This window comes from Podarcis muralis, chromosome 5 (assembly GCF_964188315.1).
Source record: "Podarcis muralis chromosome 5, rPodMur119.hap1.1, whole genome shotgun sequence".
NCBI lineage: Eukaryota > Metazoa > Chordata > Lepidosauria > Squamata > Lacertidae > Podarcis > Podarcis muralis.
Genome location: NC_135659.1, coordinates 95,328,254 through 95,399,802, shown reverse-complemented (window position 1 = coordinate 95,399,802; position 71,549 = coordinate 95,328,254). Strand labels below are relative to the sequence as shown.

Here is a 71,549-nt window from a genome sequence, read left to right as displayed (position 1 = left end):
CTTAGTCATGCTGGCCACATAACCCAGAAGCTGTACGCCGGTTCCCTCGGCCAGTAAAGCGAGATGAGCGCCGCAACCCCAGAGTCGGCCACGACTGGACCAAATGGTCAGGGGTCCCTTTACCTTTCACTGCTGCTTAAAAGGACCTTCTAAAGCAGAGGTTGGATGTCCATTTGTCAGGGATTCTTTAGTTGTAATTCCTGCATTGCGGGGGTTGGACTAGATGACCCTCGGGTCCCTTCCAAACCTTACAATTCTATCATTCAACAACAACAGTAGTAGTAGTAGTAGTAGTACAGTGGTACCTCGGGATGCGAACGGGATCCGTTCCAGAGCCCCGTTCGCATCCAGAAGCAAACGTAACTAGCAATGGCACGTCTGCGCATGCACGCGTCGCTTTTCACCACTTCTGCGCATGACGTTATTTTGAGTGTCTGTGCATGCGCGAGCTGCAAAACCCAGAAGTAACGTGCTCTGTTTACTTCCGGGTTGCCGCAGAGCGCAACTCGTACGTGCTCAACATGAAGCATATTCAATCCGAGGTATCACTGTAATATATTTATACCCCGCCCATCTGGCTGGGTTTCCCCAGCCACTCTGGGCAGCTCCCAAAAGATTAAAAACAGAATAAAACTTCAAACATTAAAAACTTCCCCAGACAGGGCTGCCTTCAGATGTCTTCTAAAAGTCAGGTAGTGTTTCATTTCCTTGACATCTGATGGGAGGGCATTCCACAGGGCAGGCGCCACCACCGAGAAGGCCCTCTGCCTGGTTCTATGACTTCAAGTGTCAGCGTTGGAAAAGGGGCCTCTTGTGGTCGAGTGGCAGAGCACCTGCTTTGCATGCAGAAGGTCCCAGGTTCAATCCCCAGCATCTCCAGGTAGGGCTGGAAATGTCCCGTTTGAAACCCCAGACAGCAGCTGCCAGTCATTGTAGGCACTTCTGAGCTAGGTGGGTCAAAGCTGCCCTGCTTTAAAGAGAACAAGCCTCTGTGCAGCTCAGTTTTGGTTCAAGAAGGGAGAGCAGGAGAGCAAAAGATGTCATTTCAGATGGGCATCGTTTGCAGCAAAAATTAGCACAGCGCTACAATGATCAAAATGATTGCGTTTAGATGTGTGCTTGGGTGTGTTTACCTACACCAACGTTGTTTTACTTGTTTTCCTCTCCCCTCCTCCTCCCTGTTTCCTTTTGCACAGTGTATTTTTTATTGTAAGCCACAGGACCGTATAGAATGCAGGGCTTAATAAATTGTAGGCATAATAAATATTAATTTGCTGATTCATTCATTCTCTGTATGTAGGGAAAAACACTAGAAGCCGGCCGTCAGCGTTGAGTGAGGTCTCCAAGAACTGGTAGTCAATTTTCGTGCCTCTAGGTGGCGATTCATCCCTGAAGAGCAGAGAGCTCTAATCTCCTACCGGCTCCTTATTTCCTTTCCACGCCATGGAAGTGTTTTTTGCTGACCAAAGGACAAGGTGGTATAAATATAGAAAGATGTAGATTTGAGAGGGAAACCTTGCAGATGAGCCATGGGTTGCAGCTGAGGCATGCAAAGGCCATTTCATGGGAATGTTTATATCTGTCTCATTCCACTCGTTTAATCGCAGCTGAAGGTCTGTGTCGATAAAAGCAGGATGTCTTTTTGCAAATTTAGAAAGCGGGACAGGAAAAGACCCCCCAAAGGGTTCACCTTGGGAGGGGTGGGAGTGCCACGCATTGACCATCATGAGCTTACGCAGTTGTGCTGCTCCAGCAAAAGTTGTAGCTGTGCTTTTCCTTGTGAGATCTGGAAAGCAATAAAAAACAGTAGTTGATGTGGATAGGCAGGAAAATTCTACCCCAAAGGGATGATGGAAGAGAACTATGCTCACTTGGGTTGGTCTAGCCCAGGGGTTGTCAACGTGGTCCCTACCACCCACTAGTGGGCGCTTCAGGATTCTGGGTGGGCAGGAGGGGGTTTTATGGCACAAGCTGAATCCTCCTTCCATCGAGCACAGGTGGGCGGTGAGGAAATTTTACCATCAAGAATTAGTGCATTAGTGGGCGGTAGGTATAAAAAGGTTGACTAGAGACACCACCTTGCCAACAAAGGTCTGTATAGTTAAAGCTATGGTTTTCCCAGTAGTGATGTATGGAAATGAGAGCTGGACCATAAAGAAGGCTTATCACCAAAGAATTGATGCTTTTGAATTATGGTGCTGGAGGAGACTCTTGAAAGTCCCATGGACTGCAAGAAGATCAAACCTATCCATCCTGAAGGAAATCAACCCTCAGTGCACACTGGAAGGACAGGTCCTGAAGCGGAGACTCCAAGACTTTGGCCACCTCATGAGAAGAGAAGACTCCCTGGAAAAGACCCTGATGTTGGGAAAGATGGAGGGCACAAGGAGAAAGGGACGACAGAGGACGAGATGGTTGGACAGTGTTCTCGAAACTACCAGCATGAGTCTGACCAAACTGCGGGAGGCAGTGGAAGACAGGAGTGCCTGGCGTGCTCTGGTCCATGGAGTCACGAAGAATTGGACATGATTAAACGACTAAACAACAACAACAACAGGTATAAAAAGGTTGACTACCCCTGGTCTAGCCAATGACTTAGATCCCAAATACCTGAAAGACTGACTCCTTCCCTACAGACCTTTCTGGGGACCGTCTTGGTAGTGTTACCAAGTTCAGGTAGTGGTTGCCCCAGAGAGGATATTCTCTCTGGAAGCACCTAAGTTCTTAGAATCATAGAACTGTAGAGTTGAAAGGGACCACAAGGGTCATTTAGCCCAGCCCCCTGCAATGCAGGAATCTTTTGCCCAAGGTGGGGCTTGAACCCGTAGCCATGAGATTAAGAATCTCATGCTCTACTGCAGTGTTTCCCAACCGGTGTTCCGCGGCACACTAGTGTGCCGCGAGACGTTGCCTGGTGTGCCGCGAGATGTTGCCTGGAGGGAGGCGGGCGAGTCGGGCGGCGAGAGGCGGGGCGGCGAGGAGAGGCCGCCCAGCGCGGGGCTCTCGCCGTCTGCCTGCCTGGCTGCCTGCGTGGCGCTGACGTCACGGAGCTGTAACGTGCCCCACATAGGCACACGCGGGGCGGCGAGCGAGCTCCCTCCCACATCCCATCGCCGCTCGCTTCGGCCGGCCTACTGGGCTGTCGCAGGCGGAAGGCCTGCGCATGCGCGAGGTTTTCGCGCCTTCGGGATTCCCTTCACGCCTTCCTCCTCCCGGGTCCTTGAGAGCGCGGGAAGCGGCAGCGCGAGACCGGCGTTGAGCCTGGTAGGTATTGCGCTTGCCAAGGCAGTCATTTGGGAAATGAAAACTTGCAAAGCAAGCAACCAGTTCAATCTGAAGTACGTGTATGCTTAATATCCTGTATCTGAAACCTGTTCTGCCCCCTCCCCCACACTTGGTGCCATTTTCATCTACACATGCAGCAGAGTAAGTTGACCCAGAATAGTACCAATTCAGATGGCAGATGGGAGAATGACAGTGCTGAATGCTTTCCCATGTAGAACAGTCCCTGCAAATAAAAACCTAGCATATTTGGAAGAGGGATGCTAGCCTAACCATTACCTTCTATGCTGTTACTATTTTTTTATTTTTTTTTACATAAGTAAAAAGTGACCTTTCCCCATCTGACATGGTGGTGTGCCTCGATATTTTTTTCATGAAACAAGTGTGCCTTTGCCCAAAAAAGGTTGGGAAACACTGCTCTACTGGACTGAGCTCCAGAAACCTAGCTTTGTGGAACTTCCTCTCCACAGAAGAGCATCTGGCTTCATCGCGGTACAGTTTTCAGCAAATGCTGATGATGCACTTATTTTTTTGGCCTTTGGCCCCTGAAATGTGTATTTTCAGAGCCCACCCTATTCCTGTGACTGCCAACTGTTCTAATGGTTTTTAATTCTGGATTTTAAATTGTTGTAACCCTCCCTGGGGCCTGCTAGTGAAGGGCAGGGGATCAGTAAATCAGGTTACTTTCCAAGATGGTGAGAAAGAATGAAGGGAACTCAAGATCACACCATATTTAATAGCGAAAGCTCACTGTGTAGCCACTTTTCCTTATCACTCTACCATGCTGATGTTTTCTCATGGAGATGGTCAGCTTCTATGTTTCACTGTGTTGCAATACATTTGCTCTTTGCCAGACCCCTGAAAAGACAGTGCCTTGATGGCAGGCATGGAAGGTAAATGATTAGGTGACTGCTGAGAGACACTATGAGGCCGATGTTAAGGTCTGGGATGGGAATAGCAGACCACAGACTCTGGAGCTGCCACAGAGAACCATGGTGAATTCTTTGATTTAAAGAATTTATATACCACTTAATCATTAGCATTTCTAAGCAGTTTGCATAAAAATAAGCCTTACACAGAACACGGCAATAGAATTATATCATAATACTGAACATAAGGCAAAATTGTTGTTGTTGTTATTCTTAATATACTGCTTACTTTGGCAAATAAGCAGTACAGTGGTACCTCAGGTTACAGACGCTTCAGGTCACACACTCTGCTAACCTAGAAATAGTGCTTCAGGTTAAGAGCTTTGCTTCAGGATGAGAACAGAAATCTGGCTCCGGTAGCGCGGCAGCAGCAGGAGGCCCCATCAGCTAAAGTGGTGCTTCAGGTTAAGAACAGTTTCAGGTTAAGTACGGACCTCCAGAACGAATTAAGTACTTAACCCGAGGTACCACTGTACTGCTTATTTGCCAAAGTAAGCAGTATATTAAGAATAATTAATTAAGAAAATAAAAGCAGTTACCAGAAATGCATATAATTAAAATACCAAATAAAACCATTTAATCGAAATGTTAAAATGAATACCCACAATGTACAATAAAACAAGTCCATTAATGCAGCACAACAATTAAAACAGCAATTAAAACAGGAGATTCAAGGCCAGAGAACAGGGGAATGCTTGTCTAAATAGCCTTTTTGAGAGCCGGCCGAATGCCAATACTGATGGGGCCTCTCCTATTTCAGCAAGGAGATGACTTAGACAGCTCCAGAACACGAGTGAGTGTAAAAAGCAGACTGAATCATGCTCTATCCACTGAATGTCACAGATATCTGGCAGAGCCCTTTAAAAAAAACAGTAATCTGAGTCACAGAGAGGAATGTTGCAAACCACATGAAGATGGGACATTTGCCAGTCACTGGGAATGTGATGCATAAATTCAGATCCAAAGATATCTCTGCCCTACTTTAGTTTTTGTTAATTGCATATACATCCTGCATTTCCACCAAAGAGTTCAAAGCAGCACACCATGTTCTCCCTCCACCCCCAATTTTACCCTAGCACAACAACCCTGTGAGGTAGTTTGGACTAAGATAGGAGTAGTCCATATGGTGTTCTCCAGATGCTGCCAGACTACAACTCCCATCATCCCCAGCCAACATGGCCAATGCTGAGGGATGATGGGAGCTGGAGTCCAGTAACCTTGAGAGGGCACCATATCGGCTAAGACATAAAGACTGACCCAAAGCCACTATATCAGCTTTGTGGCTGAGTTGGGATTTTATGTTTCGGCCTCGCCTGTGATTTGCCAGACATTGCTAGACCACAACCCACACACCCCTCATGATTGCCTATGCTGGCTGGGGATGATGGGAGCTGGAGTCTGACTGCGCAGATCTATAATTGCGCAGATCTATAATTGCTGAGGCTGCTGCTGGATTCTGGTTCACTGGGGGTTTGGGGTGGTTTCCCAGGTTCTGGTTAAAGTGAACCAGTTTCGAGGGTCAGATCTTGAATCCAGCCATTTTGGTGGGGTCTGTTCCAGAAACTGAAGGCTGTTAATGATAGCTTCTCAGCTTATATGGTGTGAAAACCCATCAGTTCCATTCCATTTGACCCAAGTGTTGGAGGGTACGCAACAGGAAGTGGGGCAGGGGGAAGATATGATAGCCATCTTCAAATATCTGAAGGGCTGTCATATGGAAGAAGGAACAAGCTTGTTTTCTCCTGCTCTGGAGGGTAGGACTCAAACCAATGGCTTGGTTTACAAGAAAGGAGATTCCGAATAAACGTCAGGAAGAACTTTCTGACAGTAAGAGCTGTTCACCAGTGGAAAGGACTCCCATGTAAGGTGGTGGACTCTCCTTCCTTGGAGATTTTTGAGCGGAAGTTGGATGGCCATCTGCCATGGATGCTTTAGCTGAGATGCCTGCATCTTTACAGTTCTATGAATCTTTGTCTTCCATCAGGTCCTGGTGCAGCAGCATTTCAGAAGTCGTTTCCCCTTTCCTGGTGCATACCCTCGGATAATAATAATAATAATAATAATAATAATAATAATAATAATATATTATTTATACCCCGCCCATCTGGCTGGGTTTCCCCAGCCACTCTGGGCGGCTTCCAAAAATTTATTAAAGTACTGTAATACATCAAACATTAAAAGCTTCCCTAAACAGGGCTGCCTTCAGATGTCTTCTAAAAGTCTGGTCTTCTCTTTGACATCTGGTGGGAGGGCGTTCCACAGGGCGGGTGCCACTACCGAGAAGGCCCTCTGCCTGGTTTCCTGTAACTTGGCTCCTCGCAGTGAGGGAACCACCAGAAGGCCCTTGGCTCTGGACCTCAGTGTCCGGGCAGAACGATGGGGGTGGAGATGCTTCTTCAGGTATACTGGACCGAGGCCGTTTAGGGCTTTAAAGGTCAGCACCAACACTTTGAATAATAATACTAATTTTATTATTTGTATGCCGCCGATCTGGCTGGGTTGCCCATGCACCAGAAGCGGCTTAGCCATGTTGGTCACACGACCCAGAAAAGCTGTCTGCGGACAAACGCAGACACCCTCGGCCTGAAAGCACTGGATGCCAATGAAATTGTGATGTGCTTGTGCCACATAAACTCGCATTTATGCAAACCCGAGCGTTTTCAGGCCTCTGACTGCCCAAAGCGACTATCTCAGGCCCACCCAAACGAGCCGAAATAGCCGCAGGTCAAAAGGTCAGTGATTGTTTAGCCCAATGGGGCTGGCTACGTGAATGGCAGCCGAACCGGCCTCCGCCCTCGTCCAACGCGGCCTTCCGCCCCGAGAGAGAGGGAAAGCGGTCCAAGTTTCTCGGACAGTGAGCTCGGGGCGTGACATAAACACAGAGCCCCGTGTCTTAACAATTAGCTCAGCGGGCCGACCTCTTAACTTTCACTGGGGACTGAGCTCCGCTCCGCTTCGCTCCACTCCAGCCCCCACTGTCTAGACACACAAGCCGCGTTCGATCCTGTCCACACACACTGGGAGTCCGCTTTGGACAAAGGGAAGCCAGCGAACAAAGGCAGGCCTGACGGGCAGGTGGGCGAGAGCGAGGAAAGGCAGACGGGCGGCGAAATCTGGAGGCGGTGGAGGAGGACGGGACACAGGGAAGCGTTGGGGGCAGGGAAGAGGGACGGCTGCCTCCGACCTTCGAGCTTCTCACCCTTTGTATTTGCAGCGTTGCACAGAGGGAGGAAATGTTGGATATCCCTGGGCAGAGATAAGATCGCTGTAAAAGCCATCTGGGTGACCTCTCCCATCACCCTCCTCAGCAGAGCTGGCGTCTGGCAAGCTGGACGGCCGCCCAGGGGCCGGCTTGCTCTCCCCCTCTCAATCTGCATAATATACACAGGTTTTTTATTGGAGTCGGCGATCCCGCTTCGCCTTTCTTTCTCGCCCCCCCTCCAACAAACACTCCATGAGCGCACACCGCGTTTCTCTTTATAGACTCTTGTGTCTCCGAGAGCCAGGGCCACGCCTTGGCTAGAGGAAGTGTGGCTGCCCAGGAGGTAGACTCGACGGCTTAGTGCTCTTTGAAACACAAAATGCTTTATGGTGCGGTGTGCTCTCTCTCTCACACACAAAAAAACACACACACTTGCCCCCTTCTCCTCCATCTCTCCTGAGCTCCAGATTGTTTCTCAAGGCGGCTGAGTCAGGGCACGAGAAACGGCAAAATAATAATATCTAATAAATATTTTTTTTTTCAAATCCCAGTTAGTCATTCCGCTCAGTTGTGGCCACTTTGGATTAGAAAGAAGTTGGAAAGAGAAGCATAGTAGAACTGCCTGCAGTGAACTATATAGAATGGCCCTTTAAAAAAATAGAGAGTCTAAATAATATTAATTTTATTAATCACACTGATTAATAGATACAAGAAAAGAGATTCCGACTAAAACATACCGAAAAACTTTCTGACAGTAAGAACTGTTTGACAGTGGAACAGTCTCTATCGGGAGGTGATGGACTCTCCTTCCATGCAGAGGTTGGCTGGCCATCTGTCATGGATGCTTTAGCTGAGATTCCTGCATTGCAGGGGGTTGGACTAGATGACCCTCAGGGTCCCTTCAAACTCTACAATTTAGTGATTTTAAGATGTCTCACCTTTCTTGCAAAGAGCTCAAAGTGACATGCATAGTCCCCCTCCTCTCTGTTTTATCCATGCCCTATGAGATAGCCAGTGTGGTGTAGTGTTTAAGAGCAGTAGACTTGTAATCTGGTGAACTGGGTTCACTTCCCCACTCCTCCACTTGCAGCTGCTGGGTGACCTTGGGCCAGTCACACTTCTCTGAAGTCTCTCAGCCCCACTCACCTCACGGAGTGTTTGTTGTGGGGGAGGAAGGGAAAGGAGAATGTTAGCCGCTTTGAGACTCCTGAAGGGGAGTGATAAAGTGGGATATCAAATCCAAACTCTTCTTCTTCATGACCAAATGGGGGATTTGAACCCTGGTCTCCTAAGGTAGGGTTGCCATATTTCAAACAGTGGAAAACGGCAAAAATGGCATTGCCGACATGGGCTGCCATACACCTGGATTTCCCCGGACATTTCCCCGGATTTCTGCCCGGAAACTGCTTCCGACTGCAGTATTCCAGGTACGTCCAGGATAATCTGGACATTTGGCAACCCTACCAAAGGTGACAGCAGTCACAAAATTAAAAGATGCCTGCTCCTTGGGAGAAAGGCGATGGCAAACCTAGACAGCATCTTAAAAAGCAGAGACCTCACCTTACCAACAAAGGTCCGTATAGTTAAAGCCATGGTTTTCCCAGTAGTGATGTATGGAAGTGAGAGCTGGACCATCAAGAAGGCTGATCGCTGAAGAATTGATGCTTTTGAATTATGGTGCTGGAGGAGACTCTTGAGAATCCCATGGACTGCAAGAAGATCAAACGTATCCATTCTGAAGGAAATCAGCCCTGAGTGCTCACTGGAAGGACAGATCGTGAAGCTGAGGCTCCAATACTTTGGCCATCTCATGAGAAGATAAGACTCCCTGGAAAAGACCCTGATGCTGGGAAAGATGGAGGGCACAAGAAGAAGGGGACAACAGAGGACGAGATGGTTGGACAGTGTTGTCGAAGCTACAAACATGAGTCTGACCGGGCTGCGGGAGGCAGTGGAGGACAGGAGTGCCTGGCGTGGTCTGGTCCATGGGGTCACGAAGAGTTGGACACGACTAAACGACTAAACAACAACAACAACAACAACCAAAGGTCCTAGTCCGGCACTTTAACCACAACACCACACAGACTCTCTATGTGACTGATCCGGGCTCTAAGGCCTGAAGTAAGCCTGGGATGAGGAACGGCTTGCAGAGAAGTGTTGTGGAGGGGGATTTCTGGGTGAGTAAAGACATAAACGTATCCCTTCCTTCTCTCATCAACTGACCGACTGTCCCTGAAAATGCCCCAGACACCACATTCATGTTTGCATTTGCTGGGGTCGTGTGTTGTGCGGCCTTCTGTGTAGCTTATGAAAAGGGCGCACAAGCCATGGGCTGTGGCTCTCGGACAAAATGAAAGGAAGGAAAAGAAGCAAGCAAGCAAGGAAATAAAGAACAACACAGCCTCTGCCAGGCAGCCTTCGTCCCAGCCAGATGGCTGCTCTGGCCTCAAGGTTCAAGATATTTTAAGCACAAGGGCAACGGAGCCCCCAATAAGCAACTTTGCTTCCATTTTTTTTCTGGGTGGTTGTTTTATAAATGAGTTTCAAAAATAATGATTGCGAGCTATTTGAGGTCATGTTTTAGAGGAAAGCTTTATGTGTCGTTGAAAATAAAATGATAAATAGGACCAGATGGTTTCGTATGAAGGATTGCTTGTAGTTTAAGTGGGACTTTGTGGCATCCATGCATTTCCTTTGACAGCGCATGCTCAGGAGAACTTCTCACTGAGCTGAGCTTTGGGGTGTTCAAATGAGTTTATCAGAAAGTAAGCTCTATTTCCCAACTCCCCTCCAGTTGCACGGCAGGTTCAAGGAGCCCTGGGAAATACAATTTCCCCGGTGCTACCGACAAATGTCAGTAGAACTAGGAAGATTTCATTTCCTGGGTCTCCTTTGTACCTGGCATGCAGCTATTGCAGTGTCTCACATGGGAAGTGATTGGGAGATGGAGACAGAAAGTCTTTCATCCCTTTTTCAACAATCAGAACATAAACTAAGGGAAGATGGGACATGGGAAGAAGCTTGGAGGTACACAAGTGAAAGTTAGGGAGGGAGGAAACTGTTCAGGGGTTATTGATGATTATGATGGATATAGATCCTGTGAAATAAAGCGAAGAAAACGAACTGAAGTGGAAGGAAACAATACTGCATATGGCAGAATGGAAAACAATGCCATCTTGCATCCCAATTCCCAGACAACATGTTTCATGAGCGTTCATCCTGATCTGTCTGCAAAAAGTTTGTGGGGATATTAGACAGCACCGGTTCTCTATTGAATGCTCATCCTGATTTGTTCGTGGGAAGATTAGGTGACGTTGCATCAAGCAAATGTTATCTCACACTTTCTAGTGCCTTTCTCCATCACTTTCCTTACTGCAAAAATTCTGGGAGGGGCGGGAGTTGATTTGTTGCACAAGACCCCAAAATAAACTTTAGTTGCACATCCTGGATTTGCCAGTTTTGCAGCTGAATCCAACCGGCCAATAAAGCGAGATGAGTGCCACAACCCCAGAGTCGGCCATGACTAGACCTAATGGTCAGGGGTCCCTTTACCTTTACCAACTAAAAAATAGCGACAGTCTGGAAATGCCTGGCATCTCAAGCAAAGGCTAGGCTCAAGCCCTTCTTGAGAGCCAGTGTGGTGTAGTGGTTAAGAGCGATAGACTCGTAATCTGGGGAACCGGGTTCGCTTCCCCGCTCCTCCACATGTAGCTGCTGGGTAACCTTGGGCCAGTCATACTTCTTTGAAGTCTCTCAGCCCCACTCACCTCACAGAGTGTTTGTTGTGGGGGAGGAAGGGAAAAGGAGAATGTTAGCTGCTTTGAGACTCCTTCGGGTAGTGATAAAGCGGGATATCAAATCCAAACTCTTCTTCTCCCAAGCTAGCTTTCCATGTGAAGGGATCTTCTCGCATGGAGGACATGTTGACCATGTTGTTCCTCTCCCCCCCCCCCCCCCCCGCATCTGGGATGGTACAGTCCAGACACAGATTTACCACCTCTTTGAAAAATAGACCCAGGGTGTTTGGTGTGTGTATGTGTGTGTGGTTTGGACGGAGTCACTTCTACGTGACTGTGGGAGGTATTAGGCAGCCCTGGATGTGTGCATCGGCCTGCTTTTCAACCAGCCTGTTTCCTTGCTGTTTATTGCAAGGCTCGAGAGGATTTACGGCAGTGACAACACATCGTTTCCAGAGGAGAGTGTTACACTCCCAGCAACCATTTCCAGATGCCCAGAAGCATGTTTTCTTTTTTGGTTGTTGTTGTTGATTTCAGCATTAAGGAATTACCTCAACGCAATGCGGCCTGCGTGCCAAAGGCATGAACAGGACTCCTCAACCGGCCCTGCTGAGGAAAGCAGCTGGCTTCAGTACACAATTTATTGTCTTGATTATAGCTCGACGTTCAAGAGCATTTCCTTGCTAAGTGAATGTCTGCTGGAGCTCAGGAGGAGAGGGGAGGGTGGCTGGCTGGAAACACAGCAGAGAGGAGATGCCCATTTGCACCCCACCCCAAAACCTTTTATCCCTGGCTTATTTGCAGAAATAACTTCTCAAGCCACTGGATGCAGGGACTTCCCGGTAGCGGCACCCTAGATTAGGATGTTCTGTGCAGGGATGCCCCACTGCTGCTGACATGGTTATCCTTTCAGTGCCATATTTTAATTCCTTCTGGTTTCCAATGGATGCTTTCCTTACTTCTGCTGTTATGTACTGAGTTGAATAGGATCCAAAAAGCAGCAGTCTGATTGGTCCTAGAACAATAGGATTCAGAATGCAGCAGTCTGATTGGTCCTAGAACAATATGGTCCAGAATACAGCAGTCTGATTGGTCCTAGAACAATGCAGCAGTATGATTGGTCCACAGGAGCCACCCAATCCAGCTCCAGGTGGAAGTGAATCTGCAACCTGATTGGCCTACAGGAGAATCCCAGAATTAGCCAATCACGTGAGACCCTTTGTGTAAATAATGTATATAAAGCAGATATTTTGGGGGAACTTTCATTCCTCACTACTATGAGCTGAATAAAGAGCATGAAATCCACACTTGACTCCGAGTATATTTCATCTGCTAAAGGGCCAGATGAACTAGACCTCTTTGCCAGATGCAAAGCCTCTCTGTAGGCAATTTTTGGTGGCATCAGCGTAACCTTTGTCCTCCGCCGAGTCTGTCCCATGAAGCGCTCTGCTCCCTTCCTGGCAGCAGCAGCAGAGGGGTCTCTCACGGCCGGCATTGTCAGAGGGTCATTCAGGAAACGTACACAATGTCAGGACATTTTAACACTGACCTCACCGCTTTATGACTCTTCAAGCTTCCTCCAGCGGAAACCGAGTCCTTTGAGATGGAAACCTGAGGCAGAGATGTTGCCAGAGGGTCTGGGAGAGCTTCACCCTGCATGAATCGATCCACAAAGGCTCTGGCTGCTTCTGTGTGCTCAGAACGTGGGCAGCCCCCAATGTACCTCTTTGCATCCCTCGTTGAAAGCATGCAGGCAATCTTCAACTCCTTGTCCTTGGCCTTCTAGAATATTGGAAGGTTTATCAAAACCTGGCAAAGATCCACCAGTTCTTCCTTGAGAATAGGCGAGGAGGAGGAGACACGGCAGAAGGTTATAAAAGTGGGTAGAGCCCCTAGACGCAATCAAAAAACAATGGGAGGATTAACCCCACTCAATGGACCAAAATGTGGTCTAAACCCCTCTTTAAATCCATATCAATGAAAAGAATAGAACTCACTCTAAAACTCACCTACAGGTGGTACCTAACACCAAGAAAACTAGCGCTAGTACGCCCAGGAACCTCACCAAAATGCTGGAGAGGGTGCACCTCCACAGGCACATACCTCCACATGTGGTGGGAGTGCCCCAAAATTCAACTACTCTGGACAACAACCATACAAGATATAAGTAAAATAACTAAGCAAGTATTAGACATCACCCCAGAACTGGCCCTACTAAACATCTTCCAAGACAACAATGCCCACTTACACCACAAAGAACTCATAATCCACCTACTTTCAGCAGCCAGAAACATCATAACTAGACACTGGAGAGACCTGTCAGAAGTAAACACGGAGCAATGGTACCGAATAGTATGGGAAACAGCTCTACTAGAAAAAATAACCAATAAATTGAAACTGACACGGGGACAAACAGAAGAAGATGCCTTCACCCCGGTATGGCTCCCTTTTATCACGTACACAGCCCAATAAGACAACGACAAAAATCCACCAACAGCATACAAATCAATATGGCTAACCTGATAAGTAGAACTTATTGTTGTGATTCTCATGTACATTTTGCTCAAAATTTTAAGTTTTATTAGCAGGGATTTTTAAAAAAAGTTTTATTAATTGGAAATCTACTGCCATGTACAAAAAGTAAAGTTGATCTTATTAAAAAGATAGTAAAAGTTGAATATTAAGCAGTGTGTATCTGAACAATTTTAAAATTAATTAGGTCCCCCCCCAACTGCATTTGACTGGGGAACATTACATTTCATTTCATTTATTTTACATAAACTTTATTTAATACTTTCATATCAAAGGCATTCTAATCCTGGAATGCTTTGGAAGTTTTGAGAGCCAGTGTGGTGTAGTGGTTAAGAGCGGTAGACTCGTAATCTGGGGAACCGGGTTTGCGTCTCCGCTCCTCCACATGCAGCTGCTGGGTGACCTTGGGCCAGTCACACTTCTCTGAAGTCTCTCAGCCTCACTCACCTCACAGAGTGTTTGTTGTGGGGGAGGAAGGGAAAAGGAGAATGTTAGCCGCTTTGAGACTCCTTCAGGTAGTGATAAAGCGGGATATCAAATCAAATCAAAACTCTTCTTCTTCTTCTTGATCCAAAACACCCACCCACCCCACTCACACATGAAAACAAAGACCACCACAGCCAACCACAAATGAACAACCACACCCCAGGCCAACCCCAACCTCTCTCACCACCAAAGGAATACAAGCGAACAGCAGAGAACCTGCACAAGCAACGCTGACACAAAACCCCACATATATTGTGAAATAGAAACATTGCCACCCCACTCCCACCCCCACCCATCTTTCCCCCCTCCACCTCTTTCCCCCTTTTCTTCCTAATGTCTCAACAAATGAAACTGATTTGTAAAAATGTTACATGGGGGAAAAATACAAGAGAGAGACATTGCACACACTTTTGTAAACCAAGAAAATCTTTAATAAAAAAATAAAAATAAAATAAAAGTGGGTAGAGCAATGCTTTTCTCATTCTATCGTAGCAATAGAACTTGTGGACACTCATTCAGGGCATTGTTAAACTGTGGAACTCACTCCCACATGAGGCAGTCATGGCCAGCAACTTGGATGGCTTTCAAAGAGGATTGGACAAATTCTTGGAGGAAAAGGATCTAGGAGTCTTGGTTGACCACAAACTTGACATGAGCCAACAGTGTGACGCGGCAGCTAAAAAAGCCAATGCAATTCTGGGCTGCATCAATAGGAGTATAGCATCTAGATCAAGGGAAGTAATAGTGCCACTGTATTCTGCTCTGGTCAGACCTCACCTGGAGTACTGTGTCCAGTTCTGGGCACCACAGTTCAAGAAGGACACTGACAAACTGGAACGTGTCCAGAGGAGGGCAACCAAAATGGTCAAAGGCCTGGAAACGATGCCTTATGAGGAACGGCTAAGGGAGCTGGGCATGTTTAGCCTGGAGAAGAGGAGGTTAAGGGGTGATATGATAGCCATGTTCAAATATATAAAAGGATGTCATATAGAGGAGGGAGAAAGGTTGTTTTCTGCTGCTCCAGAGAAGCGGACACGGAGCAATGGATCCAAACTACAAGAAAGAAGATTCCACCTAAACATTAGGAAGAACTTCCTGACAGTAAGAGCTGTTCGACAGTGGAATTTGCTGCCAAGGAGTGTGGTGGAGTCTCCTTCTTTGGAGGTCTTTAAGCAGAGGCTTGACAACCATATGTCAGGAGTGCTCTGATGGTGTTTCCTGCTTGGCAGGGGGTTGGACTCGATGGCCCTTGTGGTCTATTCCAACTCTATGATTCTATGAAAAGGCCATAATGACTAGTAGCCATCGATAGCCATGCTTTGCCTCCATGGCTGGAGACAGTAATGCATCTGAAAACCATTTGCTGGAAACTGCAGAAATTCAAAATTGGGCAGCCCAAGTCAGGGCTATGGAGCGGCTAGCATAACAGTGGCACTTGATTCCATTCTGTTTATGAATCACTTCCCATAAAATATCTTGAAGCGATTCCGCTGTGAAAACATCAACAATAAAAGCAACTCCATGCACAAAAACAGTTGAAAGCAATTTTGCATGTAAAAAAGCAACTTCAAATCCAATACAGATGCAGAATGGGAGAAGGATTTCCACTGGAAAGCCTTGCCAAAAAAGCAAGTTCTGTGACAGGTACCAAAAAGACAGTAGAGATGCTACCAGTCTCCCGGGAAATGGGAGGAATTAAAAAAAACAAGGTGCACCCACCCTGAAGGCTCTATTCCCATGCCATGTGGAACAGGTTTCTTTTGAGGAGCACAGTGATCCACTGAGTATACAAGGGGTAAGATGATCTTTCAGGTATTCTGCTCCCAGGCTGAATCAGGGTTTTGTACCTTGATGCCAGCTCCTTGAACTTAGCTTGCAATTCTTTCAACAGTTGTAGCACGGTGGTTAGTCTGCTCCAGGAAGCAATCAAGCGGCTGCATTGTCATACCCATCAACTGCCCCAGAAAAACTGGCACATCTTGTTTTTCCACACAAGAATATGAGGGCAATTTTGGACACCTTGCTCTTGTGCAATTTCCTGCCGAGATCTCAGTCTGTGATCTTGCGCAGTGTCCCAAAATGTGTGTTTTTGGGGACCATGCCTTTCCCGGGTCCACAATCTCACGCGGGTCACGCAACTCAGGCAGGATTTCAGACCCAGAAGATGGAGTCTTGGATTTGGGCCATGTTGTGTTGGAAGGTATGCATTTTGTGCACAAAAGTGGTTTTTACTGCTGGTCAAAGCTGACGTAATGCACAGCTAGACACTGAGGTCACTGGGCCTTTAGTGACAGAGGTGGATTCAGGAGCACCCCTGGACTATATTGGTAGAAACGGGGTTCATTTTCACCATCTTATTAGGAATCTGGTCGCTTCCAGAAGATGGGCAGGATTCAAGGATTGAGTTCCATCAGTAGAAGTCCACACAAGAGTCTCCACCCCCATCGTAGTAGAAGCGTCTCCACCCCCATCGTTCTACCCGGACACTGAGGTCCAGCGCCGAGGGCCTTCTGGCGGTTCCCTCACTGCGAGAAGCCAAGTTACAGGGAACCAGGCAGAGGGCCTTCTCGGTGGTGGCACCTGCCCTGTGGAACGCCCTCCCAACAGATGTCAAAGAGAACAACAACTACCAGGCTTTTAGAAGACATCTGAAGGCAGCCCTGTTTCGGGAAGCTTTTAATGTTTGATGTATTTTAATATTCTTTTGGAAGCCGCCCAGAGTGGCTGGGGAAGCCCAGCCAGATGGGCGGGGAATAAATAATAAATTATTATTATTATTATTATTATTATTATTATTATTATTATTATTACAAGCACTTCTGCTTGTACAGCAGGGTCTGGAATGGCTTCAAATTGGATGTGGGACCACGCGTTGAGATTCCTGCATTGCATGGGGCTGGACTGGATGACCCTCAGGTGCCTTCCAACTCTAAAGGTTTGACGGTGAAGTCCAGTCAAAGGCAACTATGGGGTGCAGCACTCGTCTCGCTTTTCAGGCTGAGGGAGCCACCGTTTATCCACAGACAGCTTTCTGGGTCATGTGGCCAGCATGACTAAACCGTTTATGACACAACGGAACACCGTGATGAATGCCAGAGCACACGGAAACGCCATGGGACCTAGGACCTAGACCTAGGACCCTCGTACCTACAGGACCGCCTCTCCTGGTATGTCCCATGGAGGACCTTACGGTCTTCAAATAAAAACATCTTGGAGATCCCGGGCCACAGGGAGGTTAGGCTGGCCTCAGCCAGAGCCAGGGCTTTTTCAGCCATGGCCCCGATCTGGTGGAACGCTCTGTCACAAGAGACTAGGGCCCTACAGGATTTGACATCTTTCTGCAGGGCCTGCAAGACAGAGCTGTTCCACCAGGCCTTTGGCCAAGGCACAGTCTGACCCCCTCCTTCGGTAATCCTCACAGAACTCTAGCCCAATGGTTGCCATTAATTTGATTTTGAATTGATTTTAGAATGCATTTCATTTAATTGATTGTGATTTTATGTAAACTGTGTTACTGTTATTGTTGTTAGCCACTCTGAGCCCAGCTTCGGCTGGGGAGGGCGGGATATAAACAAATTATTATTATTATTATTATTATTATTATTATTATTATTATTATTTGCCTTCCTGCAGCAGCACCTATTTATCTACTTGCGCTGGTGTGATTTCAAACTGCAGAAGCTGAGACAATGCAACAGGAGCTCACCCCATCATGCAGATTCGAACTGCCAACCTTTCAATCGGCAAGCCCAAGAGGCTCAGTGGTTTAGACCGCAGCGCCACCCGCGTTCCTCTTTCAGCTCTACAGTTCTATGATTCTACTCCTGTAATCCTGCAACAGGGCTCCCCCACACCCTCTCTTCCCACCCCCGTTCTTTATCCTATTCTTATTGGTGGGACCAAGGGGCGTGGAAACAATTTGATTCGGTTCACATTGAAAGGTGAATCTACGCAAGCTGCACTTTCTGAAACAATCTGTGGTCTGAAACACAGCCTTCCTTTGACATTCACACTTCTCTGCAGTTTGCAGCACAGTTCTCCAGCCAAGGAATGTGTACAACGATGCTTAAATCGCATACAGTATAGGAATGCGTGTACCAGTGAAAATAATGTGCAAAATGTATTTTTTTGGCCACTGCTTCGAGGGCACACTCAGACCCTTGTGTACCGGAGCCCAGCAGAGGAGAGGGGCGAGAGTGGAGCTGTGGCTGGCTGGCAGCGTTGGTCTGTTGCATGAGTAAGCTGCCTCCACAGTTTCCTCAGGCGCCAGAGTTAGGCCCTGAAGGCGTGGCTTCCCTCCCCGTGGCTCCAACCTCAAAGAGGGAGTTTGTTGTTGGGGCGCCTGATTGAGCCCTCTCAAAAAAACCACAGCCCCCCACAATACGACACTGTTCCTGCCAACACCCTTTGTGTAAACCTTCATTTCATTTTGCTTTTAATTCACCTTTCTATCTTACTATGCACAAGGTCGCATACAAGTTGAAGAAACAACAAAATAGACAGCAAAGATCATACACGTAATAGCAATCTGATCCAATACAAGAAAGTCACAATAATTTTAAAGTAAATAACTCATATCACATAAAGCAATATTCAATAATCCATTACAATATAATAGTAGACAGTAAGAGTAAGGTAAAGGGACCCCCGATCATCAGGTCCAGTCACAGACGACTCTGGGGTTGCGGTGCTCATCTCGCTTTATTGGCCGAGGGAGCCGGCGTACAGCTTCCGGGTCATGTGGCCAGCATGACTAAGCCGCTTCTGGCGAACCAGAGCAGCGCACAGAAATGCCGTTTACCTTCCCACCGGAGTGGTACCTATTTATCTACTTGCACTTTGATGTGCTTTCAAACTGCTAGGTTGGCAGGAGCAGGGACCAAGCAACAGGAGCTCACCCCGTTGCAGGAATTGGAACCATCAACCTTCTGATTGGCAAGCCCTAGGCTCCGTGGTTTAACCCACAATGCCACCTGCGTCCCTAAACAGTAAGATTAAATATCAGCAAATAACAATTAAAAAGTTAACACATCAATTACAAAAAAAAATTAATAAACAATAATGAATAAAAATAACAGCAAGGCACAATGCATAAAATGCCACGAAGCATGCAAAACCATGTAAAAGCATCAAACTGAGAAACAAGGAGACACAACTTATAAAATATTTTTTTAAAAAATACCCCCGAACTCCTCCCTTCCCTGCTGCTTTTGCTGTTCTCAAAGTCATCATCACTCTTCCTGCAACCGCTCTTTGCAAAACCCACCAAGGTAGAAACCCTTCTAAATTTTGCTAAAAGCAAGCAAACCACTTGGTATGGAACAAAGAGTCACGCGTCTTGGATGAAATATGCAAAATGCATGCATGCATTTAAAAAAAGAAGAAGTGCCCATGTTTGCTTGGAAATACAACGGTCTGACCCAAAAAAATAATAATGCCAAAAGGGAGGTCATCATCCATCTGCCTGGAGCACTGTTTGAATGGAGCCAGGATTGCAGGGGGAAAGAATGGGAGAGCTCTCCCCTCTGTTCAGATGTGTGTGATCTAAATAATCTGGGATGCCTCCATCTGGGAAAGGTTTTCTGTTCCTCCCCAGTGCTTGAGGTCCTTGATGTGTTATAACTTATAACAGACCATTACCTCACTGGTTCACTGCAGATGGCTGCAGTCTGAAAACCTTTATTCTACGACGGCTGGCTCTTACATCCCTTTCATCAAACTCATTTTTTTGGGATGGAGGGGGCTTAATTCTTTAATTTTGCCTCCCCGCAACCCTGTCTTCTCCCAAGTTTTGTCTGACTCATAAGGATGTGATGAAACCAAGGATCTTTCTGACGTTTCGTATATCCGGATCGTATTGCAGAGTCATTAATTAGAAATATTAAGCTGGAAGGACGGGTTTATATTTTGTCAGTTTGTTCTTTCGATGTTCGCTTTAGGGAGGAAAATCCACTGAAATGCAAAAAACCTCCTTCATATGAGAGTGGGCTGGGGGAAATCTTCCCACCAAACAAAAAAGCACCATGTTCTGTAGGTTAAAGTTTAGTCAAACCCCTCTGCAGATGAATAATGCTCTCTGTAACGTCGAAGGGAGTTGATGCGCATGATAAAAAAATGCGCATGATCAGAGGTTATGGAATCATAGAACTGTAGAATCATAGAATCATAGAATAGAATCATAGAATCATAGAGTTGGAAGAGACCACAAGGGCCATCGAGTCCAACCCCCTGCCAAGCAGGAAACACCATCAGAGCACTCCTGACATATGGTTGTCAAGCCTCTGCTTAAAGACCTCCAAAGACGGAGACTCCACCACACTCCTTGGCAGCAAATTCCACTGTCGAACAGCTCTTACTGTCAGGAAGTTCTTCCTAATGTTTAGGTGGAATCTTCTTTCTTGTAGTTTGGATCCATTGCTCCGTCTCCGCTTCTCTGGAGCAGCAGAAAACAACCTTTCTCCCTCCTCTATATGACATCCTTTTATATATTTGAACATGGCTATCATATCACCCCTTAACCTCCTCTTCTCCAGGCTAAACATGCCCAGCTCCCTTAGCCGTTCCTCATAAGGCATCATTTCCAGGCCTTTGACCATTTTGGTTGCCCTCCTCTGGACACGGTCCAGTTTGTCAGTGTCCTGCTTGAACAGTGGTGCCCAGAACTGGACACAGTACTCCAGGTGAGGTCTGACCAGGGCAGAATATAGTGGCACTGTTACTTCCCTTGATCTAGATGCTATATTCCTATTGATGCAGCCCAGAATTGCATTGGCTTTTTTAGCTGCCGCGTCACACTGTTGGCTCATGTCAAGTTTGTGGTCAACCAAGACTCCTAGATCCTTTTCACATGTACTGCTCTCAAGCCAGGTGTCCCCCATCTTGTATTTGTGCCTCTCATTTTTTTTGCCCAAGTGCAATACTTTACATTTCTCCCTGTTAAAGTTCATCTTGTTTGTTTTGGCCCAGTTCTCTAATCTGTCAAGGTCGTTTTGAAACCTTTAGAGTTGGAAGGGAACCCAAAGGTCATCCAATCCAACCCACTGCAATGCAAGGGATTTGCCACAATGAGGGCTCTAATGAAAGGATATTTTATTCTGATACCCTTCAATCTATATCCCACCACCTGCAGGGATGCAGTGTTTCCATCGAAGGAAATCTGCCTCGCTGTAGTGAATCATCATCCACATTTTGTCATTGTGGTTTAGTCGTGTCCGACTCTTCGTGACCCCATGGACCAGAGCACGCCAGGCACTCCTGTCTTCCACCGCCTCCCGCAGTCTGCTATTATTTTATGATTACCCATTTTTTTGGATTGACAATTGCCTTGGAGGGATCCCATTCTGGGCCCAAAAGGTAAGGGATATTGGGAGGGGCGGGGCGAATACAACAGCAAACAAAATCAATCCAACAGGTCTTGCTCAGTGGAGCTGCAACCCCATAAAAACACAAGTTGCAATAAACATGGCAGTCTCCAAGGTGCATAAGCAACATAAAGACCTGAAACATGAAAACAGTACTGTATTGAACAAATATATATCACAAAATAATAAATGGTTGCAATTTATTTAGTTAAAATTAAGCAACAGGGTGTGATATATATCAGAAGATGGAGCCCCACTGGCTCCATTTTTCTGTCCTGACCGATTAATCCAGCATCCTTGGGAAGAGGGCTAACACCACACTCTTGATGTGTTATGCCAGTGTGGTGTAGTGGTTAAGAGCGGTAGTCTCGTAATCTGGGGAACCGGGTTCGCGTCTCCGCTCCTCCACCTGCAGCTGCTGGGTGACCTTGGGCCAGTCACACTTCTTTGAAGTCTCTCAGCCCCACTCACCTCACAGAGTGTTTGTTGTGGGGGAGGAAGGGAAAGGAGAATGTTAGCCGCTTTGAGACTCCTGAAGGGGAGTGAAAGGCGGGATATCAAATCCAAACTCCTCTTCTTCTTCTTCTTATCCAGCAGGCTCTTCTTATGAGGGCACCAGGTTGGGGAACGCTGTTGAGGAGTTTCTGGTCTGAGAATGTGGCTGGAAGATGGACAGAGCAACGGGGAGGCCATCACTCCAGGTCTGTCGCCTCTTTATAAATAACACTCGTCCAAGGGGCAGGATGTGTGTCAGGGCCATTTTGATAGAGTGTGTCTTTCCGGCTTAAAGAGAAACAAGGATTGCTTTGAAACCAAAGCCCTCTCTTTCCTTTTATTTCTGGACCTTGGCAGAAGCCTTCAGAGAAAGGTTCTTGCAGAGAAAACACTTTTCCTTTCCACAGGCGCTGTGGTCTGGGTGTGGGCGCTGGCACAGTGACACATACGCAGATGAGATAACGCAGGTCCCTTTTATTTTAAAAGCCCAGAATTCCCACAGGGCGTTCGCATGTTTGGGGACAGTTTGTACATGCACTCGGTTTGCTCAGGGCTTTAGGGCTTGTGCCCTAAATGTGGACAGAGTCGGCTGAAGGAAAGAATCGTGTTGGAGGCAAAGCAAAAGTTCTGTCTTTGGTGTTAGGTCTCTCCAGGGCCGTTCAGGCATGCAGGGCATCTCTTCACAAAGTTACAGGTGGGCATGTGTAAATGGGCTCACCCTCACAACTAATACCGTGTTAGTATGGAGAACGTAGCAAAATTTCCAAGTGCTGCCGTGAGGCTACATCATTAAAAGACCTGAGAGGTGCCTTTTAACGTTATTGTATCTGCATAGTTTTATCTTAAAGTATCTCCTTTTATGAACAAGTGCCAATTTTATGCTTTGACCCATGTATTTTTGTGCCAATAAAGGAGACTGATTGACTGACAATAGCTTGTATGTAATATGCTTGCAATCGCATGCATGTCACATTTTTCTTAAGGGCTCAAAACCCTTCTCACACTCCTTCTTTCAATAATTCAAAAACAGCCTTGTATGACAGGCCTTATGCCCATAATACAGACTGGAGTGAAATGAAGACTGAGGCTGAGAGAAACTGGGAGCCTGTGGACTTGCTGGCTGATGAGGATGGCAGAACATTAAAAAATGCAGGCCCAAGAAGTGTTCTCAATATCTCCCCCCACAAATGTCCTATTGCAGAGCTGGGGAATCTTTTCCAGCCTGAGGATTACATTCCTTTCTGGGCAACTTTTCAAGGGCCGCATTTAAGTAGTAGGCAGGGCCATATGCAAAATTCGGCTCCATGATGTTGGTGTGATGCTGCCTAGTCCACCACAAACAGCATGTATGCTATGCTCTTTGAGTGTTCTATTTATCTATCTATCTATCATCTATCTATATCTATCTATCATCTATCTATCTATCTAATCTATCATCTATCTGTCAATCAATCAATCAATCAATCAATCATCTATCTAGTATCTGTGTGTCTATCTATGGCTTTTATATCCCACAAAAGTGGGATATAACTTTGCAAAATCCCCAGGGCACAAAACAGATAAAAACAGAGCAATTAGAAAATAAAACCAACAGACAGTTTGAGACTGTTGCTACTTTCAGGTGCGATTCAATCACAGACTGGCAATTTCAGTTCATTGGGTGGTCTTGCTCAACAAAAGAACAGACTATTTACAATAAGGAAAGTGAGGGAGAAATGCCATGGAAAGTGTGGAATAAGACTTTGAGGCAATGTCATCTAACCTCCCTGCAAAACGAATCAGAGTGAACGCTCACTTAATAGCCTATGGCTTCTGGTCTCCGTGCAAACAAATTTAATTGATAATAATAAACAAATGAAGATGAATGCTCAGTAAACAAGTTATCTGGAAGCGCCAAATGATAAGTTAAATCAGAGGAACAATTAAAACAAACAAACAAACAAAGATGGTTGAAACAGTGAAACTCACAAAATTGTTGAATTAAAACCAGCTTTGGTTACACAATAGCTGTGTCATCCTGGGACATTTGCCTGGCACCAGAAAGATGCCAAGGTCAGCCCCCCAGGGCAGGAATACTAGGGTTGTGGGGCCACCACTGAGAAGGCCATTTTATTGGTCACCACTCACCTGACCTCAGGTGGCAGGAAGCATAGAGGAGACATTGCCCTTTGGGAACCCAGTCTCTAAAATCTTTTAAGTCTTTAAGGTACATTGTATTCTGCTTGGAAACAGACCAGCAGCCAGTGTGGTTCTTTGAGTCAAGTGTGGTTCTTTGGCAAGATATCCCTGTTATGTATTCAGTGGTCTGTGTTTGCCTGAGCTTAAGTCTGGACTAAGGATTCTCAGCTCCTGTGTTCTGATTCGATACATGATGTCCAATCACAGGACATTTCAGGATTTGGGCCTCTGCCACTGGCCCTTGAACTCTGAGCTGTGATTCGCAGCTTGGGAGTTTAGATAGCCAATCACGTTGGGAGTGGGAGTGGCCCAGGCTTTTCAGGAATGTATATAAGCAGTTGTTTTGCCCCTGTTTCCCAGTTATGTGGTTCAAGAAAGGTTCTTGCTGTTATCACTGTGTCTTGCCTCGTGGGAACCCACCTACACTTCACAGGTGATGAGGATGGGATGCTAGGCTAGGTATGCAGCCCTGGCAATCCCCCTATCTGTTAATCCCAGCTGGTCATCTTGCAGCTACATATGGGACAAGCAGACATTTATGAGCAGTCTGCAAAGGCAGCAGCAGCACAAACAATGTATTGCAGCTGCCTAATCTCAAAAGGACTAGAGCACTGATAACCTGGACCAGGTTATCTCCATTGAGGAAATACACCAACCCTAGCAGGTGAAAGATGCACAGGTAAACAGAAACAGAGCTGGATCAATGAGCTCTCCCCAGCTGCAAAATCAGAACCTTTTGGGGGGGGGGACGCAGATGATGGGAGCTGCATCTAGAGGGCACCAGGTTGGGGATCATAGAATCATAGTTGGAACTGACCCTAAGGTTCGTCTAGTCCAACCCCTTGCAATGCAGAAATATGCAGCCGTCCCATGTGGGACTCGAACATGCAACCTTGGCATTATCAGCACTGCACTCTAACCAACTGAGATGTTTGGTGTGGACAGTACTGCACTAGGTGGACTTGGGTGTGAGGCTGTGTTCCTGGATTTTCATGACCTGATGCAAAGTCTATGGGATTCACAATGAAAGTGGAGAAATGTGCCCATCATCTGTGGTTGAAGATCTTCAGTGCTGGTTTTTGTGTTTTGTTTTTTTTAAAGGAGAAAAATAAATAAATGTAAAGTCTGACTCCCTGCCCTCTGGACCTGGGATATGCTAGAGGTGAAGGAATAAAGTCCTGAGAGCTTATCTGATGGAGCGTGAGCCTTGCCAAAGCTTCTTGCTATCAGCTGGAGACACATGTGCAATTGGCAAGACTTCTGGGAAGGAACAATACAAACAGTCTTCATTGTGGAGTCAACAATGATGGGAGAAGGAGCCCGTGAGCTGTGGGCGGTCTGTGAGGCACACTGCAGGCGATTCCAAGCCAGGAAGATGCTGTCAAAATCAAAAACAGGGGATAGCAGATTTCTGGAGCGTGGCTTTTTTCCTCTTTTTTTGTTTTGTTCCCAAAGGAAAAAGTCGTACTTTGGGAATGGTTCAGAGCCAATAGTACAAAAGCATCAGGAGTATGTCTACATTAAAAAGAGTTTATAGTTGCTGTCATTTGTGCGCTAAAAATAAACCTCTGTTGCCAGCCAACTTTGGCAAGTAGCTGGACTTGCCAAGGTGCTAGTTCTCATTCAAATTGGCTTTGTGCATGTGGGTTTTAAAGAGGGGAAAGAAGGGTTTCTTGAAAGGGTAAATAATTTCAACTGAATTGGAATTCCTATGTTAGGAATCCATTCAATCTCCAAAATTTCTGGTACTTTGAAAATGTAATTTGATTCCAAACCAGCATTTGGGGACAGACGCTCAAGCTTTCCCAAACACACGCAGACTTCAAAGGATGAAATCTACCACAGACAATAAAAATCGACTCCAAACTCTAATAAATGTCAAGATGAACAAATATATAGATACATTCCCTACAGCAGAGAGGGGCTGATTCAGAATACAGTAATCATATTGTATGGCAGTGGTAGAACTGCATTTCAGAAAGTTGGGGGATTATACTGTTGGACAGGAGAGGTTTAACAGAGCCCAGAAGGGCTTCTTAAACTTAAAGTGGTTCAAGTTTGATGGCCAGGCCTGACTGCAGGCGAAATGGCTCATGGATGCTTTCTGAATGGCTAGGAAAAGAGAGAATTTGTCCTGATTTGTTTGCATGGTGTTTATACGCTTTCCCGTTGATCAATTCTTCGCTCCCACTGGAGGTAGTAATGACTGCCAACGTGGATGAAAAATAAGAGAGAATAATAATAATAATAATAATAATAATAATAATAATAATAATAGGTAAAGGTACCCCTGCCCGTACGGGCCAGTCTTGCCAGACTCTAGGGTTGTGCGCTCATCTCACTCTATAGGCCGGGAGCCAGCGCTGTCCGCAGACACTTCCGGGTCACGTGGCCAGCGTGACAAAGCTGCATCTGGTGAGCCAGAGCTACACACGGAAACGCCGTTTACCTTCCCGCTAGTAAGCGGTCCCTATTTATCTACTTGCACCCGGAGGTGCTTTCAAACTGCTAGGTTGGCAGGCGCTGGGACCGAGCAACGGGAGCGCACCCCGCTGCGGGGATTTGAACCGCCGACCATGCGATCGGCAAGTCCTAGGCACTGAGGTTTTACCCACAGCGCCACCCGCATCCCTATAATAATAATAATAATAATAATAATAATAATAATAATAATAATAATAATAATTTATTTTAGCCCGCCCTTCCTGGTTCAAAAACCGGGCTCAGGGCAGCTAACAACAAATTTAAAACACTTTAAAACACTTAATTAGAAAAGCAGTATAAAAACATGAATAACAATAAATTCAAAAATAAAAAATCAATTAGATAATCCCCAGGGCTAGCTGGCTGAATTGGTCCTACTTGAGCCAGCGAGGAGGCCAGGGGAGAATTAGCTTTGGGGTCTCAGAGCGAGTGATCTTCATAAAAGGGGAGGGGGAGGGAAGAGAAGGGAAATAAAAGATCAGGCTGAATTCAAATTAAAGGCCAGGCGGAATAGCTCTGTCTTACAGGCCTGACGGAAGGAGGTTAAATCCTGACGGGCCCTAGTCTCATGGGACAGAGCATTCCACCAGGTCGGAGCCATCACTGAAAAGGCCCTGACCCTGGTGGAGGATAGTCTAACTTCCTTTGGGCCTGGGACCTCTAAACTATGGTTATTCATGGACCTTAAGGTCTTCTGCGGTGCATACCATGAAAGGCGGTCCCGTAGATACGAGGGCCCTAAGCCACAAAGGGCTTTAAAGCTCAAGACCAGCAGCTTGAACCTGATCCTATACTCCACCAGGAGCCAGTGCAACTGGTAAAGCACTGGGTGAATATGCTCCCATGGCAGGGACCCTGTGAGGAGCCTCGCTGCAGCATTCTGCACCCGCTGGAGTTTGTGGGACAGCTTCAAGGGCAGCCCCGCGTAGAGTGAATTACAGTAGTCAAACCTGGAGGTGACCGTCGCATGTGGACAGATCGGGGCAGGAAAGGTAAGGGACCAACTGCTTAATGTGGCAGTTGGGTCATGAAGGTTGGGTCTATTAATGGCTAATAATCATGATGGCTATGTTCTGTTGCCTCCTGCCAACCTAGCAGTTTGAAAGCACGTCAAAGTACAAGTAGATAAATAGGTACCGCTCCAGCGGGAAGGTAAACGGCGTTTCTGTGTGCTTCTCTGGTTTGCCAGAAGTGGCTTAGTCATGCTGGCCACACGACCCAGAAGCTGTCTGCGGACAAACGTTGGCTCCCTCGGCCAATAAAGTGAGATGAGCGCCGCAACCCCAGAGTCGGTCACGACTGGACCTAATGGTCAGGGGTCCCTTTTTATGTTCTGTTGGAGGTGGTAGTGCTTCTGAGTTAGAGGAGTCGCAAGTTGGGAGAGCACAGTGGGTGTGGGCGAAATCACGCACCAGATCATATACTTATCAACTTCCCAGCTAGAATGCCAACAGTCGCTCTTCCCATCATTCTTACCAAACGCCCTCCCCGCCCGCCATCCCTCCAGACTCCCCGTTTTGCGGCTGCTGTGAGAAACCCCAAAGGCCTCCCTTGTTCAGGACCACGGCAGGCTTCCTTTGCCATTAGGTGGAAGGGAGTTTTCTTTTGCAATGGTGCCGGCAAGGCCAGCTGGCTGGCATGCTCCTCCCAAGGGAGATGTTAGCAGGAGGCTGTGCATTTCTGGGAATTGTGCGGGTCGGGGAAGGAGGCCGTCATTGTTCAAGCTACAAGCGTGCCTCAGGCTTCTTGAGACCCCTCCTTGGCTAGGAGCAGAGATGGAGATGTCTGGGCAGTCAGAGGGGAAACTTCTGACAGTTATAATAACAGTGGTCACAACTGGGTCTTCGATGCTGGTTCAGTTTCAGATTTTTTGCTTCTAATGTGTTAAACTTTTTAGACAGCATCTTAAAAAGCAGAGACATCACTTTGCCAACAAAGGTCCGTATAGTTAAAGCTATGGTTTTCCCAGTAGTGATGTATGGAAGTGAGAGCTGGACCATAAAGAAGGTTGATCGCCGAAGAATTGATGCTTTTGAATTATGGTGCTGGAGGAGACTCTTGAGAGTCCCGTGGACTGCAAGAAGATCAAACCTATCCATTCTTAAGGAAATCAGCCCTGAGTGCTCACTGGAAGGACAGAATCTGAAGCTGAGGCTCCAATACTTTGGCCACCTCAGGAGAAGAGAAGACTCCCTGGAAAAGACCCTGATGTTGGGAAAGATGGAGGGCACAAGGAGAAGGGGACGACAAAGGACGAGATGGTTGGACAGTGTTCTCAAAGCTACCAGCATGAGTTTGACCAAACTGTGGGAGGCAATGGAAGACAGAAGTGCCTGGCGTGCTCTGGTCCATGGGGTCACGAAGAGTCGGACACGACTAAACGACTAAACAACAACAACAATGTGTTAAACAGCATGTGTGAATGCTATCGTCCCCCTTGGGGTGAAAAAGGTTAGCCCCCCAGTGCTTAACTTGAACGGCCTCAGGGAGCAGAAGGGCTCTTCACTAGCCTAATTTTCCTCCCACTCATAGTCTCTCCCTCAGGTGTTCAGGTGCTCGGCCAATCCAATGTTTTGGCACCTGAGGCAGACCCCAAAATTGTGACCCCCTCCCCACCAGAGAAGATCTACATCAGGAACAAGGGGGGAAAGATAGGTCTACATTGGAATCTCTTGCTGTCTTAGCCAGTTGCCTCACCTTGCCTCGTGGGTGAGTCAGTCCTAAATAAAGGTCCACGTTGCAAATCTAACCAAGCCTACTCATTTATGACTTCATTGGGACCTGCTCCCAGGTAAACGACATTAGGATTACAGCCACTCTCACTAGCTTGATTTCACAATTTAGTATGAAATTGTCATCTTATCTCATTTCCCTCACTTGAGCACCAGAGAGGGCAATTTGTTGTTGTCTTTTAGCCGTTTAGTCGTGTCCGACTCTTCGTGACCCCCTGGACCAGAGCACGCCAGGCACTTCTGTCTTCCACTGCCTCCCACAGTTTGGTCAAACTCATGCTGGTAGCTCTGAGAACACTGTCCAACCATCTCGTCCTCTGTCGTCCCCTTCTCCTTGTGCCCTCCATCTTTCCCAACATCAGGGTCTTTTCCAGGAAGTCTTCTCTTCTCATGAGGTGGCCAAAGTATTGGAGCCTCAGCTTCACGATCAATTTAGGGCAATTTAGTTATGCCAATAAAGCTGGGGATTGGGGGAGGAGGAATTTAAAATTCAATGTTACCTGTAAAACACACATATGTAGAGAGGTCAAAATGGGCAGTCAGATCCAGGTGGTTCTTCCCACATTCACACAGAGGTTGGGACTTTAATGGAGGAGCACAGATAAAATCCATAGGTAACAAGAGAGATTATTTATTTCCATGTGAAAAGAACAATAAAGGTAAAGGTAAAGGTACCCCTGCCCATACGGGCCAGTCTTGACAGACTCTAGGGTTGTGCGCCCATCTCACTCTATAGGCCGGGGGCCAGCACTGTCCGCAGACACTTCTGGGTCACGTGGCCAGCGTGACAAGCTGCATCTGGCGAGCCAGCGCAGCACACGGAACGCCGTTTACCTTCCCACTAGTAAGCAGTCCCTATTTATCTACTTGCACCCGGGGGTGCTTTCGAACTGCTAGGTTGGCAGGCGCTGGGACCGAGCGACAGGAGCGCACCCCGCCGCGGGGATTCGAACCGCCGACCTTTCAATCAGCAAGCCCTAGGCGCTGAGGCTTTAACCCACAGTGCCACCCACGTCCCTCAAAAAGAACAATAATTATTAATTATTTCCTTTTTTATATATAATTCAGAATAGGAAGTAGATTAAGGCTGAAATTCTAAACCCATTTGTCTGTGAATAAGCTTCACTGAATTCAATGTGATTTACTTCTGAGTAGACAAAGCTGGGATTGCAGCTTTAGTGCATATATGCTTCCTCTGGCAACAAGCAGCACTTCAGAAATAAGAAAAGAAAAAGAGGCACCTGTTAGCCAAAAGCAAATACCTTATTTTTTAACTTCCCTGTGTGTTAGCTTTCATAGTATATGAAGCAGCTAATGGCCCATCAATTAGCCATTTCCCCAGAGGGTTCTAAACCTCTTTGCACTTCATGATAACAACATTAGGAAATGTCAAACAAAGGGATGCATCAAAAATATATATAATTAAATACATATATTTTGCAGACTTAGCACAACTTACTGTGAATGAATGCAGATTGCATTCACTTCAAGGAATTTCATTCCTAAACACAGAGGACACACACACAAAGGGAATTTCAGTATCTGCATCCACTTAGAGCTGAATTCTCCCACATCTAAAACCGTGGATTCTAGTGAAGGTTTCTTTCTGAGCTGATTTCTTTTTAGTCTAAGCGATGCTTTGTCAAAAAAATTCACATCAAACTCCTGTATGCCCATCACAACTTCCCTAACATGACTCTGACAATGGATTCTGGGAATTAAGTGTTCATGCAACTCATACCTATGGGCATCAAGAGGTTTAAAGTAGAAGTTCAGGAGCTTAGAGAGGAGTGGAATAGAGAATCAGAATGTGTTATACAACCTAAACAATGGAAAATCACTATAGAATCTATAAGGAACATTTTCTTAGACTTAAAATTTAGATTGATCAAGAAAAAAAAAGGTTTCAAGTATATTAAACTCCAAAATGCCTTTATGGAAAGTCACTGCCCAACATTGATAAGTGCAAGGGGTGTAATCATAGAAGCAGAGAATTGAAGAGCTGGAAGGGAACCACAAGGGTCCTCTAGTCCAGCCCCCTGCAATTTAGGAATCTCAGCTAAAGCATCCATGACAGATGGAGACAGTTCCACTGGTGAACAGTGTAACTTGAAGCCATCGGCTTGAGTCCTATCCTCCAGAGCATAAGAAAAAAACTTGTTCCCTCTTCCATACGACAGCCCTTGAGATATTTGAAGATGGCTATCATATCTCCTTTCAGTCTCCTCTTTTCCAGGCTAAACATACCTATCTCCTTCAACCATTCCTCATAAGGCTTGGCTTCTAGATCATTGATCATCTTAGCTGCCGACCTCCATACACATTCCAGCTTGTCAACATCCTTCCTAAATTGTGGTGTCCAGAACTGGACACAATATTCCAGGTATGGTCTGACCAAGGCAGAATAGAGTGATACTATGACTTCCCTTGATCTGGACACTACATTTCTGTGGATGCAGCCTAGAATAGCATTAGTTCCCAAAGATGTCTCAGAGCCAATTTTGTGGGGGGTGGGGTGGTCAGGGGCAGAAGAGGGGAGGAAAGCCCCATTGCCATTGCAGAAGAAGGCTTTCGTTAGTCAGGTGATGCCTGGCATCTAAAAATTAATGAAGACTGCTTGCTCCACCACAGGAACCCTTGTGTTGGGCTTGTCGAAGATATCTTAAGAAGTGTCCAAATACAGACAAAAGGATAGAGAGACAGCTACGCCATCTTCCAAAATGTAAAGTAGATATATGTAAAGTAAAGGTAAAGGGTCCAGTCCATTAGGTCCAGTCGTGACCAACTCTGGGGTTGCGGCGCTCATCTCGCTTTATTGGCCGAGGGAGCCGGCGTACAGCTTCCGGGTCATGTGGCCAGCATGACTAAGGCGAACCAGAGCAGCGCACGGAAACGCCGTTTACCTTCCCGCTGGAGCAGTACCTATTTATCTACTTGCACTTTGACATGCTTTCAAACTGCTAGGTTGGCAGGAGCAGGGACCGAGCAACAGGAGCTCACCCCGTCGTGGGGATTCGAACCGCCGACCTTCTGATCAGCAAGCCCTAGGCTTTGTGGTTTAACCCACAGCGCCACCCGCGTTGTACACAGGTGAAAAAGAAAGTCTCCCATGTTCACAGTCTCGAAAACCTGAAAGCCAAGGGCTTAGATGAATCTGAGACCACACTGACTGCCCGCTTCCCACTTTTCTGTTCCTGCTTTACTGATGTCTCTGGGAAGTGTGTGTGTGTGTGTGTGTGTGTGGTGGTATAGGAAGCATTAAATGGGAAAGCCCTTTGTGAGAGTTCAGGAGCCCCCACCTTCCCACAGCCAGCTTTGCAGTGGCGCCGTTGCAAGGAGGGTTTCGGCAGAGGCCCAAAGGGAAGTATATGAACGCCAGGCTTCTCTGGGTCAAGGACGCCAAAGGGAGAAGGAAGAGAAAGGCTGCGGGGAGGGGAAGGGAGCGGCACAAGCGATGAGGAACACAAATAGCAATGGCACGACCCGCACTTTCTATGGGTGCAGCCAGGCAAAAGGAAGACGTCAGCTCTGCACAAAATAATAGCTGGGCTGATGCATACATGTGGGGAGATGTTTTGTGCATGTACAGCCCTCTGCTGTGGGCCACCAGTTTGCAACCCACCCACTTCACCAAAAGAGTGGGGGGTGGCAGATAAATGTGATTCCTTTTGCACTTCAAGGCAAATTTACCTGAGTCATAGCTTCCAAAACACAGCAACCCTTGAAAATTCGCACTGCTCTGAATTTTGCAGCGCAGTACTCCTACCAAGTAACGTCTACAAACATGCATATTATTGGGGTATTAAGTGTGCATATGAGTGCATATATTAGTGATATTAACATACAAAAAAACCCACAATTGCTTTACAAAACTGTGAATATCAGGTAAAATTCCACAGAAAAATATGCATGTTAGGAGAAATTAGCACTACTGTAAAATGCTGATGAATTTTCATGATATTTTTCAAAAATTGCAAACCGATCTGGAAATCTGGAGAACAGCACTTCAGTATGGAAAAATGAGAAACGGAGGGTGCATTCAGGTTTAATGTGTTAGTTTTACTGCTTACAGTGCTAGAGGGGAAACCCAGCCAGATGGGCGGGGTATAAATAAATTATTATTATTATTATTATTATTATTATTATTATTATTATTATTATTATTATGCTTCTGTTCCTATTTCTGATATTCCTTTTACACTGCAGTAGCCGTTGCATTATGGAACTGGGGCTTTTTGATCAATATATCACCGTGTTGTTTTAGATTGTAGGAAAGAAAAGTATACCAAGATACCACTCCAAATTTCGTCACGTGACTGGAGGTGGTGTGGGAAAACCACAGGAAAATTGCAACACCAAACTCCTGTGAATTTCTTGGTTAATGGTGTTGCAAACTGATTTCCCTAATTGAGCAACTGCAGACAGCCCCTGGGTTTCTCTAACCAAAGAGTACTTGCCCCAAATCTGGATCTTGGCAGCCAGGGAATTCTCCTTTTATATACTGCCCCCCCTTGCCACCAGCACTCTGGTCTACATTAACCAGCAGCAGCTCTCCAGGGTCTCAGACAGCTGGTTTTCACAGCCTTATCTGGAAATTGAACCTGGGTCCATCTGCATGCAATGCATGTGCTCTACCACTAAACTATGGGCCCTCCTAAGTTTGGTAGTTCTGGCCAAGTGTGGAAGCACCCCAGAGCTGTGCTGACTGGGGCTAATGGGAGATGTAGAGGTGTGTTTTTTACATCACCCCCTTAGAGGACAGTGAGCTTTCCTTCCTAGTGCTAGAATTTCTTCAGTGGCATAACATGGGTTGCCAGCACCCAGGGATGGGAGGGAGGGAAACAAATGGAGTATGCCTGCACATTCAACATCCTAATGGCATTCACGTCACCCAGGAGATCACAGCTGCAGCGGTAAGAAGAGAAGAGTTGTTCTGTTGTCTGGAGAGGTCACGTCCTGGTTCGCATGGAGAAGTCATTTTCAAAGGAGCCCAGCAACGGAAGCATGCAGCTGTATTGAGGCAGCACTGGGTGTTGAAATTTTGCTCCGCTAACAATTTTGTGCCCAGGGCAATCACCCCTATGCACCCCCCATGCTTTGCCACTGGACATCTTTACCCTATACAAAAGTGTTCACACCTTAGCTAAAGCTGAATTAAGAAAGGCTTAAGGACTCCAATTTGTGTGAAGTTGGTTTGAGAAACAATGCATTGAAGAGTAGTATTTTATAGCAAAGTATACATACCCATTTTGGACAATGCTATGTGAACACAGATTAAAAACTGAGCACTGAAAATGCAGTGTGTGCACAGTAAACAGGACTGTAAACACAGCTTTAATTCAAAACATCTGAGGGATACCAAGCTGAGGAAGGCCTGTTTAGACAAAACTGAACTAGACATCTTCCCGTGATCTAAGGGCTCTTCCAGATGATGTTTATTCATCATTCACCCTGATTTACTTGCACAAAGCTTACACAGTAGTTAGACTATGCCCAGTCTTCACTGAGCATTTGTTCTGATTTGATTATGGGGCAGTTATATGACAACGAAAGATTCTGATTTATTGGTGGGGTGTTTACACATCTTCCTGCTAATAATTCCTCGTGCATTTCCCTGTTACTTTTCAAACAGCAAAAGGTCTTTTTAACAAAAGTTAATCTGTTGCATTAGACTTTAACCCAATTGTGCAAAACCTTAACTTCCAGCAATACAAGAACATAAGAAATTCTTGCTAGATCAGGTCGATGGTCCATGCAATCCAGCATCCTGTCATCACAGTGGCCAACCAGTTGCTTTTGGGAAATGCAAGCTGGGCCAGACCACAAGACCAATCTTTCCACCTGTGGTTTCCAGCAACTGGTATTCTGAAGCATTACTGCCTCTGAACGTGAAGGTAGAGTTACTATCATGGCTAGTAACCATTGTCCTTGAACATATCCCAGAAAATACTGACACTGGGGAGGGACCCTAACGTGGTCTGGGCTATAAAGGTAAAGGAACCCCTGACCATTAGGTCCAGTTGTGGCTGACTCTGGGGTTGCGGCGCTCATCTCGCTTTATTGGCCGAGGGAGCTGGTGTGCAGCTTCTGGGTCATGTGGCCAGCATGACTAAGCCGCTTCTGGCGAACCAGAGCAGCGCATGGAAACGCCGTTTACCTTTCCGCCGGAGCGGTACCTATTTATCTACTTGCACTTTGACATGCTTTTGAACTGCTAGGTTGGCAGGAGCAGGGACCGAGCAACAGGAGCTCACCCCGTCGTGGGGATTCGAACCGCTGACCTTCTGATCGGTTTAACCCACAGCGCCACCCGCGTCTCTCGGTCTGGGCTATACATTAGTCCTAAAGAGCTAATGTGGTGTAGTGGTGTTTGACAAGACCTGGGAGACCAGGATTCAAATTGCCACTAGGCCATGAAGCTCATTGGGTGAGCCTGGGCCAGTTACTGCCTCTCAGCCTAAGCTACCTCGCAGAGTTGGTGTGAGGATAAAATGGGGAGCGGGAAACCATGCACACCAATTTAAGCTCCTTGGAGGAAGAGGTGGGCTATAAACAAATGAATAAAGTAACATGTTCTAGCTCCAGTTCTTTCCCATGCACACATAGGCTGCCAGGTTTGATAGAAGCCAAAAGGTCCTTCCTGCCAAATGAGCGGGAACCTCTCTCTCATCTTCCTGGAAATAGCTGCTCCTCCTGCAACAGGTCAGCTTTTGTGGAGGTGGGGTTTCCTCTCCCTCTGCCTCCACCCAGATTTGCTGGCAGGGACCTTCTGTATTCAGGGGGCAGAGCCGGACGACGCCACGGCAGCTGATTCATGGTTGAGGGCATCCAAATGTTGCTGAACCTTCCAGACAGTCCTGGGTGAAGCTGACTCTCCCTAGCCTGGGAAGTCATTCTGTGCTGAAGGTCGGGAGGAAGGACCGTTTGGGGGGAACCTGGCAGCATGGAGTGGGGCAAGACTATGCACTGGGAGCTGGGAGATCTCTAGCCCATACCTCCCCCTCCCCCAGCTATGAAATCTAGCCATTGTCTCTCAGCCTTCCATCTGCAATATGTGGAAAAGAATATGGTCATACTGTACATACTGTTGTAAAGATGGCTGAGATCATTATGAAAAAACCTTTGAACACTTGCAATACCTTATATACCGGGACGCGGGTGGCGCTGTGGGTAAAACCTCAGCGCCTAGGACTTGCCGATCGTCAGGTCGGCAGTTCGAATCCCCGCAGCGGGGTGCGCTCCCGTTGTTCGGTCCCAGCGCCTGCCAACCTAGCAGTTCGAAAGCACCCCCGGGTGCAAGTAGATAAATAGGGACCGCTTACTAGCGGGAAGGTAAACGGTGTTTCCGTGTGTGGCTCTGGCTCGCCAGATGCAGCTTGTCACGCTGGCCACTTGACCCGGAAGTGTCTCCGGACAGCGCTGGCCCCCGGCCTATAGAGTGAGATGGGCGCACAACCCTAGAGTCTGTCAAGACTGGCCAATACGGGCAGGGGTACCTTTACCTTTACCTTTAATACCTTATATATACGATGTAATATTAATTTTGAGCCACAGTTTAGCTAGGCCTTAGACCAAGAGTTTGTTCAAAGTATCAGAACTATGTCATAAGAACCTAAGAAAAGCCCAAAATTCCATTTAGTCCAACATCCTGTTCTCACAGGAATCTACTAGATGCCTCTGGGAAGCCCACAACCAGGTTATGTGTGCAACAGCACTCTTCCCATTTGTGATTCCCAGCAGTTGGTATTCAGAACCATGGTTTCTTTGACAGAGGAGGGAGAGCACAGCCATCATGGTTAGCAGTCACTAATAGCCTTATCTTCCATGAATCTTTCTAACCCCCATTTAAAGCCACCTGTGGGTAAGGGACACGGGTGGCACTGTGGGTTAAACCACAGAGCCTAGAGCTTGCTGATCAGGAGGTCGGCGGTTCGAATCCCCATGACGGGGTGAGCTCCCGTTGCTCGGTCCCTGCTCCTTCCAACCTAGCAGTTCAAAAGCACGAAGTACAAGTAGATAAATAGGTACCGCTCTGGCGGGAAGGTAAATGGTGTTTCCGTGTGCTGCTCTGGTTCGCCAGAAGCGGCTTAGTCATGCTGGCCACATGACCCGGAAGCTGTACGCCGGCTCCCTTGGCCAATAAAGTGAGATGAGTGCCGCAACCCCAGAGTCATCCGCGACTGGACCTAATGGTCAGGGGTCCCTTTCTTTACCTTTAAGTTGGAGGTCATAGCTACGGCTCGTAGGAGCCAATTTCATAGCTTAACTAGGTGCTCCTTAAAGAATTGTTGGGTGTAGGGGAAGCTACATCTTGGAAGATGCACCAAGTTCCTATCCCTCATTGAGTAACTGCAGGCAGCTCCTGGTTTCTAGTTGCCTAGACTCTTGCTCCTCAAAGTTGATGGCATCAAGACACATGCATAAGTGTTGCACTCAACCTTCCAATGTCTTTTTATCGTCCCCAAGAGCAGATAAATTATTTACTGTGCATTAACATTTTAATGTTTTGCTTATATGGGGTTTTTTGTTTTTGTTTTTTACATTTTAATGCAAGATGCCCCAGGCAACACTCAAAATTAAAAGCACAAAACATTTCCTAAGAATGCTCAACACACAAAAATTAAGCCATTAAAATAGTGCATAGCAAGTAACCACCGGCAAGCCACAGCAGCATACATAAATCTCAAAATATCCAAGAGAAGACCAGGATTGGTTACAGCGGTCTAAGTCTTAAACAACTGCTTTAAATCTTATGGGCACAACTTAGCAGAAGTGAAGCAATATTTATGGCTGCAGTTTGATGCAAGCTTCTTTGGAATGTAAGAACATAGGAAGAGCCTGCTGGATCAGGCCAGTTGCCCATCTAGTCCAGAATCCTGTTCTCACAGTGGTCAACTAGATACCTGTGGGAAACACACAAGCAAGAGCACTCTCCCCTCCAGTGGTTTCCAGCAACTGGTATTAAGAAGCATTACTACCTCCAACCATGGAGGCAGAGATATTGGTGGCTTTCTCCTCCAGACTGGATTACTGCAACATTCTTTATCAGGAGCTGCCCTTACTACTAGCTTGGAAGCTGCAGGGAGTGCAGAATGTGGTGGAATGACTTTGCAGGGCTTCCTATAACACACATAGAACAACAGTGCTAAAAGAGCTATATTGGTTGCCAGTTAGCTATTGAGCAGCTTTCCTTTATTTATTTAGTGGATTTATATCCTGCCTTCAACTAGAATCTTGATTGGATCAGGCTAGGGATGGGGGAGATGTTTGATTGAGTTGGCATTTATAGGCAGATCTACCTAACTGGTTAGATTTGCAGATGACACAACCTTGATGGCAGAAAGTGAGAAGGAATTAAAGAACCTTTTAATGAGGGTGAAAGAGGAGAGCACAAAATATGGTCTGAAGCTCAACATCAAAAAAACGAAGATCATGGCCACTGGGCCCATCACCTCCTGGCAGATAGAAGGGGAAGAAATGGAGGCAGTGAGAGATTTTACCTTCTTGGGCTCCATGATCACTGCAGATGGTGACAGCAGCCACGAAATTAAAAGACGCCTGCTCCTTGGGAGAAAGGCGATGGCAAACCTAGACAGCATCTTAAAAAGCAGAGACATCACCTTGCCAACAAAGGTCCGTATAGTTAAAGCTATGGTTTTCCCAGTAGTGATGTATGGAAGTAAGAGCTGGACCATCAAGAAGGCTGATCGCCGAAGAATTGATGCTTTTGAATTATGGTGCTGGAGGAGACTCTTGAGAGTCCCATGGACTGCAAGAAGATCAAACCTCTCCATTCTGAAGGAAATCAGCCCTGAGTGCTCACTGGAAGGACAGATCGTGAAGTTGAGGCTCCAATACTTTGGCCACCTCATGAGAAGAGAAGACTCCCTGGAAAAGACCCTGATGTTGGGAAAGATGGAGGGCACAAGGAGAAGTGGACGACAGAGGACAAGATGGTTGGACAGTGTTCTCGAAGCTACAAACATGAGCCTGACCAAACTGCGGGAGGCGGTGGAAGACAGGAGTGCCTGGCGTGCTCTGGTCCATGGGGTCACGAAGAGTCGGACACAACTAAACGACTAAACAACAACCTAACTGGTCATTTTTTTGAAACAATACGTGTATCAAAACACAACCATCCTTCGAAATCTGCATTTCTCAGAATTTTGCAGTGCAGTTATCCAGCCAAATAGCATGTACTGAAATGCATATACTAGGGTAAAGTGTGCATTAAAAAGCATTATATAATGGAAACTTAGGCAAAATTGCATACAAAGATGGATATATTCGGAGAAATTCACAATGAATTTATAGGCCAGCATGGAAATGTGGAGCCTGTCGGCTTTTTGTGTGAACTGCTTTGATAGTTATTTACAAATGGGAAAAGCATTACAGTATACCAATTTTACAATAAAAGTATTTGGTTTCAATTGAGCAGTCGCTCCCAATGCAATGAATGGGACCCCAATGAGTTTGGCTTTGCTTGGGCATTTTTTGTTATTTCCCTACATTTTCTAACTCTGGGCAGGAGTAGCCTTGTGATTTAAGAGAGACACTGCACATCAGAAAAAACAGAAGCCTATTAAACAGGGGAAGAAGACTTTTGGGAAACTAGAGGACAGCTTTTTGCACACCACTAGTTATCCCTGGTACAAATATACAGGAGTGTAGTCTAGTCTTAGTGAACAAGTTTTAAATGAGGGACCCCTTACCATATACACTTAACCCCACGCTAGACATGGCACATGGGGGTGAAAAAAACCCCAAACCCTAAAAGCAGTGAGCTTGAGTGAGGGGGTTGCAATTATCTACTCAGATTAAAGTCCACATTTCTAAAAGATGGAGTGTGGAGTGAATGAGCACCCTGGAATGTGGGAAACATCCCAGGCAGGGTCTGTGGTTACAAGCCATGTTGGAGCTCAGATGATACAAAGCACATTTTACAGCCCCTGCGGCAGCAGAACATCCTTTGTGCAGACAAGGGCTTCTGTGGGGTGGCCGTGAAGTGTCTTGAACCCAATCAGCTCACACCTATTCTCAATCTGCTCTCTTGCTTAGAGGCCTTTGGCTCCCCGTTCTCTAAAGTGTGGCTTTCTATAGAGCCTGGATTTTGCCATGGGGTGGAACGTTGCCAAGTACTGTACTGTTTCCAGATTCTGGTCTGGACCATTGCCTAATCCGTACTACACTGAAGCTCATTGTTCTGGGATCCCTGGAATAATCTCATGCCCGTGTGCGCACACACATCCTCTAATGAGAATGTATGTAGCTAAGGTTTCAAGGCTGACCTTTAATTCTATTCTTTAAAAAACTGATGTATCTTGAAATCCACATATTACGTGGTCAAAACTGGGGAGGAAGCTCTCATCACCCCATACCATGATTCTGGCTGGTGCCGGGTGAACATATGTTGATGTGGCCACACAGCCATCATTTTCTGTTCTCTGTCTAGAAGTGTCGGAGGGTGGGGGGACAGATTTGCTCATAGGAGCTGTCCTGATCTGGCCACCAGTCCTGCAGACAAAGCCCAGAATCCTTAGCCAGTTGGACAAGGAGCAGAGTCTCATCTCTTTTGTCTTTTTGCCTTTTGTGCATTTTTCGAAACCCTGATTGGCTTCCAAGCCCAGCTTCCAGATTGGCCAGGAGCCCTACATAAACTTCCTGCCTCTGAACAGCCCACACCGGCTGAATGTTCTGCTGGTGACCTGTTTCACCGGTTGCTGGGGATGTGCCTTATTCAGCGACTCAGTACCTGATCCCAGGGACTGCGGTGTTCTTGCCTGCTTCCTGTTCTGCTCTCTTCAAGGATTGCTGCCTTGCATACGGGCCTCATTTGCTCTGCTTCTGCATCCCATTATTCCATCCACGAGGGCCACATTCACTTTCATGGCAGATGCACTGAGAAGGGGGAAAAATGCTAGAGGATTCCAATTCCCAGTACCCTTATGCTTCAGTTTCTGCCTTCAGTTTCTGCCTGGGGAGGCCCATAGGGGAAGCAAGCAGGGGCATGGCAAGTAATCAATTTCCTATGAAAACTAAACACTGCCTTTTCTGTACTAGAAGCAGGACTTTGTGTGTGAGAGAGAAAGACAGTGTTCACCAGTATGGAGCAACAGCACTTTGCTTTTGGGGCTGCCCATGGCAGCCATTTTGTGATGGCACCCACAACACCTGGATGCCACTTTTACATGAGTACCAGCATCTCGTGATTTTTATTTATTTATCTATAGCAAAAAGGCACCGCTTAGAAGAGGCATATAACCAGATTTTTTTTCCTTTTCCTGATTAAGGACAGGGGCAAACAGGAGCATAGCTAATCCCCAACCGTCACAACTGTTTGTTCTGCAAGGCCAATAAATTGCAAGACTGAAACTGAAAAGTGGAGTAGGAGAAAAGCTTCTCCTGCAAGATCAAAAGTGACCACACCAGTTGACTGTACCCAAATGCTCATCACAAAGCTCGACATTGCCACCTGCAGAGACTTCTTAAGTACTGTTGCTCTTGGAGCGAATCAGGAAAACTGACAGCTTTATTTCTTTCATCTAAGGATTTAACATGGCAAGCCTAAGTATGTTTATTGAGAAGCCAGTTCTGCTGAGTTCTGTGGGACTTATTCCTTAGAAAACAGGTTTATTTAGGATTGCAACCTTGGTGTTCAACTATCTTAGAGATGCTACGGTTCAGTTAGCATATTGTAGATACACTAGAACTCCTTTAGCTTTGCTTGACTGGTGGGGGTGTAAACTGATGAGTGTGTGGTATAAATTTAGGAATGGGTGAGAAATTTATTTCAGTTTGCATTTCAATATTAACCCACCCAATTCACTCTGTCCAGCTCAATACAGTGGTACCTCGGGTTACATACGCTTCAGGTTACAGACTCCGCTAACCCAGAAATAGTGCTTCAGGTTAAGAACTTTGCTTCAGGATGAGAACAGAAATCGTGCTCCGGCGGTGCAGTCGCAGCAGGAGGCCCCATTAGCTAAAGTGGTGCTTTAGGTTAAGAACAGTTTCAGGTTAAGAACGGACCTCCGGAACCAATTAAGTACTTAACGCGAGGTACCACTGTATATAAATCCAAAATGCAGCAAACCTTCAAAATTCACACCTCTCTGAATTTTGTTATGGAGTTCACCAACCAATAAATTTGCACAACAGTGCATACATTAGGGAAAGCTACGAAGAAGAAAAAAGTATAATGGGAAAAGGAATGTACAAAAATGCATTGTATTAAGGAAAATAGCTATGAAAATGCATGCTGATTTTCATGTGGTTTTTTAAAATTAGAAACTGATGCTGAAATGGGGTGAACTGAATTTAAGATTGGAAAAATGAGAAACTGGAACCAAAATCGGCACATTTTTCCATCCCTACCCTTATTGGCAGGAGATTGCTTATGGGATTGAGAAGTGCAAGAACTTGAGATGTCTGCAAATGCCTAATAATGTATATGCACTAATTTATGGCTGCTAACACAAACAAGCATCCCTGTTTGTTTCAATAACATTGATTTGATGTAATAAACAAAATAGGAAACATATAGAACTCAAGTAAACACAATATATGTGAGGCCCAGGCAAGGATAGGCACTGCTCATCATTTTTCTGCTTTCCCCACTTCCACAGGGTCCAAAGCACATTATGCCAGCAAGTTAACAAGTGCCACACTTCTGTATATCTACAAAATCATTACTGTTCTATGATTCTATGATTCTATGAATATGGACAAAATCCTAGGGAGTCCACCAAAAGATTTCCATCAGGTGGGACAAATAACAAAAGCTATGTCAGATTTGACTGCAGCATGTAAAAGGATCTTTTGTAAAAGCTTCTTGATATGTATAGTTTCAAAGGATACCAAACTGTATAAAATGAGTCTGGTTTATCCTGATCTTCAGTTATTTTCTCAGGCACTGCTATCTTCCATGGAGAGTGAATCCCGTTTTCCAGTGATGAGCTTTGGTGAGACAGGCAGCTAAAACCATAAAGGTCAGTTATTTCATTTGAATACTTGCATTGCCCTCATCAAATATGTTTAAGAGCATCAACTGTGGCACCAGTGACACATTTTCTTGTAATATGTTTAAAATTTCACAATTAATGATTTCCCAAAACCAAGCAACAAATTCACGTTCCCATAAAAGGTGGATCTATGTCTCCCGTAAGTCTATGGGGAACCTGTGGACCTACAGAGACTTTAACTTCCATCAGCCCCAGCCAGCATGGTCTATAGTCAGAGATGATGGGATTTGTAGTACAGCAACATCTGGTGGACCACAGGCTCCTGCTTCCTGCCGTAGACCTACAACCCCTGCAGCTAACAGGAACATGTGGGATAACTGTGAGTGGCTTTCAAGAAATTTTCTTTAACATATACTGAGACTGTGTCCTAAACAATATTCCAGCCCTTAACCAACCGCTCTATCCTGATATCTGCCTCCCAGGTTATTTTAAGAGTAGGCAGGGGACATCTGGCAATGCTGCATAAATTGTAGACACTAATCCCTTGGAGGAGACTCTTGAGAGTCCCATGGACTGCAAGAAGATCAAACCTCTCCATTCTGAAGGAAATCAGCCCTGAGTGCTCACTGGAAGGACAGATCCTGAAGCTGAGGCTCCAATACATTGGCCACCTCATGAGAAGAGAAGACTCCCTGGAAAAGACCCTGATGTTGGGAAAGACATCTCCCACAAGGAGAAGGGGACGACAGAGGACGAGATGGTTGGACAGTGTTCTCGAAGCTACCAGCATGAGTATGACCAAACTGCAGGAGGCAGTGGAAGACAGGAGTGCCTGGCGTGCTCTGGTCCATGGGGTCACGAAGAGTCGGACACGACTAAAGGACTAAACAACAACAATCCCTTGGCACCTTTTCCTGTGCTGTAAACCAGGATTTCAAAATTGGTTATGGTATGAAGTACTTTCAACAAATTCCTGGTTTATTAAGTTAAGCATCTGATTGTGCTGTAACCAATTTGTTCTGATTTCTGCTCAAGTTAGTTTAAGTTGGTCGTTAGTGATGGGTCTAGTTCCACGAAATAAATTCAATATAGCACCATCTTCTTCCATGGCCTAAACTTTTCTTCCTTATCCCTATTGTAGATGGCAGGGTGATATACACTGGGAATCACTGGGGAGATACATAAATAGGGCTGATTTTTCCTGCCACCATTTCCAAATACAAAGTGTGCACTGTGAAAAAAGACGAGAGACTTGTTTGAGGGTACAGGGCTGTCCAAAAGGCAAGGCTGTCAGGCAACATAATCTCTGAGCGGTGCAATATTCCAGGGGTTCCAGGCATGCTTAACCAGGAGATTGGGGTGTCTTTATGATATATGGTTTATTCACACACATATACAACCTGAGCTTACGATGGAGAGGCTCACAGCATTAACACTCAAAGAGGGTCTTGCTTCTCCCATAGAGGCAGCTCTGGATTTAAACAGAAATCACCCATGACCCTCTCTTTAGTTTGCTGACTCTTTAGCCCACCCCACTGCCCCCTCACCACCACAGGTCACGTCAACAGGATATCAAAAGGGTAATATTGTCTGCTTCCCTCTAACAAACTGAAACCATCACAGTGGTGGAAAATATCCCCAAATATTAGCCCCTTACCATGTGGTTTTCTTACCTTAAACAAAAAGTGTGGGAGGCAAAAATATCCCATAAATGATTATTATCCTCCTCCTTCTCCCACGAGTCATCTGGTTTTGCAAAAAAAATAAAATTAAAAAAGGCCTCAAGGAAGCAGAGAAGTGTCCATCTTTTGATACAATGCACATGGTTTTAGGACCTTTTGTTATTCCAAGACATAATGGGATTTGGCTTGTGGTAGCAAAATGTCCCCCCAAACTGCCCATGTCAGTTTCTGAAATATTTGGTAGGGGAATAAACGTCCAATTAGGCTATTCAAGAAAAAACGTGCTGTAGGGAACTTCATATGTAGCCTTATAAGACTATACCGATTGGTGGGGTCTGTGTTGCTCCCAGGAGGGAGAAAGGAAGTCAAATGACACCAAGGTTGATTCAGAGAAAGTTTATTCTGCTCTCCGTATAGCAGAAGGCACTTGCGTGGTCAGTTCACAACAAGTCCAAAGAAATGAGAAATTTCATGCGGTATATATATCCTCGAGGCACCCTCTCCCCCCTTCCCCAGGAATCCAACCATGTCAGCTTATACACGTAAGTTGACATCCATGACCATAAACAGATATTCCTGTTCCGGTACTCTTGACCATAAAAGGTTGTTCCTGTTCCTATACTCTTATCTTGGGGCAGGAGGTCACCAACTCTAAGAACACTCCTGGCACTGTTCCCGGGTCTCTTGTCAGACCTCACAAGGTCTGTGCGTCTTTGTGGTCAGGACGTAAGATAAGACCCAGACGTGCCATCCCTGCTCCACGGAACTGGCAAGGCCATCCATTGCCGTCATGGACTGATAAAGGAGAGGGCTTTGAGCACTTGTTTATACAGCTGGCTTTCTGTTTATACATCGATTCAAGAGCTGAAGTTAATGCATTTTAGAAATGCTCCCTTGGAGGAGGAAAATGAGGATTTTGGGTCCCGTTTCAGACTGACTGCACAGAAACCCATTCCTACCCCCTTCACATGGACGAATGTATTTCCCCCCTCTTGCATAATACAAGGAGCCGTTGGAAGATTCAGGATGGGTGGTGATAGCCACCAGCTTGGATGGCTTTAAAAGAGGATTAGATAAATTCATGGATGGGGTGATTGATGGCGACCAGCCGCAATGGGTATATTCTACCTCAGGGTCGGCTCAATGCATTTGGGCATTTGAGGCAGACCCCAAAATGGCATCCCTCCCCCTGCCTGGGAAGAAGGGGTGAGGGAAGACCTACATCAGGAACGAGAGGGGAAGAAAATTGACATGGCAATCCGCTGTCCTGGTGATCCTGCCGCCTGAGGCAGTTGCCTCACTTTGCCTCATGGGTGGGCCGGCCCTGGTATTCCACCTGTTATGTACTGAAGTTCTCACCCTGGGCCAGCAGGGGGATACTGTAGATAGTTTTCACTCAGGTCCACATATGCAAATAAGGGATTAAAAGTGACGTTCAGTGATTGGATAGTTACAGAAAGTTGCTACTGTTGCGTTGTACTGGAGCTCTATATAAGCAGGCTGGCTGAACCCTCCAGTTCAGTTCTCTTCTGGCCTGTGGATGAACAAGAGCTGTTTGAAGAATCGCTGTGTCGTCTGATATGTTCACCCACAACTTAACACCAACTGAACACCACTTGCTGGGATCCGCGAGCATGGAATAGCGCTGTGGGCTCCTCACAGGCATCTGGTTGGCCACTGAGAGGACAGGGGTGGTGGCCTGATCCTGTAGCCAGGGTCCTTCGGTGCCTCTCAATAGGGCTCCTCTTCCAACACAACTTGGACGGGAGTAGGACCTGGCTCTGGCTGACAACATGCAACCCTGAAACTCCTTACTGTTGTTGCATCTTCATAATGTGCTGAACTTCCCCGAATGCTCAAAATGCTTTTCATCAATAGGAAGAGGTTTCCTGGATCAGGCCACACAGCAGGGCCTATTCATGATCCCCCCATAACTGGCATGCCTGAGAATGGAGGATATAAGCTTTCTTGGCTTACTGCCGATTTTAATTTTCTGAATGTCTTAATGGGTTTTTACTAATCATATTATTATTAATTCAATTTATATACCACCCTATACCCAGAGGTCTCAGGGCAGTTCACAAAGAAATATATACAGTGGTACCCCGCAAGACGAATGCCTCGCAAGACGGAAAACCCGCAAGACGAAAGGGTTTTCTGTTTTGGAGGCGCTTCGCAAGACGAATTTCCCTATGGGCTTGCATCGCAAGACGAAAGCCCATAGGGAAATGCTGGCGGTCGGGAGCAAAGACTTTCGCCCACAGCCGGCCTTCAGAAGAGGACCTCTTCTGAAGGCCGGCGGGGGGCAAAAGTCTTTGCTCCCCCCCGCCTGCCTTCCCCCCGCCTGCCCCGGGCGATCTTAAAATGCTGGCGGGCGGGAGCGAAGTGTTCGCTGCCGACCCCCAGCATTTTAAAATCTCCAAGGGACAGCAGAGAAGTCTCTGTCCCGAGGAGATTTTAAAATGCTGGGGGTCGGGAGGGAAGCGCTGCCGACCCCCAGCATTTTAAAATCTCCAAGGGACAGCAGAGAAGTCTCTGTCCCGAGGAGATTTTAAAATGCTGGGGGTCGGGAGGGAAGCGCTGCCGACCCCCAGCATTTTAAAATCTCCCCGTGTCCCGGGAAGGTTTTAAAATGCTGGGGGTCGCTTCGCTCCCGACCCCCAGCATTTTAAAACCTTCCCGGGACACGGGGAGATTTTAAAATGCTGGGGTCGGCAGCGCTTCGCTCCCGACCCCCAGCATTTTAAAACGCTGTTCCGAAGGGGGGGGCGGGATCACCTGCCCCAGCTGCCCCACTTCGGAACGCTGTTCCGAAGCGGGGAGGGGGGGCGGGAAGACCTGCCCCAGCCGCCCCACTTCGGAACGCTGTTCCGAAGCGGGGAGGGGGGGCGGGAAGACCTGCCCCAGCCGCCCCACTTCGGAACGCTGTTCCGAAGCGGGGAGGGGGGGCGGGAAGACCTGCCCCAGCCGCCCCACTTCGGAACGCTGTTCCGAAGCGGGGAGGGGGGGCGGGAAGACCTGCCCCAGCCGCCCCACTTCGGAACGCTGTTCCGAAGCGGGGAGGGGGGGGCGGGATCACCTGCCCCAGCCGCCCCACTTCGGAACGCTGTTCCGAAGCGGGGAGGGGGGGCGGGGACACCTGCCCCAGCCGCCCCACTTCGGAACGCTGTTCCGAAGCGGGGAGGGGGGGGCGGGATCACCTGCCCCAGCCGCCCCACTTCGGAACGCTGTTCTGAAGCGGGGAGGGGGGGCGGGGACACCTGTCCCAGCCGCCCCACTTCGGAACGCTGTTCCGAAGCGGGGAGGGGGGGCGGGAAGACCTGCCCCAGCCGCCCCACTTCGGAACGCTGTTCCGAAGCGGGGCGGGGGGCGGGAACACCTTCTGAAGGCGGGCAAGGGGCGAAAGTCTTTGTCCCCCCTGCCTGCCTTCCCAGGGGCTTTTAAATCGCCCCGGACAGCGGAGAAGTCCTCCGCTGTCGGGGCGATTTTAAAATGCCGCCCGCCAGCATTTTAAGATCGCCGGGACAGCGGAGAAGTCCTCCGCTGTCCCAGGGTTTTTTAAAATGCTGGGGGTGGGAAGAAAAGCCCTTGCCCCCCCCCCCCAGCCTTCAGAAGAGGTCCTGGGACAGACTGTCCCCGGACCTGGTCTGAAGGCGGTTTCCCTAGGAACGCATTAATTGATTTTCAATGCATTCCTATGGGAAACCGTGCATCGCAAGACGAAAAAACCGCAAGACGAAGAGACTTGCGGAACGAATTAATTTCGTCTTGCGAGGCACCACTGTATATATATGTGCATACAGACAGTAAGGGTGGTGGCAGGATGCCAAAGGTGAACTAATTTTTGGAAATAAATTCTTCAGATTATTAGAAATACAACGCTTATCTATTAGTTAAAGAAAAGAAGAGGTTAGTATTCCCTTTGATAAAGATGGGAGATCTCCTAGTGGTTTGTGATACATGCACATGATTAAGGCATTGCCACCTAATTTGTGGTCTTACAAGCGGTATCTACATTTTACGAAGCGAAATAAAAAAACCCGTCAGGTTGAGCGGCCCTCGACCACCTTTTCCTGAGAGCTATTCTTTTATATCCGTGCTTTTCTTTCATGCCTTTTCGTGTTTTCTTTCGTGGGCTGAGTTTCACGTTTTTATCTCCTCGCGGACGCTTCGTTCCCATACCCCTCCCCACCCCGTGCTTCTTCTTTCCCCCTTTTTGTTAAATAAATAATAATTTTATTGGTTGCGCTATAACATATCGTAGAAAGCCACACAACATAAATTAAAAACAGCAGCGCCGTCGTCGTCTTCGCCCGAAATATTTCTATCTAGTATTCCCCTCAGCCTCGCACAACCCGCTCGGAGCTGCAGCTGTGCCGAGGCGCTTGATGGGGCTTGTAGTCCTCCTCTCAGCCGCCGACCACGGGGGAGAGCCAAGCGCTCAACTACAACTCCCACAATGCTTCGCGGACCAAAACAGTGCCGCGCGCGCTGACTTCTGGGAGCGGTAGTGTAGCCGGCGCGCGCCGAGCCATGCTCTTGAAGCGGCCCGTGGGGCGCGACGGGACTACGTCTCCCGTCGTGCCTCGGGCCGGCGCGCACGGCGGAATCAGGCGGCGGCGTGCGAGCTCGTCGGCTCCTCACCGCGGCCCGCCGGACTGCGGCACGGCTCCCTCAGCCGCATCGCGACGCGCCCTAGGCGAGCCGAGCAGCCGGCGGCCATGGGCGGGGAGGAGGAGGTCGTGCGCATCGCCAAGCGGCTGGACAAGATGGTGGCCAAGAAAAGCGCGGTGAGTTAGCCTCTTTTGGCGCTGACTGAAAGATTCCCCCCAAACACACACACACCGCACCGTGGCCCCGCCCCTCGGTGGGTCGCGCGCGCGCGCTCCCGTTGCCTTTTTCAAAAAAGCCCCGCCTTTCGCCTCAGCTTCCTCAGGTAACGGCTCTCTTCCCCCCTTCCGTTTTTTCGTTTTGACCAGGGAGCGGGCGCCCTGCCCCCCCCCCGCGCCTTGGTCTCCATGGCGACCGTCCGCCCGCGTCTCGTGAAGCATTGGCCCCGCCCACCAGTCCCTCCGCGCTCTGCATTCCCATCCCTCAGCTTTTTAACCCCGCCCACAACGTCCCCCTTCGCCGCCCAGAGGGAGTTAGCCCCGCCCACCCCGCGGAGACGTGGCCCCGCCCATCTCGCCTCCCCGACGCTCCCTCGCTTGCTTCTTCCCAGCCTTTAGCTCCGCCCCGCCGGCCGAAGCCCGCATCGCCATTTGCCCCTCTTCAGGTACTGAAGGCTCCGCCCACCGCTCCCCGGCAGTTGGCTCCGCCCTCGCGCCCGCCTACTGCTCTGCATGCTGCTTTTCGCCACGCCCCCTCCCTTGGTTAGGAAGGGTTGCTCTTCCCCTCTTCCTCAATAACGGCCTGTGCAGTGCTTATTTGCATATGCTCATTTCATTTTATGCTGGCGTATTGCATTTGTATCCTGCCCATCCTTGGCTGTTGTGCAACTTTTCCTCCTTGCGATAACCCTGCGAGGTAGACGAAACAAAATAAATAAAATAATTTTAAAAATCCTTCCAGTAGCACCATAGAGACCAACTAAGTTAGTTATTGGTATGAGCTTTTGTGTGCATGCACACTTCTTCAGATACATGCACACGGAAGCTCATACCAATAACTAACTTAGTTGGTCTCTAAGGTGCTAGTGGAAGGGAATTTATTTTATTTTATTTTATTTTGACTATGGCAGACCAACATGGCTACCTACCTGTTACTAGAACCCTGTGGGGTAGGTCAGGCTAAGAGAGAGAGGTCAGACAGTGGGGGCTAGAGGTCAGACAGTGGGGGCTGTACCACTTCAGTCGTGGGGGGGGGGGGGGTTGGCTCCTGAGATGGAACACTCTACCGGTACAAACATAAATTAATTTGTATAGCCAGTGCTAGGATTTGCTTATGTGTAAGTTTTAAGCGGAGGGCGTTTTTATAGGTGAGCTTTCACTGAGGTGAGCGCCCCCGCAGCTGAAGTGGTACAGCCCCCACTGTCTGACCTCTCTCTCTTAGCCTGACCTACCTCGCAGGGTTCTAGTAACAGGTAGGTAGCCATATTGGTCTGCCATAGTCGAAATAAGCTCCTGTAAGCTCCACCTAGAAAATCCCACCCCCTTTCTCTTTTCAAGGTTCCTGATGTTGGGAGAGTGCCTGAGGCCCCTATGCACTGCAGTCATACCTCAGGTTAAATGTGCTTCAGGTTGAGCGTTTTCAAGTTATGCTGCGCGGCGACCCGGAAATAACGGAGTGCGTTACTTCTGGGTTTCGCCGCTCACGCATGCACAGATGCTCAAAATGACGTCACATGCATGCAAGCAGCAAAACGCGACCCGCAGACGCGCAATTGCATCTTACGTTCTACTCAGGATGCAAACAGGATCCGTTCCGGAGTGTTACCACTGTACTTTGTACTATCTGTACTATGATGTCACATGCATGCAAGCAGCAAAACGCGACCCGCAGACGCACAATTGCATCTTACGTTCTACTCAGGATGCAAACAGGATCCGTTCCGGAGTGTTACCACTGTACACTGTACTTTCTGTACTATGATGCGCTTTCTGAAATAAGACCTGTACGTCTTCATAGATGAGTAATGGCAGATGGAGCTGCCTGAGGTAAGTCACCTTAATCCATACATGCCCATCTCTGGACACCAACATTTCTCTGTTCTCAGCAGTTATTTCCCACCCATTCTTCAAGTAATAAGGCATACTTTTTAGCAGGTTTGGCAAAGAGCTGTTTCTAGATGTCAGGGGCTACATCTGGGTGTCTAGACTCCAGGCTGTGGGATTGATTGGACAGCACTGCTCATTCCAAAGTTGGTTGATTTGTACAATTGGCAGTCATTTGTGAATGAGAGAAGAAACGTGAGTAGCAGTATAGATTTGGCGGTGAGTGTAGGTGCTTCAAATGTGCTCTAGCTTTTTCTTAAAACAGCCAGACTAGGGTTGTGGAGCCTTTTTTCTGTTGAGAGCCCTAGACCCTCAAGGTAACAAGTGGCAGGCTGGGCAGGAAAGGACTGAAGCCAGAAGCCAGAACTAAAAGTGTACAAGACACCCCATTTTCTCTTGTCCTATTCCTCTAGGTGCCCCACTTTTTAGAATTTCCTTCCTTTCCATGCAGAGAGCAGAATGCAGATTTTTTCCCCCCTCCTAGACTTTATACAAGGAATGCATACTGTTCCAGCACTAATTGTTCCCAGTCTATCCCGCCTCCTTGAGAGCAGCAGATAGTCCTCCTGCTGTCTTTGTAGCAATCAGACTGAGTTGTTTTTGTTTGGCTTGGTTTATTTAAACGATTTTCATATACCACTCTTCATCAGGCTTGATTCAAGGGCAGTGTACAAAATAAATGTTTTAAACTATTAAATACAAACAGTCACAATAAGTTTTCATTTTCTTGCAATACATGTTGTATTTCGCAAAGATGCTCAAAATAGCATATGAGCTCCAATATATCTTTCACTGGCCTAATTTCTGTGGCCAAAAAAAGCCTTTGCCTTTTGGATTGCCTTATGTGGGGTCAGAATGGCCCATGGTGAAGGGATAAAGCCAATTCTTGGATATTACTGTTATCTTGGCCATACTGCTATTCAAAGAAGCGATTAAAAACCCTTCAGTGAAAGCAGAAATTGGCCCTCCCTGTGTTTTTTCTGGGAGGCCTGGCTCGAATGGATTTTCAGAAAGCTGAAAAGGGACTGAGCTTTGTTAAAGAGCAGATTGTTTATTCTGGATATTGCTGTAGTTCCTGGGCCTTGCAGCTTTGCTCAGATTGAGCTCTCCATGGCCTCTTTCCTTGTCAGATTGTTCTGGCGATTGCATCCCTTTCAGAGATGAAACAGACCCTCTTTATGGAGAGTAAGAGATCAAAAGGCAGTGAGTCTGTCGGGTTAGGCCTCTTTCTCTGCCTTTGCAGTTGGTCACTAGAGAGATTGCTTTTTCTAGGAGTCCAGAATATTTACTCTTTGAACTGAGCAAGTCAGTCCCTGTCTGATGGAATGGGCAGAGGAGCTGCTGACCAGTCTTGATAGATTCCAGGCTGATGTGTATCTGGTTAGCACTGCAAAAAAAATCAGCCTGTGCAGATTCCTTCATCAATTGAGAGGCGGAGGAACACATTCAAGGGTACCTGGTGCCACTGCTTTATTAAAGATCATTAAAAACCTCTGGTTTTATTTAACCTCATTTTCTAAATTTCTATAAATCATTTGAGGGCTTTTTTTTTTTTTTTATTCCCTGCAGCCCCGCCAGCTCATGAAGTCTGTTTTGTTTGGTATTTGTGAACCCCCACCCTTCCCTTTTTGTGGATCCAGCCTTCCATTTGGCTGGCATTGGTGATTCTCTCCTCATCCAGACAGATGCAAAAGTCTTTGGGTTTGGAAACTCCAGCTTGTTTTGCTGGTGCAGAAATATTTTCTAAATTATATACATGTAATGAATATCTCAAACATGCTTTTCTCCTACACTGCAATGGCTGCATTTTCAGCCGCATACTGATCCATGCCAGAGTGAAAATCCCCTCACAGTGGAAAAAGTTGGAATCTATCTTGATTTGTGAAATGTTACACGGTTTACAGCTGCAGTCATCTGCAACAAAAATTGCTGGTTCGGCTGGGGATCTTTCTTTTCGAGAAAGGATTTTAGACGCAACTGACCTGTTTGAGGAATTCCGTTCTTAATTTGCTGTGCCTGTTATCTGATGATCACATAGAAGCAATTTGGACTTAATTCGCTTGTCAGTTTCTGTTAATTTGTTGAATTCCTTTTCCTTCCAGGAAGGGGCAATGGATTTGCTGAAGGAGCTGAAAAGTATGCCAATAACTCTGGATTTGCTGCAGGTAATTCATGCTGATGGATGCCATTTGTCTTTTACCTTGCTGCCAGCGTGAATTCTCCCTTTACACCTGCTAGTCTGTTTTATGTAGGCTGCACGGTCACATATTGGAATACCATAGCTCAGTGGTAGAGCAGGCAGAAGATCCCAAGTTTAAGCGCTCCCATCTCCAGGTGTGTGACCCAGGGGCCTAATATGGTTGTCTCCCCCCAAGATCCTCTCCCAATTTTGGTAGATTCAACAAAAAGAAAAAAAATCTAGTTGGCAAGGTGCTCAGCTGCTCCCTACCTAGACATTGGATTTAATGAGTTAGGAGGAGACCGTGACACCCCACCCCCACCCCCCGTTGCTCAACAAAGGTCAGCTGAGGAGGAGCGGGAGGCTCTGACATGATACCCTGGATAGTTGGCTACTGGCGACTGCATCCCTTGGGCAAAAAAAAGGGTGGCAATCTCTGTGTTTAGTAGCCGAACTGATCATACAACCTGCCTTTGTGGATCAGACCAGGCCCATCTAATCCACCCACGGGGCATGAGAGTGGCTGCCACCCCCAACAGCAGCAGTCTCTCAGAATCCTACTTCTGATCATGGAGACTGTCCTTGTGTCTGCTATGCCTAGAAGCCAATACTAGACTTCTCTTTTTTCCTGAGCCGTAGAGAAAAAAAGTTCCATCTCCTAGTTTTCATCCTGTGGCCATGAATTCCTTAACTGAACTAGAAATTGCACGAAGGAGTGCTTATTTTCTTTTGTCCCGACCCTGCTGCTTATCAGTTCCTTTGCATGATGCTCTGGGCTCTAGTGTTTGGACTATGCCGTACAGTGTCCTGTCTCTAGTTGTAAGAAGTCCTTGATGTCCCAGAGCCGTGGAGAAAAAAATCAAGGTCCTATGCGGTAAGGAGGGGAGGGGAGAATTCTTGCTGTGATGAATGCTAAAAGGGTTATAAAGCACACAGCATTACAATCGCTATTTCATGGAGTAAAGCTAGTGCAACCCTTTCTTAGCTTTAATTATTGCTGCTTCGACTTGTTTGGGCCACTGGTTTCCTTGTTGTGGAGATTTTTGTCTAGCTGGTCATATGATGACCTGGTGATTTCTTCCTTCACAATCTGCAGTCCACTCGCATTGGGATGTCCGTGAATGCACTCCGGAAGCAAAGCACAGACGAAGATGTGATCGCACTTGCCAAATCGCTTATCAAGGCCTGGAAGAAACTCCTTGGTGAGGGACTAAGCATGTTTGGATAGATTCTCAAGAACGTAAGATAAGCCCTCCTAGACTGGAGCAAGGATTTGTCTACCCCAGTTATCTGTGGCCATTAGTGGTCAGTCAGCTGTCAAGGGGGGGGGGAGCAACAGCCCACTCCTCTCTCTCTCTCCTTTTTTTTGCTTGTACCCATGGTTGATTCTCAAAGGCTCATAGATTGCTGAAATGAGCATGTAGGTGGGGATTGGGGCTCCTTCTGCCGGCTTTAGTGACAAAACTACCTTTGTGCCTGCAGCAAAAGCAGTGGGAAAGCTGAGAGAACACAATTGTGCTAGTTGAGTGTGTAAGCTGAGCCACAGCATTTGCCCTGCTCCTAAAATTTAAAGCTGCTTTCTGAGTGTGCCATCTCGTGAGGAAACGTGGGAGCTGAGGTCTTAGCGGCTGCTTTGTGTAGCAGGGTCATGTGACAGATGACTGGTCCTGGAGCAGAAGGGGAAGGGCCATCTGATTCGTGGTCACATCAAGTAGTCACACTGTCTTAGGAACAGTTGCTTTAGAACTTTATAGGGCCGGGCCAGTAAAAAAGCTCACTTAAGGGTGATCAAATGCCAGGCAGCCTTCGGCATATGCCCTGCAGAGAAGATTGCAGATCCTCTTGATTTAACTTTTTCTACTTCTTGCTTCCTTTGCCATTGCTCCTTTCCCCCGCATTCAGATGCCTCAGAGGATAAGAGTGACGAGAAGAAAAAGAATTCCTCCTTGCCAACTTCCTCCTCAAAGGAGAGTGGCGACTCGAGAGACCAAAGGTAATGATGTTTCCCATTAGCCAGAGGTGGCACTTTTGCACCTCGTATTCCTCTTCCCGCCCCTAACATTCCATTTTGGGTATTAATTTTGATTTCTTTACTTTGCCTGTTGGAATGGGAAACTTTTTGATCTTGGTATAGTCAAATTAAGGCGGCCCTTAATTCATGATGGTGAGGAATAGAAAATAGTGGTTGCAGATAGAACTATCAGTGTGGTATCATGTGTTTTTTTTTAATGCTATAGTTGTAAATGGAAAAAAAATAAATGTCTACAAAACACAGTGGCTTTTGTGAGTTTATTTTGATTACCATTGTTTATTATTTGATTCACCTTCATTCCTCCTTTATTCTCTCTCATGCTCATCCTTTATTAATAAAAACATCACTTCCGTTTTTGTTGATTTATTTTGTGTTTGGATTCTGCCCCCCTCCCCCACGTATTAACCTGTACTCTCCTCCCTCCCCCAAGTGCACTTACCCAGGGGGGTGGCTGTGTTAGGCTGTTAAGCAACAGAGTGCTTTTTGGCACTGTAAAGTCTAACAAATTTTATTATGGCATGAGCTTTCATGGACCACAATTCACTTCAGCAGATGTGTGCGTATAATATATATATTATAAAATAAAAATATGCATGAATATTTGTTAAGTCTTTAAGGTGCCACAAGACTCTTTCCTATATTCACTTTCCACTTAGTTTTGACACCAAAAGAGAAGTTGTCCTTTTTTCCTCAGCTGCAGCAGAACAATGGGACAAAATTCTATTTAAATAGAAAGTGCATGTCATGCAACAATCCCGCAACTTCTCAGCTCCAGGTTATGTTGATACCATTCTTCTCCAGAGTGTTAATAGCAATCTGCCCTGTGGCCCCTGGATCAGGGTGATTTGCCCCGCCCCAGGAGTCCCCCACCCTAGAATCACCCCCAAGCATTTGGGGGGGGGGCAAGACTATGGGTTTTTAATCCCATAAGAAACCTTTTAAAAGATTGGTGGTGCATGGCTCTGTACAGGACTTGATCTGGGAGGATCAGACCCTACCCTTAACAGCTGTTAAGCGGGAGTATCCGATTCTGTGTGGTGCTGCTGGTTCATAAGCTGCTTTCTCACAGGAAAGCCTCTTGCTAAGCAGCACCTGAACCTGAGAGGATCTGTACCTCCCTCCAACAACTGTTGAACAGAGGCATTGTCCTTGCATAGGTGGGGATGTCCTTGCACTGTGGAGAGCGTATTAACTTATGGTCTGTGTGTGTGGTTTGGGAGCTGCACAGCCAAGGAAAAAACAATGCTGTCCAGGGTTGTAAAGACTGCAGAGAGAATAATTGGGTGCACTCTTCCCACCTTAGATCAAATCTATGCTGCCAGGTGCCATAAGAAAGCGGCAGAGATATCGCAGGGCAGTACACACCCTGGAAATGATCTCTTTCAGCTTCTGCCTTCTGGAAGAAGGTACAGGGTTATAAAGGCCAGGACTAGCTGCCTGAGAAACAGTTTCTACGCAAATGCAATTCTGGTTCTAAACGCAGCATAAGGGGTCTATATAGTATAGTGTATTTTTTAGTATAGTGTACTTTATAGTATAGTATAGTATAGTATAGTATAGTATAGTATAGTATAGTATAGTGTATTTTAAAATGGGGTTTTAGAGTTTTTAGGGGTTTTTGAATGTTTTATGTAGTTTTTCAATTTCATTGTTCTGTATGGGACAATGACAATAAAGATATCATATCGTATCGTATCGATGGGGTCATGTCAGGTAGGAAGGAGAGCTGTGGTGCTGGGCCCACCTTAACCAGTGTAGGTCCTGGCCTCTTTCAGGTGGCTTTGTGCCCAGCCTGCCTGTTCCTCCTGCCTGAGGTCTTCTCCCCTGCCAACCACAGATCACTCTGGGCCAATCCAACCTGACCTGTGGAAATTGTGGCTGTCTTTACATGACTTTTCCAGCGCCTAAGGACGGACACCTATGCCTGATTTGACTCTGGCCTCGTTCGAATCCAGCACACAGCCCTAATAGCCAGGGGTCGGAAATGACCAGCCCTCCATGCGAGGCCCATTCTCTTTTGCAGTAAGGGGTGATGTGTTTCTTCCTGGACACAAGACGTGCGGCCTTCAGAGCTACTGGCGGTTGCTTCCTCATTGGGTGCCTTCTGTAAACCTCTCTGGATTTTGACCTTTTACCTGACACTGATTTTATAGCTTAAGACTGTTCTCCACAGTGACAGGGGGCAGAACCTTAATTTTGTTTAACTGGGAAGGAAAGAAGTTGAGATTTTCCATTATTTTGCTCCATTTCCTAGTTTGTCGGGTTGGGAAATATGCAGACGATGTCTAGGCTAGGTTCATACTGGTAGACATCAGCTGTAGAAGGACATGACTCTCATGAGGTTTGAGCATGCCCAACTATCCCAGTGTAAGTAACCCACCCTTTTCCGAATTGTGTTGGTGAGGTTGAAATGGTCAGAACCATAGGGGCAGCCACTTCACTGAATTAGCCTCATTGAACTATGTTCCTATGTTGGTCCGTAGGGTAGCAGCACTCTCAGTACTTGCACCTATCATTCAGGCTTAAGCCTTTACTTACTTGCCTTCTTCAGGAGAATAGTGTCACTGGGCTTTCTTGAGACAAAATGCAGCTGTGTGTTTTGAGTTTTCCTCTGTCCCAATCACTTTAATTAAAAACAACAGCTCCTCTGAACGCCAGTGAACACCGATTCCCATGTGCCTTTAAGTGTTAGGAAATGTTTGTTTAAAACTTGGACGCTGTAAAATCAAGGGGGGGAAAGACATTGTTTCTGTTGGCTGTGATCGAGCTATGGGGCTGAAAGCTCCATCTGCTACTCTGTATAGCTGCCACCCTCCAATCAAATGAGGATCAGGGTGCCATAAATGGAGAGTAGGCCTGGGCGATGTATTGGACTGGTTTGAGGGCCAGAGTGCAATGGTGCTGGTGAAACCACCGTCGCTCCCAAGTCCCTCCACTGTCAGCGCCTGGAGGTGAAACTGCCGCCACCCCTGCCGAGGGAGTTGAGGTGGTTTCACCCTGGCGCCTCACAGGCTCTGGGGCTGACGCAGCTTGTTCCTCCCTTTGCTTTTCAACATTGCGATGTGTCACTCTTTTGTGATGCTTGGCTGATGATGATCATGATGTTGAAAAGCTGAAACGCCCAGCCCTGGTGGAGAGGAAGTGCAAATTAGAGACCTATTTGTTGTTGTTGTTTAGTCATTTAGTTGTGTCCGACTCTTCGTGACCCCATGGACCAGAGCACGCCAGGCACTCCTGTCTTCCACTGCCTCCCGCACTTTGGTCAAACTCATGCTGGTAGCTTCAAGAACACTGTCCAACCATCTCGTCCTCTGTCATCCCCTTCTCCTTGTTCCCTCCATCTTTCCCAACATCAGGGTCTTTTCCATGGAGTCTTCTCTTCTCATGAGGTGGCCAAAGTATTGGAGCCTCAGCTTCAGGATCTGTCCTTCCAGTGAGCACTCAGGGCTGATTTCCTTCAGAATGGATAGGTTTGATCTTCTTGCAGTCCACGGGACTCTCAAGAGTCTCCTCCAGCACCAGAATTCAAAAGCATCAATTCTTTGGGGACCAGCCTTCTTTATGGTCCAGCTCTCACTTCCATACATCACTACTGGGAAAACCATAGCTTTAACTATACGGAGCTTTGTTGGAAAGGTGATGTCTCTGCTTTTTAAGATGCTGTCTAGGTTTGTCATTGCTTTTCTCCCAAGAAGCAGGTGTCCTATAGAGCAGCTCAATTGAGCAATGCTAGAGGAAGGCCAAAATAAAAGGTGGGTGGAAAAACCCAGGGTCATTCGCTGGTCTGATCAAGCCCTGACCAACTAGCAAATAAACTGGTTGAAGAGCCACACCCATCCACTGTGTCTTGGCATAAAGAAAAGTGTAGTGAGACATTTTTAACTGTTTGCAATGTAGGCAGATCAATTCTGCATCCTGCCCAGATCATTATGGATGGTCCAACCAAACTACACTGGCTTTCAATGCAGCAGCGTTCTTCTGACCAGGTTGGAACGCTGGCTTTATGAGTAGTCCGGCTGTCCTTGGGAAGCAACAAAGGTTTTCACGCTCGGAGCTGGAGTACCAGTCCTACACTTGCCTAACACCCAAATCCATTCATGTGTAGCTTCCTTGAGCATATCATTTTATGGACATTCAAACAGCAGTGCTGACTTGAGTTAGCAGAAGGTGGCAAGATGTTGTAATAAGCATTTATAGGTTCCAGCCAAGTTACTGGAACAGCTCCAGGGAAAGCGATGTGGAAATTGCTGCTTTTGGGTGGCCGTAATCTGGGACCTGACATTCCCATTGGGAGATCTGTTGCAGCTTTTCCTTACAGCTGCCCGGCAATTGCTTTCAAAGCACATGGATTGTGGTTCAGCCATCAAAACAAGCTCTGTATAACTTTGTTATCTCAGCATGGGGCCATGGATTACAGAGAGATTACAGTGGGACATAGGAGAAAGTGGAGGCTTATTTTGTATACGGGGAGGTCGTAGTGATGTCCCCTGCACATTTTACTTAGAAAGTTACATATTTCTTAACATTTCCGGCAAACATTCCTAAGCAGTTTACGGAAATTGGAAGATACTGTGAATAAAATTGGAAACACTGCAAATATAGGTCAGAATACCATAGATATATTGTAAAAGTGCCATCTTTTAAAACTGCTAGTCAACAAACAGAGAAGGATAACTCTCTCAAGTATCCAAACCGGTCTCTGTAACAAATTGTGTTTTTTTAGGTTTGCGCGAGATATCCAACAGATGGATTTTCTAAGGTATCTATTGAGAGATTATTGCAGAGGGTTGATGCTGTGACTGAAAAGTCCTGGTTTCTAGAGATGTCAGTCCACTAGTCACAGTATGTTGGTTGTTCCTCTAAATTACCCATTCACTGGGAAGAAAGTGCTGTCAAAGAGCTTAGTTTGCCCGGTGCCAATGCATCATATTTCAGTGGTGTCGCCAATGGCAGCTGGTTGCCCTCATGACTGAAGTTACTAGAGGCCTCTGTGTAGAGACATTACCCTCTACAGCAGCAGTGGGAAGCCTTGCCCACAGGCCAAATTAGACCTGGCAGGGTTAAATTTGTAAAGCAGTTATTGCCCGAACCACATCCACCTGGCCCACACCTGACATGTGACGGCAGGTATGGTACAGGTAAAGATGCGGCTGCTAAGCAACAAGCAAGGCTTCTGACGCCACTGATCGGTGGTGGTAGCAAGCCTTGCAAGGAGGAGCTCTGGAGTTTGTCGCTCATCGCAGTGCAAATTCCAGGGGGCTAAGGAGTCAAAACCTCCACACAGGCTATGTTCCTGATCAGGATTAGGCCTTTGCACCTGCAGTTTGCTGCATTTCTGTGTTGGCTGGCGGGGTGGTTGGGTGGGAGGGAGGGAGAGAAATCCCTCTGCAACCAGCAGAAAACAGTGCAGGGAGGGTGTTCATGGTGGGGGGGGGGGAATGAGGATAAACTGGGGGCCAGTGGGAACCTTCTGAAGGCTATATCTGGCCTGCAAGCCAGATATTTTTTTGTTGTTTAGTCGTTTAGTCGTGTCTGACTCTTCGTGACCCCATGGACCAGAGCACGCCAGGCACTCCTGTCTTCCACTGCCTCCCGCAGTTTGGTCAGACTCATGTTTGTCGCTTTGAGAACACTGTCCAACCATCTCGTCCTCTGTCGTCCCCTTCTCCTTGTGCCCTCAATCTTTCCCAACATCGGGGTCTTTTCCAGGGAGTCTTCTCTTCTCATGAGGTGGCCAAAGTACTGGAGCCTCAGCTTCAGGATCTGTCCTTCCAGTGAGCACTCAGGGCTGATTTCCTTCAGAATGGATTGGTTTGATCTTCTTGCAGTCCATGGGACTCTCAAGACTCTCCGCCAGCACCAGATATACACTACACTAACTGACAACAGCTCTCTGCAGTTTCAGATGGGAGACCGAAACCTATCTGGAGATTTCAGAGACAGAACCTGTTGCTCTCATTTCACTGCCAAAGGTGGAACTATACGACAACAGATGAACTGGAAGATTAATGCAACTGGGTAGCTCAGTTGGTTAGAACATGGTGCTGGTAATGTCAAGGTTGCAGTTTCGATCCCTGTAAGGGATAACTTGCATTTTCCAGCATTGCAGTGGGTTGGACTGGATGACCCTCAGGGTCCCTTCCAACTCTCATGGGATGGGAGCTAATGTTGATGCCACAAGGAAACAAGCATATCAGGGGTGTTCTAAATCTCATCCTGGGTGCCGTGAAAGTGTGGGAGGGGGTCCCCAGATTGGGAGCTCTTGACATGGTTTGCAAGAGAGATAAACACATATGGAGCTTTGTTCAAGTTCCTGCTTTCTGTGGGAATGAAACAAAGCAAAAATGGCTAGAGCAGAAATTGCAGAGCATACCTGCCAAGGAGACTGCTTTGATTTCATCCTGGGAGTTGGTTTGCTGAGCATGCAGAGGACTCTGCAATCCCCTCTGTAGACCTGCTCAGTGCTCCACTTCCCAGGACTCCCTGGGAAAAAGTAATGCTCATTAAGTCACTTAAAAATCTGTAGTGCAGATATACCCATAGGGCAGAATCCAGCGTTGCACAAGCGGACTTCTGTTCGTGCAACAGGAACTCGCTTTCCTCTTTCCCTCCTATAGTCCCCACCCCGTGCACCCCCAAAATTGCTCCATGGGAGTCTCTAGATTCTCCAGATCAAATTTAAGGGCACAAGAGGAACTGCATTGGGAAGGTGATGTTGTGTTGCGCAGCCAGAAAGCTGTTCTGTTTGTGCAGGGAACGCTTCAGTGCAAGCCATATAGTTGTCTGGAAGGGACCTCTAAGCCCCTTGTCATTTTAGCAGCATGCCATGAACCTGGCCATCCCCCAAGAATTCCTGGGAATAGTTTGAAGAGGGTGCAGAAACTCAGCAATCCCATCCCTAGCCTTGGGGTACCCCCTTCCCCACATGGCCACCCATGCTCTTCTTAAAAAACTGTGTGTGTGTGTAATAATTATTGTTGGGAGCTGCCCAGAGTGGCTGGGGCAACCCAGTCAAGATGGACGTTCTATAAATAATAAAATTATTTTCAGAAATATGCTTCACACTGTTTCCAGAACACCTGTTCATGATTGAAAATGCTCAATTGCATGTAAGCTCTAGGGGGAAAGATTCCTCACCCTTGATTTAGATGAAATCATTGAAAGCGATTATTAGGAGATTTGGGATGAGATGCCATCAGCAGTATTTTTCTGCAATGTCTGAATCAGGAGAGGCTGTGCACGTTCTGAACTGGTTCCAGTTCCAGAAATGCGGGATGTTGGCTACCTTGTAATATTGTTCTATAATTAGGCTACATTTGTGCTGTGCCTGGAAGTACAGTTAGTGCAGCACAAATTAAGAGGCTAGAATGGACATCACAACTATAAAGGAACTCGGCAGTTGTTTGACCAGTAGATGTGGACAAAAGCTTAACAGCTAAGAAACTCTACATCTATTTGCACTGGTTTCTCAAGGTTTTGGATTGTTCGAAGCTTGTGTGAACTGATTTCTAGAACTCAAAATCAGCCTTTGCCAAGCCAGTGCTATAACTCCCATCAGCCCCAGTCAGGGAGATGCAATCCAAATCAGTTGGATGGTTCAAGGATGTCAAAGTTTGAATTCTCACTCAAAGCCCCCCCCCCAACTGGGACGTGGGTGGTACTGGGACGTGGGTGGTCTAAACCACTGAGCCTCTTGGGCTTGCTGATCAGAAGGTTGGCGGTTCGAATCCCTGTTGCTCTGTCCCAGCTCCTGCCAACCTAGCACTCCAGTGCAAGTAGATAAATAGGTACCGCCGCGGCAGGAAGGTAAACGGCGTTTCCATGTGCTCTGGTTTCCGTCACAGTGTTCTGTTGCGCCAGAAGCGGTTTAGTCATGCTGGCCACACGAACCGGAAAAAGCTGTCTCTGGACAAATGCCGGGTCCCTTGACCTGTAAGCAAGATGAGCGGCGCAATCCCATAGTCGCCTTTGACTGGGCTTAACCATCCAGGTGTCCTTTACCTTTTACCTTTACCCTGCCCTCCTTTGAAAGGAAAGGCAACTGACAAGAGCAGGAATAGGCAAACTCGGCCCTCCAGCAGTTTTGGGACTACAACTCCCATTGTCCCTAGCTAACAGGACCAGTGGTCAGGGATGATGGGAGTTGGCCTCGGTCTAGTATACCTGAAGGAGCGTTTCCACCCCCATGGTTCAGCCTGGACACTGAGGTCCAGCACCGAGGGCCTTCTGGCAGTTCCCTCACAGCAAGAAGCCAAGTTATAGGGAACCAGGCAGAGGGCCTTCTCGGTGGTGGCGCCTGCCCTGTGGAACGCCCTCCCACTAGATGTCAAAGAGAAAAATAACTACCAGACTTTCAGAAGACATCTGAAGGCAGCCCTGTTTAGGGAAGCTTTTAATGTTTAATAGACTATTGTATTTTAATATTCTGTTGGAAGCCGCCCAGAGTTGCTGGGGAAACCCAGCCAGATTGGGGGGGGTGGTGGTATAAATTATTATTATTATTATTATTATTATTATTATTATTATTATTATTATTATTATTATTATTATAGCTGCAAGCCCACCTTCCTCCTAGACTTTCACGATTTGACTTCTGCAAAACGAGCAGAGAAATTTTGACCAGCTTCAATTCTCTTCTAGCTCCGCCAAAAGGCAGGACCCGCCGAAGACCCCCACCACACCCAAGATCACCACCTTCCCACCAGTGCCTGTCACGTGTGATACGGTGCGCAACAAATGCAGAGAAATGCTGACCTCCGCTCTGCAGACGGACAGTAAGGAGCAAAGGAGCGAGTCTTTCCCTCACCTCTTCTCCTTTCCATCAGCGTCGTCTTCCTTGCATTCCTGAATCTGTGCCCTTTTCAAAACAGCCCGTGTTTGCTGGTGTTCATAGCGAGCACTAGTAAATTCTGAGCTTTCACAGAATCGTGGAATTGGAAGGGACCCACAGGGGTCATCTAGTCCAAACCCATAACTTTGCATGTAGACAAATGGCGCCGATGGGCACACTGCATGAAATGTGAGTCTCTGGTTCAGTGCAGCGGGAACCTGGTGCCAAAGTGTGAAGGCAACGGCTTGCTTAGGGAATGTAGTCTAGGCTACCTTTTGGTTTTCTTGTTTCTTCACAGATGACTATGTAACCATCGGTGCTGACTGCGAGCAGCTTGCAGGCCAGATTGAAGAATATATCCTTGCTTTGTTTGTAGCATCGGAAAGGAGGCATAGGGGATTTCCGGGCAGCCGCTATTTCAAAGGCAAAACTCCCCATCCTCACACTTTAAACTCTCTTTCTATGCCATGATACACTTAAAAGCAGTTTAGTAGGGCCTCCTCCCAAAGAATCCTGGGAAATGTAGTTTTTGAGGTTACCAAGAATCCCTCACATTTAGGAAAATGGCAGAACAGCAGTGGAGCACCACAAGCCGGACGCTCTGGGAGCCAGAGATAAGAGTAAGTTCAGCAGAAGAGCTTAACTTGAGAGGCCAGTCATCTACAATGTAATAATAATACAGTGGATACTTGGGTTGCGAACGTGATCCATGCGGGATGCACGTTCGCAACCTGCAGTGTTCGCAACCTGCGTCTGCGCATGCATGGATTGTGATTCGGCACTTTGGCGCATGCGCAAAGTGCGATTTAGTGCTTCTGCACATGTGCAAACCACGATTTAGCGCTTCTGCACATGCACGATCGCCGAAACCCGAAAGTAACCAGTTCTGCTACTTCTGGGTTTCGGCGGTCCACAACTCCAAAAAACGTAACCTGAAGCGTCTGTAACCCGAGGTACGACTGTAATAACTTGGCCCACCAAGCCATTTTGATCAAGCCACACCCACCTGCCAATCACTTGGTGTCATGTGGGCAGATCAAAAGCTGCCTGAGTTGGGGCTCTGGAAGTGCTGCAGACCCCAAGTTCAGATCCCAGACCAGCCGATCCCAAGTTCAGTGCTTCCGAAGTCTTGATGATCAGCCGGTTGGTGGCGCTGCAGAAGCATCACATGCCTTCCTTCCGAAGCACAGACTGTCAGCTGATTGTTGGGACATCACGAGGCAGTGCAGGGCTCTTAGTAAGGGGCTTGCAAAGAGGTGTGCACGACTCTTTCAAGTAACAATCAGCTGATTGTCGGGCCTCCAAAGCGCTGCGTCGCCTGCCATCATTGTAATACCAGCCGATTGACAGATGGGTAGTCAAATTTGGCTTGTGTGGGTTAGGGGAAATAAGTGTCTGAGCTGCAGGCTGGATCCTGTTCCGAGCCCCTGGGATATGGGTTCTCTATTGTCCTGTGAAGGGTGTTGTAGTAAAGGTGCTGAGAGAGCTCCCAGAGAGGAGAATGTGGGCTAGGAAACCTCAGGAGCAGGGAATGAAGGCTTCCTGGTCACTTGGCAGTCTTCCCCCTCTTAATCTTTGAAGGTGCCTGGCAGAGGGACTTCCAAGGTGATCTCTTCCATCCGCAGGGTCCTAGGACTCCTCTGCTGATGCAGAGCTCTCAATGATACCCAAAGCTTGGTTTAGACTGTCAGGCTAACACATTTGGAGCTGGGGCTGGGGCAAAGGCAACCTGACGGTGGTGCTCCTTAACGGCTTTTGAACTTATATACCAAGATGTCAAGAACACAGACTTGAAGTACAAGAACCGGGTCAGGAGCCGCATCTCCAACCTCAAGGACTCCAAGAATCCTGACCTCCGGAAGAATGTCTTGTGTGGAGTGATCAGTGCAGAGCAAATTGCAGTGATGACCTCAGAGGTGAGATGGACGGTTGCATAGCCTGAAAAACCCAGTGAGACTTGCTCCAGTCTACTAAATGGCCCGATCTTACAAAGATGCTGTTCTGGTACCAAAATTCTAAACGGCTGCCGTTGATAAGGAAGAATATCCAGTGTAGGGTTAAAATTACTGTCTATAAACAGAGGGGAAAGGCCTTTGCAGAGGGGTCAAATGCTTTGGGCCAGCTCTGACATGCATCCTCAGGAGAAAACCTTGAAAGGATAAAGTATTGTATTTTAAGGTGTGGGACTCACAATTAGAGGCTCGGGCCTGGCCTTCGGCTTGGAATCAATTTGATTCCCTCCCCCCTCTTCTTTTTTCCTTTCCCCTCCTATGATGGAACTCCTATTTGGGGACTTCCCTGGCTTTTTTCTGGTCCATGTAGGACCAGTCAGGAAAGTTAGCCTTTGGTGAAGACTTGACGTTTTCACCCCCAAAAAAGTTTTTGATTTGAGTTTCCATTGAAATGAGGCTGTATTTTAATATTTTATTGTTTTAATGTTGTATTTTAATCTTGTTTTTAAGTTGCATTTCAATCAATTTGTTTTTATACCGGGCATTAGTCGCCCTGAGCCCAGTCTTGGCTGGAGAGGGCGGGGTATAAATAAAATTTATTATTATTATTAGTGGAAGCCCTTGCAAGAACTTCTGCTAGCTCAGCCAGACTTTCCGCCTCCCTCCCTCCCCATTGCCCCCCCCATTGGCTCTGGGGTGGGTGGGAGAACCCAGAGCCACATGCAGAGGGACCTGAGGAGATGTCTCCATGAGGCAAACTGAGACGCTGTACTGATGGGACGTTTGTAGCAGCACACTGAATTCCTCGCTCTGTATTTTATTCTCCTTGGGTTGCCTCTATACTATATTTGCCCGGGTCCAGCATCATTCTGTATTCATTGTCCATTAAAGGCAGGCAGGGGACAGAGGAAGGGGCAGGAAGGAGGAAACTCATGTCTGCCGTAAGTGTGGGGAGGGGGTTTAAGGGAAGGCCTTGGTGGCAAGGAAGAGGGGTCTCTGTGTGTGACCATTGCCCCACTGAGAGGAAAAGTGGTTTTAAACAGCAGCAGAAGCTTGAGTAAAGCAGGGAAGGAGAGACACTGATTGGTTGTGCCTGTGCATCTTAAACAATTTTAACAAGGAGAAATTGCAGTGATGGTAACAATGCAGAATCGAACACAGCAGAGCCTTTCCCAATCCCCCTTGTGCCGTACTCAAACCTTGTTTTAATCTGCCTCTTCCCATCCCCACCAGTGTCTTCCGAACTCTGTTTTATTCAAGCTTCTGTTGTTGTTTAAATCTGCCGCTTACCCCCTCTCAGTCTTCCTGCTGTACTGTGGAACCAAAAAGCTCTTTCAGGGGGGAGCTCATTTGCTCCACATTTCTGATGACCGTGTGGGACAAAAGTTCATTATAGAGTGTCTTTGAACACGTTTAGCGGAAATGCAGCTCGCTAGTGTGCAAATTGAGAAAGCCAAACTGAGCACAGGGAGAATTAGAGGTTATCCAAAACAGAAAGTTCAGAAAGAATGGAAAATCTTTAAAGAGTATCTGGAAAACCATTACAATAACAAATATCTCCTGGCAGAAATAGAATGATCCTTGTAAAACAACAAATATAATGTTTTTTGATATCTGATGAAAACAAAGCAATACAATAATTTGGAACTGTGTGTGAAAAAATAGTAGAAATAATAACACAATGAGTCTAATCGGAAGTCAAATGTGTTTATTTTGTTTTGTTTTTTCCTCCCCCCCTTTTTTCCTCCCCCCTTCTTCTTCTTCTTTTTTTGTACTTCCTTTCTTGGTCTTTCTCTTTTTGATTTGTTAAGAGAGAGATAAAGAGATAAAAGTGTAATATGAAAACTTCAGTAAGTTAAAAGTCATGTTGTGTAATTTTGCTATTACTATTTATATATTGTTAAAATTGGTTAATTGTAATGAATTGATGTAGCAATTACTGTGGTTTTTCCCTTTGTTATTGTTGAATTCTAAATAAAGCAGTATTCTTTTTTATAAAAAAAAGAGAGAGAGAAAGCCAAACTGAGCGGGTGCTCTTATCTTATTTCCCTGAAAGGAAATGGCCAGCAACGAGCTGAAAGAAATCCGGAAAGCCATGACGAAGGAGGCCATCCGGGAGCATCAGATGGCCAAGACGGGAGGGACCCAGACCGACCTCTTCACCTGCGGGAAGTGCAAGAAAAAGAACTGCACCTACACCCAGGTGAGACTCCAGGTGTGCACAGGGCACCCTGAAAGACCTGCTGGTTTGCCTCTCGAGGTCCTGAACACCCTCTCATTTCATGAAATCCACTGAGAGGTCTTCAGCTTCTCCGTGGAAGGATCAGTTCCGTCAGGATTGGGTCCAGATTTGTACCAGGCCAGTTGAGGGAAAGGACAATACAGCTGTCCGCTTCTACTGATGGAAGTGAAAGAGGATTGTTTGGGTTTTCTTCCATCCCTGGCAACATCAGGACGGGTTGTAATTGGTAGCTTTGCTAAGGCCAATAGCGGGGAAGCCTTCTCACCCCTCCCCAAAATCCTCAGAACAAGTTTTTGTGGAGCTGCTGCTGGCTAGAGCACCAGTTTTCAATTCCAAAACGAGTGGCGGGCAAACAAGCAAGTGCAGATGATGGGAGGTGATGTGGAAAGACTGCTACAGGGCAAGCCTTGGAGACCAGCAGTACAGACCTCACTCACCCTCAGGCATTTCCTTCCTTCAACACAGGTGCAAACCCGCAGTTCAGACGAGCCAATGACCACTTTTGTTGTGTGCAATGAGTGTGGGAACCGCTGGAAGGTAAGCATGCCTGACTCCCTTTATTTATTTGACCTAAGGACAAAACCTGCAGTTCCATCACGGCGTCTTCCACCAACCTCTTCTCCGGATGAAATTGCACGTGTGAAGAATAAAACAATTCCCCGAACAACGTAGGATGAGCTCTCCAGTGTTGCTTTGTACTCCTTCAGACACTTGGAGAATATGCATAGGTCATATAACGTATTTTTCACTCTATAAGACGCATCAGACCACAAGACGCACCTAGTTTTTGGAGGAGGAAAACAAGAAAAAAAAATATTCTGAATCTCAGAAGCCAGAACTGCAAGAGGGATCGCTGTGCAGCGAAAGCAGCGATCCCTCCTGCTGTTCTGACTTCTGGGATAGCTGCACAGCCTGCATTCGCTCCATAAGACGCACACACATTTCCCCTTACTTTTTAGGAGGGAAAAAGTGAGTCTTATAGAGCAAAAAATACGGTAGATCTTGTCCCGTGCTGTTTGGATAATTGTTTTATAGTTCACATGCACTATTATCATCTGAATTGGATTGTTGTTTACAGATTGGCCCGTGTTTGCTGCTACGCAGTGACCCCAGCTTGTATTTTCAATAATGTTCATATTGAGACCACTTTTAATGGAGCTCCTGTGGCTCGGTCTCTTTGTTAATCTTTAATTGAGGACTCTCTGCCTCTCTCTCTGTCTACAGCAGGGCTAGCCAATGCATTGCCCTGCAGACACTGATGGACTGTTAACTCCCATCAGCCCCAGTCAGCATGGCCAGTGCTCAGGGATGATGGGAGTTGTAGTCCAACATATGGAAGGCATCGCATTGGCAGACAGAAGTACTGTGATCAGTCTGACCTCGGCATGCAGCCTAAAAGGTTTATAGTCCGTGACATATAATGGCTGCAATGGGATTCCAGTAGGCAGAGTGTGACTTTTTTCAATTTAAAAAACCACAACTCTCAGGCCATTCTCCCTGCCCTTTCAGCCCTCTCTGTCTTCCCAAGTTCCTTCCCTTCCTTGCCAATACTGCGCAGCAGCAAGAAAATCAAATCCGGTCATTCTGCAGAGAGCCCTCTTCGCTGCTTCTGTGTTTTGGGGTAAAATCACAGGCATCTTGGCTGACTCTTTCCAATCCTACCAATTTCTTGCAGTTCTGCTGAGACATCCCGGACCAGGGCATCAGCTGCAGCCAACGCTGGGCCGGATCTCTGCCATACATTCCCCCAACACCGCCAGCAACTTTTGTACTGTTTTTGTCGCCGAGTTTGCTTTGTGCTCTGTACATCATCCGGGGAGAGGAGGTCCCGGCTGCCTGCACACCTCTGGAAAGAGCAGCAGCCGGGGTTGGAGGCTGGGAGGGGGCCGGATGGAGAATTCGTGTGGACTTGACCACCTTTGGAGTTTCTCATCCTGAATCAGTATTTTGTGAGGGTCTGGAACAGTATTAAACATTTTTTTTTGTTTTGGTTTTTTTAAAAAGAAATTTGGCCAGGTGTCTCGTCTTGAGCATGCGGTAGCTTCTTCCGACTTTACTTTCTTGTGCCCTCTCTCGAAAGCTGAAATGAACGTCCGCCTCACTCTGTTAGCACAGAGGCAGGAGAAGGGAAGTCAAATTAGCAGCCACTGCAACCGAAGCTTATGTCTATGGAATAAAATTCTATGGGCAATTCTTAGTCGAGACACCTCCGCACGCTTGCCAGACCGCAACCCATAAGGAGTTCCTTTTGGGGTGGGGGTGACCATGAAACCAGTTTCAAAGCAGATCTTCTCCCAGAACCAGGCTGTACGGCAAGACGCTTCAGAAGAGGTGTTGCAAAGGAAAGGTGTGTGAGGGGGGTGGATTGAGAGCAACAAAGCACACCGAATAAGAACCTCATGAGGACTACCTCCATTAGGAAGCGCTTGGCACTGGAGAGGGGGTAAAGTCAGGCTTCGTTCTCGTGCTTCACCCTCCAACTTCTTGGTTGTCCGTTTGATGCCGTGCACCAGACCTTTTAGGGTTTATCTCCACTACAC

At 47.0% G+C, this 71,549-nt stretch overlaps 1 protein-coding gene and 1 non-coding gene across 2 annotated transcripts; both read left to right on the top strand.

Annotated features, from left to right (window-relative positions):
• Nucleotides 1-48,951: 48,951 nt before the first annotated feature.
• Nucleotides 48,952-49,083, top strand: LOC114599988 (U6atac minor spliceosomal RNA). The gene has a single exon (XR_003707405.2). It is a non-coding gene; the product is annotated as a U6atac minor spliceosomal RNA (small nuclear RNA).
• Nucleotides 49,084-49,640: 557 nt separating this feature from the next.
• On the top strand, nt 49,641-71,016 carry TCEA2 (transcription elongation factor A2). The gene is made up of 10 exons (XM_028735463.2): nt 49,641-49,851; nt 53,877-53,939; nt 55,050-55,155; nt 55,856-55,946; nt 64,626-64,759; nt 65,114-65,170; nt 66,577-66,731; nt 68,824-68,970; nt 69,475-69,546; nt 70,685-71,016. The coding sequence occupies exons 1-10, from the start codon at nt 49,783-49,785 to the stop codon at nt 70,691-70,693; spliced, it is 903 nt and encodes a 300-aa protein (XP_028591296.2). The 5' UTR covers nt 49,641-49,782; the 3' UTR covers nt 70,694-71,016.
• The last annotated feature ends 533 nt before the right edge of the window (nt 71,017-71,549 follow it).

Coding starts and splice junctions, on each gene's coding strand:
- TCEA2 (XM_028735463.2), top strand. CDS start 49,783: ATGGGCGGGGAGGAGGAGGTCGTGCGCATCGCCAAGCGGCTGGACAAG. Junction 49,852..53,876: donor TGGTGGCCAAGAAAAGCGCG/GTGAGTTAGCCT, acceptor TTTTCCTTCCAG/GAAGGGGCAATGGATTTGCT. Junction 66,732..68,823: donor TTGCAGTGATGACCTCAGAG/GTGAGATGGACG, acceptor TTTCCCTGAAAG/GAAATGGCCAGCAACGAGCT.